Source organism: Excalfactoria chinensis, chromosome 9, assembly GCF_039878825.1.
Source record: "Excalfactoria chinensis isolate bCotChi1 chromosome 9, bCotChi1.hap2, whole genome shotgun sequence".
Taxonomy (NCBI): Eukaryota; Metazoa; Chordata; class Aves; order Galliformes; family Phasianidae; genus Excalfactoria; species Excalfactoria chinensis.
The window spans coordinates 10,173,692-10,245,623 of record NC_092833.1 but is presented as its reverse complement, the minus strand read 5'-3'; the positions used below and the strand labels follow the sequence as shown (position 1 = coordinate 10,245,623).

The window sequence follows — 71,932 nt, the reverse complement described above, 5'->3', positions numbered from 1 at the left end:
TGCAGATGCTGGGGCTGGTTGCAGAAGGCAACGCATCAGGAAAAGATATACCTAAAGTGGTTTTTGTGAAATACCAAATTTTGTTGCAAGTACCAATTTCATGCTGACTGATAGCTACACCCAAATCGTGTAGTTAAAACTGGGATGGAACACTGAATCTCTGATAATCACAAAGCGGGGATGATGCCAGGTTGTTTGGTAGCCAATAATGGGTTGTCACTGAAGCTTACAGCCTGTGGCCGAGACACACCATTAGCTACGGCTCTTCCAGGTTTAACACAAAGAGTGTTGCTGTGAATATGTTTAGCAGTCGCTCCAGAAGTTAAGCATTATGTCGTGGTGCCATTACTTCAGTAATGATTGACAGAGCTAAGTTGATCTTTGAGATATGTCTGCATGGTTTTTCCTCAGCAAAGAGGTCAAGATGTCTAACCAACTCTGATACGTGTGCTTGAACCAGGTTTGATATTTATTTTTAGTGCTTTGCATAAAGCCTGGTCTTCTCAAACATGCACTTCAGCTCACTGCTAATTAAAGTCAAGCTACTGAAATGATGCCTTCTGAGAAAGCACCTCTCTTAATGCTGCTAAGTAGATGCGCTACACAATATAAATGGTCTGAGAGTGTTGGTGCCCTGGTTCAGTCCAGTCCTTTTCAATTTTGTCCAATTTCTTAGCTGTTTTCTAAAAAGAAAAAGACTCCACAGTATAAAAATGTGTAAATCCATGCTGGGAACCTTGTGACTCTTGCAATTTCAGGCTTCAAAGAGATCATCCATCAGTGCACTAATTTCAGATTTCTTCCTCTCTCGATTGCTTCCCCCGAAGCTCCCTCCTGTGCTCCAGCGAGATGCCTCTATCTGTGTGCCAATGCCAGAACCCAGAGTGCTTCCAATTTACAGCTACCCAATGCATCATCCATAGTATTTAGAGGGGCAGGTACTACTATGAGCTCTCAGTACTGAAAAATAATGTATAGCTTCAGTTCTTGGTCTGTTTCTAGGAGAAAAGGAGAAGAACTGAATTCTGTCACTATTCAGATTCCTGGCCTAGAGGAAAACATTCATTGGTCCCATACAGAGGTTTCTAACAAGAGGTTTCAAATCTGACACAATGCTGAGAGGAGCTCTGCACCAAGACCTGTGGGAAGCTGTGATCCCTCCTACCAACTCCCTGCCATGTCCTCTGCTTTCTGCCATGACGCTGCCTTTGGGGCTTTGCAGTACCAAGAGACTCTTCTTCTGGGTAGCCTTGTGTCTGGGGCTATCTCCAGTAGGAGAGATTTCTCCAGACTTTTTATTATTTACCTCAGTAAGGATGTATATACGTATGCATTTATCCACCCATACGTATGCATGCTTAGAAAAAATAATCCCTGCTCCTTTCTCCTCATCCACTTTCTGACAAAAAGTTGGGCATTACCTTCCTCCTCAGCCATTTACCTCATCTCATCAGTGGACTTTGGGGACTGCTTTCTGATAGGTGTTAACTTGTGGCCATTAGCTTAAAAATCTGTTATTTCTTCATCACCTTACATGGTTGCTAGGTGACAAATCCATCTTCCCGACAGCAGCGGGGGCTATTGGAGCATACAGCAATTTATGACTGTCCATTATCTCTTTTGCTTAAAGTGCCTGTGCCTTTTGATGGAGAAAGATGTACAACTTCAGGATCACCTAAAGGATGATTAGAGTTTCTTCAGAAACTGCCTCTACTGGCTGGCTCTTGCTGAGATCCATGAGAGGGGATGGAGGAGTGGGAGACGGGAGGAATCTGGGGAGGAGCACACCTGGAAGGGCCAAGATCAGATTAGCAGACTGAATTTTAGGAACTTAGCTCACTCTTGCATGTATGTGCCCTATAAGAGGGGGCCTACCTTATTACTTTGAGTTTCATGATTATTTTCACTCATATTTTTGGCTTGAGATGAACTTGCTGGAAACAAATTGGGGACCTCTGGATTCTGCTGAGAGGAGGTTAGGAGGTGATTTATTAATGAACAGGAGTCCTCCCAGAGCCCTTTAGAGCTCATAAGCCCAGCTAGCAGTTTAAACCCATTTAAATCTCTTCCTTAGCAGCCTTCAGAGCATTTGGTGTCTGCTAGGGATGCCTTCTGAGAAAGCAAGCACCTTGCCACACTCTGACCAACCTCCCATTAGGGTCCAGAATGGGGTCATGAATTTTCTAATAAGGAAAGCAAGAAAAGAGAAGCAGAACAGAGGGAAGTGGATCAGGCACAAATACAAAATGTAGGAAGGATGCAGGCCAGGATGGAGAAAACAGAAAAATGAAATGTGATATGGAAGGGAGATGAGGAAAGGCAAGGCAGCCTGGAGTCAACCATCAAGAATTAATTAAGCATGCGTTGGCTTCTTTTTTTGTGTGTCTCAGTGTTTTCACATCACCACCACAATCAGTTTTTCCTGCAACCCAAGTCTGCTGGGAGCTTTCCCCTCCCTGCTCAGCTTTGCTGCTTGGCTTGGTCTTTGCTTTTCCAGCTGTGTTCCTGGTGTCTGGGTTCAGCCAGGCTGCAGTCATCCCTCCTATTCTGTCCTTGGAAGATCTGGAGCTTTTAAATTCAGATTAATCCAAGGGTAACAGGGAAGACCAGGTGATGAACATTGCCTCCCTTTGACAAGAGGATTGAAGGAGCTTTGTTCTGATTCTCATGGAATGAAAGCTGAGAAGAGCTGCTTGCTCCCTACAAACTCACTGAGAAAGATAAACCATAGCTAGGGAGAACTGCTTCAGGTGGTGGCCAGTGCCTCCATGGGGATGAATGGGAGCAAGCCAGCCACAGATAAATGGAGGCTGGAAGGGCAGGAAGGGTTCACCCATGCAGAGCAGTGGGGTTGTGCAGCATCTTGTCTGTGGGAGGACTGTGGGATGGAAATCACTGAGATCCCAAAGCAAATGTAACCATTTCAGCAGGACTTGATCAGATGAGTCCTTTTCCACTCCATGGAAATCACCCCAGTTGGTCCTTAGAACCCCAGATCAACATGTAGAGGAATCAGCGGAGACTGCCCTGAGCTTCTGTGAGCCAGGCAGGATGAACTCTTTACAACAAACCCTGGTAGAGCTGGCACAGCTTGATGTCTTTCAGAAGGATTATAGCTCATTGCTGCTTGCTGATGAATGTGGCCCTTTGTGAGCCTGTGCGGGGGACGTGCTGCACAGGGGGAAGGAAAGACTTTGGGCACTCATTTAAATGAGTGCAAACAAGGACAACGTTGTTCTGTTGCATCCTCCCCAGGAGCAAGGCTCTGCAGGTCACCCTCACATCTGAGTCGCTTGCTGCTGTTCCTGGCAGTCCAAAGCAGCCCAGCAGTGTGTCCGAGTGTACCAGCACAGAAGGGGGAGCGATGAAGGATTTTGCCTGGCAGAAAGCTAAGGGAAAAGGAATTTGCTTTTAAGTTCATTATTCAAAAAAGGGATTTCTCCTACAGGTGTGTGCATGGTTCAGACAAGGACAAACCCCCATGGAGTCCTCAGGTCCTTAATTTGCACTTCTATTGAAAGTCCAAACTAGAAAACTGTCCAAAGTATAAAGTTCACTAAATGGTTGCGAGCTACAAATTGTTCCAGGTACCCCTGTTCCAGCCCTATAATGAACACCTGACAAATAGGTACTGCAACAACTGAAGTATGGGGCACGTATAAAAAAGTTTAGGCAGGAACTCTTGCTCTGATTTACCGGGGCAAGCAGCCTTTATAAGTGCACCTTTGAAACATGTGTCATGTGTATGCTCACAACTCTGATACTGACTCTGTCCACCACACACAAAAAAAGAAGGTGCAAGAATTGAGGAAAGTGCTTTTTTCTCCTCATGCAGTGAGAGTTGTTTTGAAGACTTCAGTTGTACCCTGAAAACAAAAAGCTGTCAAGATAACAGGATTAGGGCTCAGCCTAGAAGTTGTTTGGTTTTATTTCATGTAGAATCATACAATCGTTAAGGTTAGAGAGGAGCACTAAGAACATCCAGTCCAACTTCAACCCATCTCACCATGCCCACTGACCACATCCCTCAGTGCCATGTCTCCACGGCTCATGAACACCTCCAGGGACAGTGACTCCCCCACCTTACTGGGCAGCCTGTGCCAGTGCATCACCACTCTTTCTGAGAAGAATTTTTTCCTATAATCCATCCTAAAACTCCTTTTTTACAGAAGGTGGGAGACTTCAAAACTCAGAATTACATTCTAAGATCTACTGCAGTTGAGGAATGAATGGCAGTTTAGCTTCTTTTATTCCTATCTTGGACATTAGGACCTGAGATAACTCCCAGCTCTGTCACCAGCTTTGCACATTGCCACTTCTGTGTATTACAGCTCAGCCAGAAACACATGAGAGACCCTTCTGCCATCTCACTCTCCTTCCCCAGAGTACGTCAGAAATCAACTCAAAGGGCTGGATAACACTTGAGACTTGGTAATATAAAAGTAGAAGTGGGGATAAAGTTGATAAAACTAAAAGGAGCTTGAATAAAGAAAAAGATGGAGTATACCCGAAATGAAAACAAAGTAATCACCAGCAGAAATTTTCCCTTCAAGGTTTCTGATGTGAAATGGAGGCTGATTAAGGCTACTTGAATCCCAAAGCCCGCTGCTGTGCCTTTGTGCTCAAACAGGTCCTCTTACTTTTCATCAGCTGAAATTGTATTTGTATTTTAAATATTAGAAGTGGTATTTGCATTTAAACTCTTTTTTTTTTTTCTTCTTTTTTTTTTTTTTTTTTTTTTTTTTTTTTTTTTTTTTTCCTTTATTTTTGTTACTCTGTTGCCAGGAGAGAAGAAATTACAGTTAAAAAATTAAACGCCTTTTGTATTTTAATCCATGTAATTTACTTAGCTGCTGGAAGTAAAAAGACAAAAGGAGAATAAATTGCTTGAAAGCAGATAGTGGCTTCATTTTCCACTTCTTTTGAGTTACTGATATCACACTGGACACCACATGGGAGGTTTTGGCTGGGAAATTAGCATGAGAATATCTGGCACATCCTGAAACACATTTTCAAGTCAATTTTCCAGGCAGAACCACTTAGCAATGAAGGCTGAAATACATTATGGCTGCAGGTCATTAGCAGCTGGCACATGCTCTATGTCACTGGGAAAGCCCTCTGTATGGGACTTCGCCCTGCAGCAGGGGCTGTGTGTGTGCCCTCCAATTAGGATAACTGCTGCCCTTTCAGCCTCATGCTTCCCCATCTTTTCCAGATACCTACTGGTTATTGCCATGGCCATGGCCATGTCCTTCATCTCCAGTTTTTGCCAGGTGTCATTTATGGGCTTATTTAGGGTTGCTGGGAGGTCTTAGCCTGTCCCCAATCCTCCTGAGCAGGGCTTTCAGATCCTCCTTTCTTGCAGTCAGAGCCAGATCAGGACAAGCTGCAACCAAATAACTGCAAACCCAGAAACGGGGAGGATTTGTATCAGTGTTTAAGAATTCAAGAAATGCAGCTACAGCAAACCACTCTCCAACTTCCCCTTGTTGCAGGTAAAAATTCAGGTGTTCTGTTTGGAACATGATGAGCTGATGTATGAGGTGTGATGCTGGGACTCACCTCGTGCTCCCTAGGTAAGATTAAGCAGCGTGGGCAGGACTGGGGTGGGGATGTTTTACCTTCTGTCCAGCCATGGACAGGCTTTCTTCATAACCTGGCAACTCATCCCTTGATTTCCTCACTGACTTCTGGTGCTGCTCATTGAATTTCCTACTGGCCAAGCAGCATCTTCCTAGCAAAGAGGATGAAGAAATGCCCAGGAAAGTGAAATATGAAACTGCTGCTGCATCACCTCACCCTCAGCCCCTCCAGCAGTCTACAAATATTGGTTGGACCCAGTCCTATGAGAGATGAAGAAAATATGTAGCTTATGTACCCTTTGGGATGCTTGGGTACAGCATCCAGGGACTTGGTGGCAGTGTTGAGTCTGGATTGCAGGAGTCTTGAGGCTCAGCAATCACACATGCATCACCTCCTGCATACCTGAGAGACTTTCTAGAGGAACATTTTCTTCTTAGACCGCCTGGCAAAAACCTGAGTGTCATCTCCTGCTATGGAGGATGTTACACCAAGGACCCAACTCTGCACTGGCCATAGCCAAGGAGGGCAAAGTGGGCCCCAAATGGAGCACAACCATCTGCGAATTTACTATTCCTTCTCAAATGCTAATTAGTTATTTACATAAAACTTTGGAACATTTTAATGAGCTGCGTTAATTTAGAATTCACAGAAAGAGAGCTATAAAAGACTATTATATGGGATGCTTATTCAAATTAAGCTTGAAATGGCACATGGCGATGTATTCACAAATTTCCTGCCAAAACAGATTTGGAGCAAGGCAGCCCAAGATGGGTATTTCTGCCAGGCTGGGTACAGCTGAGGAGCCAGCCTTGCTCTGGGTGATGGCTCTTTCCCACTTGAGATTTGATCCCAACAGCTCCATGAACACTCATTTTGTCTCAGCATCACTGTACCTGACATGTCCTAGGTGGTCTACAGAAGTGGGAGAATGGCCTTAAGCTAATTCCTTCTGGGTGGATACCTGTCAAGAACACAGACCCACTAATAGCAGAGCTGAGTTTATTTCATGGTTGAATTTCCCCATGTCTGGTAAGATGTATGCCCCGCTGTAGGACCATACGTAATTCTTTTCCTCTCCCCCTTCCTTGATGTCCAAGAAGGGCCAAGCTCACCTTGCAGAGTTTATGGAAGCAGTAGGGCTTCTGTCTTCTCTGCTTGGTCAGCTGTTTCTGGAGTCATGAGCCATCTGTTTCTGGAGTCATGAGAACAGGTCTGATAGACAGAGATGCAATGTGGATGGGCACCATAGACAGCAAACCTCCCTCCTGCCATGCTCCCCTGTACCCACTGTGTATCCATGTGCCACTCTGCCATCCTGCACTGGTAATAAGGCAAAATGTGCTACTCCTGTCTTAGCTGGACTTTTTTTTTCTCAAGGCAGGAGGAAAAAGATTTCCTTTCTTCGAGTTCTTCCTTTCCCCAGCACTAAATTCAATTAAAGCAAAGCTGCCTGTATGTGGCTAGACTGATAACTCTGTAAATCCATCTGCCTCAAGTTCTTACAGAATCTAAATTACACCATCACCATTAATCCCAAGACAGAGTAATGCACAAACAGCTATATAAAATAAGGGACACTCTGCCCTAAGACTTCATCTGACAGGGAAAATTGTTTTCTACATAAAATATAACACATGTTATCTCTTGAGGTTAAAGACTTGATTCAATAACCCTAGACTTGCCCCAAGTGTGTTTTCGCTTGGAGACCATCTTCCCTGAAGGACAGTAAGTTCCAGCATCATGTCAGCATGTGATAGGGCAGCAGTCTGCAAGAAGAGCTTAAGGACAACATGAAGCAGGGGCAACATTTAAAACACTACACGCAGAGCTCACTGGTGGTGAAATTGAAGCGAGAGAGAGTGACAACTTCTGCACAATGACATAACAACTGCTCTCTAGGGGATCACAGGAAGTGTAGGAGTATTTTTGTGTCATTTACCAAAACCAAATAGAAATGCCAAGAGTAGGAGAGTTGCACTGAAGTAATTCTACTCCACTAAAATCAATGGGTCAGCTGAGCTTCATATCCTTGTTTGGCATCCCATGCCTTTTGCAGACTGTTAAGCAATTAATGCTTTCAAACTAGAAGAGAGGTTTTGTCTGCGTATAAACCAAGGACATCTGTCACACCACAGAGGTTTTGGAAAATGTAAGTCACTGGCACTGGTGAGCTAAGATCAAAGATCTGCTGAGAGAGATGAGGAGTGACTCTCAGGAGCAAATAACCTTTTCATTAACCTATGAGTATTTCTTGCAGAAAAAGAAGGAATAAGTCATGCTACAAAACCTGTTAAGAAGGGGGAATACATTCATGACTGTGTTGTCAGGGCAGGCAGATAGAAAAGTCAGCACAGAGATGGAGGAATTTGACTGGATACAGATGGGCTAAGTTGGACAAGGCTGCTTCCATTGCCAATGTTTATGGCTCCAGGGGAAAGGCTTATGGCATAACCCAAGACTGTGCAGTCCCATGGGAACAGATGTGTTGATTTGGTGGATGTCAGATTGTCGGATTGTTATTTCATTCTGAAGATAATCTTTTGAAAATCATTGCCATTCTCAAGGCAAAATGTTAAGCATTTTGTGGCCAAGAATTTGCTTGATAGAAACAACAGGAAGAAATGAAGCTAGAAGGTAGCAGCAGCCAACTGGCAGGTAGTTCACTGGTGTAAAATACTTTAATCCAACCTTCTAAAGCTCATCAAAAGATTTTATAGCCAGCGTGTAAATGCCCTGTGAAATACAAGGCTGCTGGATATCATTGAGGACAAGAGTAAAGCGCAGTTCTGAAAGGAGCTGGACATGTTCGTGGAAAAGGAGAATTTACAGAACAAATGCCTGTTTTTTGGAAAGCCTTTCTATGTTGATACATAAAATTGATTCACATTAACAGAGATGAAGAAGAAACATAACTTGAATTCTCTCCCTTCACTTTCCTCTGGTCATTGTGAGAAGAGGGATGCCAGAACTGTGCTCAGCACAGCAATCCCTATTTCCAACATTAGGCTCCTGCTGTTTATTCAGAGCTCGTCCATTGACCCATATTCCTGTCACAAACTGATGAAGCACACATGTCAGAAGGACTGCCTGAGATGTAAAGCAGTCAGTGAAAAGGAAAAGGCAACTGGAGGGTATAAAACAAGCAGTTTTTTACTAGCGACTTCACGGTGATGGAGCTGGGAGTTATGGCAGGGCAGTGGCACATGTCAGGATAGTCTGAAGGAAGTAAATGATTGGAAAGCTCAGCCCAGGGAAAGCATCCGCAGTCCTGCACTGGCTGGGGCACATATCCCTTACTCTGGGTGTGTAGAGAAAGGAGGCTCCCAGGAAAGGTAGGCTCTGTGTGGGAAGGGAGAGCAGATCTAATTCCATCAGAAAGCAGTTCTGTAAAGCTTGTGTATTCAGATGCTGAAGAATTGCTCTTGGCAGACAGCAAATGCACATCACATCCTGTAAATCTTTCCTAAAAGGGCATCACAAATTAATCTCTCTGCTGGAGTTCTTTGGTTTTTTTTTTTTTTTTTTTTTTTTTTTTTTTTTTTTTTTTTTTTTTTCCCAGAGCATCATTTATCAACTTAATTTAACGTTGCTTCAGTTGCTAAGGAGCCATGATTGGAAACCAGCACCAAACAGGTTTGAACACTAATGCCTGGTCAGCAAATGGGAAAATATTCGAATAATCAAGCTGAAATCTATTCTCTCCAGCCACACTGTGCTCAGAGACATGGAAATGCTCCCTGTTATATATAATAACACTGTTTATTAGTGGAGGGTTGGAGAGAGTAGCAGAATCACAAAAGGTTCAATAAAAGTGACATGCAAATTAATCTCATTAGGCTTGAAATTGAACTGCTTTCCACACTCCTGGCTGAGATAACTCAAGGATACCATAATTACTTGTGTCTCTGTATTGCATTTTGTATCATGATGCTTCTGCTACATACCACGACGCAGTAAATTTCCATCATGGGAAGGGAGACATTTACTTGGTGATAAGTGAAATGATGACTAAAACTTCATGAAGTATTTTGGGGACGGGGTGGTGAGTGGAGATCTTTACTAGGTTATTGAGTCATCACGAACTCCAGAAATGGAGAAATTTTGATCATCTTTCAAAGAATGCGCACAATGGAGGCTGTGGCACTGGGCTGAAGCCCCATGTGGGGTCACCCAAAGACATTCAAGCTGCCATTGGATGAAGCAAAGCAGAGAGACGGTAGTTTTTCCAGGTGAGTATAAACATAAAGAGATGTTTTTAATAAGCTTCTGCAACATAACTAATAAATAAGCAATATAATATCTGTACACAGACATGCACACATACACACATGCATTATGAAAAGCTCTTTTTTACTCATTTATTCTGCTCAGAGGTAGAACATTGCAGTTGAAAACAATCTCTTCTATGTGGAAATACAGAATTTTCTGATATTTTATTTTTTATTAATTAGATACTTTTTTGGGGAAAAAATGGAGAAATGGAGGCCATAATATTTGGTTTCAAAAGGGTGAAAAAGACTAATACTTCCACTGGTTTGATTCATCTCCGAAGCCACACATTTCCCAGCCTTTCCAGGCAAAGACAGCTGGGCAGGTGGGCACGAGCCATCACTCTGCTCACCCCATGGTGGTCACAGGTGGTCCCACATCTGCCCCAGCACTTCTACTTCTCTATTGTATCTTCAGACCAAATCCCATGAACCTTTAAGCAAAAAGCTTTGATCTGATATTGCATAATCTGCTGAGTGTATAGGAATCAGGAAGACCAGACTAATTCTTCTATTCTACCAGCAAAACAAGTTCAGTGGTACTGCCTGATAAAAGATATAAATTAAAAAATCAGATGTTCCTCTTTCGCAGGTGAAAATAAGATGCTCCTTAACATTTGAGGTGACTTTCAGTCCATGTTTCCTGCTGTTTTCATGTTCTTCTGCAGCATCCCCCAACTTCATTTTTGATCTTAAACACTGAAGATGGAATCAATCATTTAATGCTCTTGGAAATTTGATCAATCATCCGGTGCTTTTGGAATAAAGCAGTTCAAAGCACTTGCATTTACTAAACATCATTAGGTCATGATGATGAAGTAGCAGTGCTTGTATCCCCAATCCCCAGCTTCTTGCAGGGAACACAAAATAGAGCTGTCTCTGTCTCAGCACTTCACAAAGTTCAGCCATGGACACTGTAACACAGCTCAGCAATGGGAGGAGGAAAGCACGGACCTTCCACATTTCTCTAGGCTAGTCTTAAAGGTTAATGGAAAGGGGACAACAGATTTCTTCTGTGTTAGTGCCTTGCATATTAAACCCTGTGTTGAATGCAGGGCTGGAATGTTGCTTGTTTTGTTACTGAAACTCACAGCAGCTGATTTTATCCATAGTGCCACCAAAATTTATCTACCTTACGCCTGGAGGGTTGTTTCAGGAAGAGATGACAGATGCTGCTAGCAATAACAAAAGCACATGCCCTTTGGAAATACAACCGAAATGCAAAGAACTCAGTGAGCTGCTTCCAGAAGCACCAGCACACCTGGCTGCAGGAAGAAAATAATTCAGAGCTGCTCCCTAGGGATCCATAGTGCTCCATTCCCTGTGGGTGAGGAGCCCAGTGGGACTCCCCATCTATGTCACACTGCCTGCACATAGTGATGCTTTGGGATCATTGCTAGCAATGTGTCTGGCTTGGTGCAATGCCTTTCCCACAGACTCCATGGCACTGAGCTGCAGAACTCTGCTGGGCCAAACATGGGTTCACCAGGAGATCAGTTAACCACAGCATTTGTTGTAAATGCTTTCAGGAGGGACTGAACTTCACCCTGTGTTGTGGTCAAGTTGTTGGCTGTGCCTTCCTGCTCATAAATATATGCTGAATATTTCAAACCAATCATCCTTAACTATAGATTCTTCCCTTCAGGTCATTCCCTAGTGACAGTTTGTGCTTTACATTGAAAGAAACTGCCTCCTCATCCAAAAAATGAAATGCCTTCCAGAATGGCCTAATAAAACCAAGCTCTCTCCCCATCTGCCACCAGGCAGGAGCTGTTTCAGCAGCCTGCAGGGGCCATACCATTGCTTTGTTACAAGAGCATTCCGCTGCATGCTCTTCCTCTGCATGCTTCTTTTGCTTGGGCATGTAATTAAATATGAGTTACTCTTGCTGTATAAAAAACAGTACTTGTGCTTGCCCTTATCTTGAAAAATAATGTTTAAGGTTAAGATCATGTTTAAACAACAAGCGTTTTTCTTTTAATTAAGATTTATTCAGGCTTCCATCTGTAGACTAAGCTATGAAGTCCTAATGAACAGATAGCCTAATTATGGTCATTCCGTAATTGAAATAATGGTGTGCCTCAGAACAAGACTATTACATTGCCAGATAATGGACTAATGAGCTCCAAAGGAATAACGAAGCCCTGTTAAAGACTTGCAATTCTTTTGAGGACGTGCCAGCTTGCAAGCACCTCATTGTAGTATTCAGACATGTAACATGATATATAGTGTGACATGACCAAAGATTTATATCTAGGTGTTGGTAATGGCTGCAGCCCAAGTGCATGCCAAAAAGCATGGGAATCAATTATTAATAAGAGACAGAAGAAAATAAGCCAGAGGAGACTGTATGAAGTGATGTAGGAGACAGATTAAGTGTATAAAAGGGAAAGTCAGTAGGAGTCAACACCAGAAGAAGCGATCAACATCTGCTATAATATTGGCCCCATCAGCTGAAACCTGCTCCTTCCACACTTTGATTGATGAAATATGCTCGACTCAGATATTTTTTCTTACCTAAATGACCAGCCCTAATCATGAGCTCCACACATCGCTGCTGTCTCCATCATTCAGCTGGCCAGGAAAGAACAGATAATTAAAGAATGTTTGTTTAGTAATTGTCCGATTCTGTTTTGGAATTTGCTTCTGCTGCTAACGAATGTGGCTCCATTATGTCATTTATCATGCGAACAGCCAGGTTGAGGAACATTTCAAATCAGGACCTATTTTGGTTTGCATGAGATGTAACCCCACAGAACGACTGACAGCATGTGTGAGCAGAAAAACTCCATGCCTGCAAATGATAGGTGATATGATTTCACAGGATAAAAAGCTTAAGGAGGTTTCTTCTTTTTACCAGCAGAGAAGAGTGCTCATGGGGAAGGCAAAAGTTGCAGCCCCAGATTTATCCTCATAAGGAAATTCAGATTACAGATTGATATATTGGCTTTCTGGGAGACTTTTCCATAGAAAACTGCCACATACCGCAAGGTAGAAAATTTATTTAAAGCTTGAACTTGCTAAATAGACTCTAAACTTACATTAAGTACAGAGGAAAGATGTTGTAATTATACCTCAGATGTAGCAAGACCAAGAAGCAAGCTCAGAGAAGGCCCAGCCAGCCAGCAGGTACAGATACATCTGGGTAGGGACATGGAGTCACAAGTCTTGTCCAAACACCTCCCTCCTCATAAAGCCACGCTCACCTCACATATATAAAATTCCCTGAATTACAATGTAGCACCAGGTAGATAGCATTTTCCTAATGTAATATGACCCAGCACCATGCTCTCATTCATTAGGATGGGATCTCACATATCTCCTCTGCGCTATGGACAGGAGTCTTGCTGGGTGAACCCAAACATGGTGGTTTGGGCTCATCCAGGAGAAAGGCAGCTGGGAGCACACAGCTGTGTGAGAACAAACTGAATATTTTCTCTAAGCATATTTTTGACCTTAAAATAATTTGTTAACTGATTGCACAACTGCGGGTCAAGAAACATACCTCAAGGGACTGGTCAAAGCAAAAATATCCATTTTAATAGGTTGTCTTCCCTGTAACAGTGCAACAGAAGTTGTTTGACAATACTTTGGATAATATCTTGAAGGCTGTAGGTGACTAATAATAGCAGGCTATTTTTTTTCCCCCTAGAAATATGAAAGTAAAAAAAATAAAAATAAAATGATGGTTTAGAGGGACCAAAACTATTTATAAACTGAAGTAGAATTCAGTGAAGAGTTTTGACTAAAAAGGAGTGGAAGGGAGAATTTTAATGTTCTGGAAATAGAAGAAAAATCTTGAAAAAAAAAATCAGGAATTTAAAGTATTTTTAATGGTTTTTAAAAGTTTAGTAGCTCATATGAAAGAATGCCTTTGCTGCAGATGGGATGAGATTTTATGATTGTTGGGATGGACAATGTTGCTTTGAAACGTCCTCTGACTTCAGCCTTCTGAGGATGGCTCCCGCTGTACTCGATGCTGGTGAGGCTGCACCTCAAGTACTGTGTTCAGTTTTGGGGTCATTGATACAAGAAAGACTTTGAGGCCTTGGAGTTTGTCCAGAGAGGGGCAATGGAGCTGTGAAGGGTCTGGAACACAAGTCTTATGGGGAGCAGCTGAAAAACTGTGGTTTTTCAGTATGGAGAAGGGGAGGCTCAGGAGAGACGTTATGTCTCTTTACAGCACTCTGAAAGGAGGTTGTGGTGAGGTGGAGGTTCACCTCTTCTCCTAGGTAACGGTGATAGGATGAGAGGGAATGGCCTCAAGTTGAACCAGGGGAGGTTCAGGCTGAATATTGTGAAAAATTTCTTCTCAGAAAGGATGGTGATGCATTGTCATAGGCTGCCCAGGGAGGTGGTGGAGTCACTGTCACTGGAAGTGTTCAGGAATTGTGGAGATGTGGCACTGAGCGATGTGGTCAGTGGGCATGGAGGTGATGGCTGATGGTTAGATTACATGACCTTGGTTGTTTTCTCCAACCTCTGTGATTCAGTGGCTCAATGATTCTGTGAGGGGCAGAGGCCTTCAGATCACCCAGGACCTGTCATCCATGCCCTGCTCAAAGAAATAATACAGGGCAGTTTGAGTGAGAAAATAATAGAGCATTGGGTATGATCTCAGGCTTTATTTTCTCACCATTTCAGCCAATTACCCTCTTCCGAAGTTTATCAATCATATTGTGAGGCCTAAGTATTATACCCAGGAGATGGTTTAACTCTCAGTCTGCCAAGCACATCTCCGCATTGCTAGTTAATAACTTGAGAGCTCCAGGGCCCAGGCTGCCTTGTGACTCTATGTCTCCAAGCTGATGGCTTTGTGCCACCAAGCAAGCATTTCAAGGTTCCAGGATGCCTTGTGCCCCTGTGAAATTCAAGTTCATTCTTTTTCTGCTCCCCTCGCTTCCTCCTTGCAAATTTATGACTTGCTAACAAATGCATTGCTCTTGATTCCCTCCTCTTCAGTGATCTTTAAGATCTCTCATTTCATACGGAAGAGGCAGGTGGGTGATCCGCTTCCAAAAAAGAAGAGTTCCCGTAAGTGTGGCTTGTGTCTTCAGGCTGTCTATATTTCTATCCAATTTCCCTTGACTTAATTCAATCTTTTTCTGTCAGATTACATAGAGGTAATTAACTGCCCTAACCAAAACATCTTCCTCAAAGGTGCCCACATTCCTGTGAGATCTGTAGGTTGCTGTACCCACACAAGCAGGCAGCATCCTTTCATCATTCTGCATGCAAATTCAATATTTCCTCTGCTGATCTTTACAGCTGTTCTCTGAATGCCATCCACAAGTAATGAAATATTCCCCATCCGACAAAAAATGTTGTCCAACCTTTTCATGTCCTAGAAGGTTAATAATATTTATTACACCTTGATACATTTTGGCTCAGTCCCTCTTCCTGCTACAGGAAACAAAATGGTCTTTAGCACTGCTGATTTTACCTTGAAGACAGAAGAGGAACCTCAGAACTAAAAGTTACCCTGTGCATCCCTATGTCCTGTCCTCTGCTTTCACAGAGCTCATGATGACATTTACAATCCCACTGATTTCCATTTAAAAATTGATTGCTCTGTTAGGTCGTTTTGTGGCAGCTAACAGGACTCTGCTCCAGAATCATTCCTCCCTGGTGCTTCAAGAAGAAGGAATAATGGGGTGGGTTTAGCAGGAGCTGCTCCCACCCTCTCCTGAGATGCACCAGCACATCTCCCTGCTCCTGCACTGATGTTGGCTTGGAGCAGCTACACTGAGTTGCTTTAACACGTAGGAAATCAATAGCAGTTGGGGTGGGAGGAATTAAACACAACCCTGGTAATTGTGCAAGTGCAAATTTATTACTCCAGAGTCTTCTCTAATGTAAATCCAGAGAGGTCAACGGAGTTAAAGCAAAACTGGCCATTCTGCTTTTTCTGTTCTGCTTATTTTTATAATGATGGATTGTTGCTATTGAGAGAAAGGAAATTTCAAGTGCCTGGAATTACACTAATGAGGAAAATGAGCTGCAAGGATGCCAGGAATCATTCTTTGTGCAGATGGGTGTTTTACCTGACCGTAGAGCTGGACGTTGCCAGCACTTCCACTAGCATGAACTGCTGCATCTCCTTTAGCACAGGAACAGAGTCCTGCCCCTTGGTTACAATATGCCAGCCTGCTATGGAGGAATTCCCAGTTTTGTGAAGCAGAGGCATCTCTGCACATCCATAGCCTTGCTAATCTGCAGGTGCCCCATCCAGATACTGTGTAGGGTTTTCTGCAGAGTTTAAGTTTGCTGTTGCTTGTGTAACCCTTCTCAGAGATACACACAAGGGCTGTTTTCCTTAAGAAATCCTTTATTTATGCACAGATAAACTGCAAGTCTAAAGGTTAATGTTGCTTCATCGCCGTAAAAGTGAAATCAAAGATTTAAAAGGCCATTCTGCAGAATGATGTTGCATTTCTAGGGGAAAAAATAAACTGTTATTGATTATAATAACATGCTTTTGGAATGTGCTAATGGATATTTTTTTTTTCATTCCCCACCTGATATTCTCTCTTTTATTTTTTTCCATAAGCACTGCAGTTCATTATGGGAAAGTTACTCAAAAAAGCTGGGTTTTGTTCAGGAAACATAAAAAAAATATATTATTGAAAGAAGTAATAAGCATCAAAACACCTATACAAGCATATGCGAAAACAGGGAGAGGTTTTGCAACTGAAGTGTGATGTCTGAAGGCTTTTCCTGCTTTTGTATATTCTTTGAAGTTGACTCAGGGAAATTGTTGTGTTACTTCAGTGCCTTTTCCCTCTGTGTTGGTCAAGAGCAGCACTGTCAGCGAGCCATCAGACAGAGGAGCGTGGTGTCTGGAAACAACTCCAGAGACCACTCTGTGTAGAAATACCCAGTGGTAGGGAACTGTCCAGACATCCAAGGCTGTACTCAGACTATCTGGCTTTATTAATCTGTTGACAGCCTGCTGCTTCCTGCTGGTACCGGTGAGCAAGCAAGGTGAGCTGCAGCTAATTAATGGCAGGGCTAGGCTCTGTTTTCAAAGGCTGATTGAGACAGATGCTGCTCTTGCTCTGTGAAACACTCACCAGCTCTGCTGAAGGGTCCCTGCAAATGCCGCGGTCAGACAATTGATACCATCTGGGGGTGTTTGAATGTGCTGTGTGGATGGATGTTCATGCATCCTAAACCCAAACTGTGCCCTGGGTGTGCGGGCGTGGGTCAGATACCTGCCAAACGTTGAAACCTTTGGCAGGATGCGAAGATAATCTCCATTGCTGATTTGAAGTGTTTTAGTTTGTATGAAACACAGACTCACAGGAGTGGAAAATCTCTCTGGCCTTAGGCAGTATCAAAACATTTGTGACAGAGATTTGAATGGACTTAGGTGCAAGTCATGTAAGGTCAAGTTTCCTTTTGTGAACTGTTTGCGTTAGCAGTGCTCCCACCGTGGTAACACAGAGGAAGAGATGCTAACGACATTTAGCACATGAGCATGGACAACAGCTATTTGCTACATCCCCAGGAATAAATGGAGTTGAACTCACAATGAAGCCACGCTTCCAACCCCTCCTTGCTCTGCAGGGCTGTGGCAGAGTCTCACGCAATGTGCTTCACTGCAGAGCAAGGCAACTTGAGATCTTGTTTGGACACGGTCAACATGGCAAATAACCCATAGGACGTGTTAGTGAAGGTGATCAGACTCTGAAACAATTGCAGCTCGTTGCACATTTCAGTAAAGGAGCAGCACTCACCTGTCAGAAAGCCATGTGCGCCTGCATGACCAGCACAGGCTCCTCATTGGAGAATGTTCCCAGCAGAATATATGCATTCCATACACACGTGTGTGGGTAACCTCGGCTTCTGTGACAGAAGCAGATGGGCAGCCCATGTGCTGCTATGCTAGCAGTGTCTGTCATTCTCTGGTTCTTCTATGTCCTGTATCTCGGGTTATCAGGCGTGCTCTTCTCAACACCATTTTAAAATGTAGGTGTAAAACACAGAAGGCACGTTCATTTATAACTACACAGACTATAATTATATGTAGTCTAGGGCTTGTTTCCTGAACTGGGAAGGAGGAAAAATGGGTTAGGTGGGTGTGAGTAAAGTAACAAGCAGGAACACGTCTTTTAGAGGTTATGAAACCGCCTCGGTCTCCCAGTATCAGAAATGCTGGCTAAGAACAAACGAATCAGAAAGCTGTACGCAGGCTGCGAGTTGGGGCAAACACGAGAGCACTGGGAGCTGACAGGAGAATAGTAACAAGTTTCTGGTCTAGCCGGGGAACTTATTGCTGGAAGCACAAATGGGGGAGAAATAAGATGCCACTGCCGCAGTTTAGTTAGAGAAAGATAAATGCAATCTTAGGATTAACAGGTGAGAAATTTCGGTCAGAAATGGGGACTTCAATGTCGTCGTATAAAGGCATCAGTAAGACCTCCTCCCCTTTAATTCTGTAACTGCTTGAGGTCATCCATATGCACTTCAAGATTAATTTTAACCAGAGCAGATTCAGAAAAGAGGTCCAAGGTGAATGGAGAGTCATTTGGGAAAGAAGATTGAAAAACCAGTCCTGAGGAGCTCGGGGGAAAAGGAGTCAAGAATGGTATCTATAAAAATCCTGGAGTGAGGAGCCGTGAGTGGAACAGCTTCTGAAATGGGAGACAGTGCTGGTGCCAGAACATGAGGGAACAAACTGGCGATGGAAACGATGAGGAGGCTTCTGACCACCAGGGACATGGACAGGAGGAGCAACAGGCAGAAAACTCAACCTTAAGTTGGTGTATGTTTTTAAGTTTCACAGAAGTACCACGTGCCATTGTGCCTGATGTGACAGAGAAATGGGCTGCGTGATCCGGACTCCTTGTGTGCTTTTAGCTCTAAATTGACTAACAGGAATAGCAGAACAGCAGCAAACCATGGCTAGTGTTGGCCACTTGCCACTGAAGTTCCATGGAATATTTTCCTTGCAGTTGCAATGCCAGCAGTTTCAGTGTCTTGGCTCCACACAGCACATTCCTCTGCTATCTATGTCCCCTGCTGTGGTTTCACCTAGTAATGCTACTCTTCACTCCCTGCCCCAAAATTGTAGCACAATGCTGCTTTATTTTTGTGCTCAGAAATGTTTTCTATTTACTGAATTGCTCTTCAAACTGTAGTATAATTCACTCTGGGGTGTAACTGTGTTGCATTTTAACCTGCACAGAAATAGCATGCACAAGCAGAGAGAAATGCTGGGAGAAAAACAGCAATACAAAAATAATCCTTATGACAGCACTGAGCCCAAGTGAGCAATATTACCTTCATTCTACAGCAGGGAATTGCTTATTTATTTACTTATTTATTGAATCTATATGCAATAAGAGTCTGAAACATTTCTTATGAAAACAATAAGCAGGTGTGATTTGGGGCTTTGCCATTAGGTGTAGCCTTAAAACCATATCTGGAAATTTGACTTTGAACTCATGAACTCAAGTGTATCTAATGTTGAATTCTGGCTTTCCATGAGCATCCAGGGAAAATGATGACATTGAGATAAAAACCCTATTTTCACTGATGGAGCTAGGCTAGGATTTTGGAGTGAGGTGAATTTCTTAGGGCGCATGTGCAAGTGGCTGCTAACCTGTGTTACTAGTATTGCAACAGTGCCTGGATCTTCCCAAATGAGAATAATAACATGTCCTATCCCAGATCTGTATCTATGGATGGAATACATCGCACAGAAAAAGGTAGCATTATTATTATTATTTAATTCTTCCAGCAATCACCAGAGCAGCTGAGTTACTCCCACAGCTGCGTTAAAAATCATGACTAAAATATGCAATCCTTTTGTTATTTCATCTTCTGGGAGAAAAGTGGACTGTCTTGTTTCAACAAAAGATTTTAGGTGCATATTTCTCTGGAGGAATGCTGGCAAATGCAGCTCACAAAATGTGCCTGGCTATTCCAGTTTTGTCTAAATTCGGTAACGCGGCTGAGTGTATGGATAACTAAAGTAGCTGCAGAGAGGACAGCTTGGATCCTGGAGCTCTGCAGGTAGCATGGAGAAAAACATGGGCTGATCCGCTAAAAGTAGGGTACATCAGTCTGCACAGAGCTCTGCCTTGTAATCTTGGGATGGCTTTGGGTGAGAGATGGTTTGAGTAGAGCTGACTCTAAGCAGCAGCCAAGTAGGCAGTTTTTCAAGGGCGCTCACCACTGGGACAGGCAACGTTCTGTCTAATCTTGCTGTGCCAGAGCCCTGGAAAGCAAAGAGTAGAAAGGTGCAGGAGGAAGTACCACTCCTGCCTCACACTGCAGCTCCTTCACACACAGCCACTGATCTTCAGGGTATGGATAATTAGGGTGATGATTGGGTAGGCTGAGGATAGTTCCCCCTTTGACAGAGGCAGTGTGCGTGCAGTGATCCCTCTTTGGCAACAAAGGGAACATAGGGATATCTGTGCCAGGCTGCAAGATGTGGTCAAACCCTGCACCCCAGCACAGAATGCTGCAGGGAAGCTTCTGTGGGTAGGATGAAATGTGGACTTCTGGATATTCTGAAGCCATGTCCTGGGGATAATGATGGAAGTCCTGAACTCAGTCCAACCTGGAAACAACAGTATAGTGAAGGCTGCTAAAAGTGCTGCAGCTTTTTGAAGGGATAGAACTTTCCCCAGCACCAAAGACTTTGTGTCCAGACATACTGCTCTGCTGTCAGGCTGCCAAGAAGTGACAGAAGCATGAAGACAGCCAGGTCACCCTCTGGCAGGATGGGAGAGTGTCCTGGCCAGCCAGAGGCAAAGGAGAGCTCTCCTCCCTGCCCATTAAGGGCACTTCTGCACTTCCACTGAAAGACATGACAATGAATGCACACCAGAATACCTTCTGGAACAGCAGGCTGATGCTGCTTTAGTGGTTAATGACAGAAATTCTCTACCCTGAAGACACCATGTGAGAAATATTTGGTTCCATGTTTTCCAGGCCAAGCATCTGCCTCAGCATTCCCATCTGCTCTGCCCTGTGATATGCAGCCTCACCTTGAGCACTGGGTGCAGTGTTGGGCACTGTGGTGTAAGGAGGACATAAAACCTATTAGAAAGCACCCAAAGGAAGGCTATGATGTTGGGGAGGGGTCTGGAGGGAAAGATGTGTGAGGAGAGATTGAGGTCCCTTGGTTTGTCTGGCCCAGAGAAGCGCAGACTGAGGGGTGACATCATGGCAGCCTGCAGCTCCTCATAGGGAGCCCTGCTGTCTAGTGACAGTGAGAGATACAGGGCTGGAGGTAATGGCGTGGAGCTGAGTGAAGGTCAGGGGTGTTAGGGAAAGGTTCTGCACCAGAGGGCGGTGGGCACGGTGGACACAGCCCCAAGCTGCCAAAGTTCATTTGGACAATACTTTCAGATCCAGGGCTTGGATTTTGGACAGAGCTGCACGCAGTTGGACTCAGTGGTCTGCGTGAATCCCTTACAGCTCGGGATGCCCCGTGATTCTGTGATTACCACTGGCCACAATGCCCAGCAGAACGCGCCACGCGCCAGCGCGGGGCTACACATCACCCCACGCAGCCCCTTGTCCTCACCGTGCACGGCCCGCAGCTTCCGCGCTGCCTCTCGCTGCAAGGAGCTGCAAGCAGCTCGGGCCAGGAGAGGGAGCCATGCCCCACGAGCGGCCGCGTCCCCCGCCTCCTCCTCCCGGCAGCGGGACCCCGCGAGCGGCGAGAGGGACGGGGCGGGGCGGGGACGTGCGGCCGGGGGCCGCGGAGGAGGACGAAGGAGAGAGCGTGGCTGTGCGAGACCTCCGCGTGCCCAGGTGAGACGCGGTGCTCGCGTGGGGGGAACGCGCAGGCGGAACAGCGGGAGCGGAAGGGTGGTTCGGCCCGGCCCAGCTGTGAACTTGCCCCACTCGAAGGGAAAGTTTAGGGAGGGAGGAAGCGGCTGCTGCAGCACGGCTTTGGGCATGAGGTTGTGGTCGGTGGTCGTTGTTCGCTGACAGCCCGGCAGGGAAATAACAAAATAGGAAAATAAGAATGGATGAGAGAGAGAAAATAAAAGCGGAAATATTCAGCTGCGGTGGGGAAGGCGCCTGGGAGCCCGAGGGGACGCTTCGCTGAGAGCCGACCCCGCGCGGTGAGAGTTGCGGGAGGGGAAGGGGGTCCTGCTGCGTGCTGCCCTCCTCGGCACCCCGCGCTGCCCACGGCTGAGAGCGGCCGGAGATGAGGCTGCGGGAGCGCCGCGTTGCTCCGGAGGCGGCGGCGGCGGCTGCTGCTGCTGCTGTTGCTCCGGCTGCTGCCCGGAGCGCGGAGCGGCGCTGAAGCGGCCGCCTTCGTGACCGGGGACTTTTGGGCATTCCGAGCGCTACACTCGCTGATGGGTGCAACTTAAATTTTCGTCTGCATTTCAAATGCGTGAACCAGATGCTAGAATGCTGGGGGGGGAGAGGAAAGGGCACAGATTGAAGCCGTAGCGGGGGAAATAAAGTGGAAGAGACGCGTCCAGGAGAGCGGCGTTAAGAGTGCCGGCAGCACGTGTGCTTGCGGTCAGCTGTGCCCTGAGCATTCCGTGAGGCCGTGGAACGGGTCAGAAAGGATCCATGAGGGCTCCTGCGCTGTGCTGTGTCGGTGCCACGTCCCTGGGTACGTGGCTGGGCTCATTGCTTGGGCTGTGTGCGGTGCTCAGCACCACAAGATCCTGAGCACAGGGCCTTGTGCTGAAAACCAGATAATAAATGCGCGCTCACAGGCATCATTCTGTCTCATCCTCTGCCTTGTGAATAGCTGGTTATAATGCACAGACCAAAAACACAAAAAAAGCCCTGCTTGCTTCTGTGGATCTTCTTTTCTTATTAAGTGCATTTAGTTTTGTTGTCGTAGGAAAGGCTGCTTATTTCTGGATTTGGGAGATTGCAGCAACCTCCTTTATTATTTATTTATTTATTTATTTTTAATATTTGCTATATCATTTAAAAATACTTGTTCTTTCTTTTTTCCTGGCACTCCATCTTTCAACCGTATCCTCTCTTGCATAAGCAGAACTGTCACTGAACTTACAATTCCATACACAGAAATCAGAGTATTATTTATTAACCGTGCTGTGGAGAGTCCATATCTCACAGTGTCGAGGGCCATTTATAACGGGTTGCTTTTGTCAGCTCCAGAAGATTTACGTGCTGAATTGTGTTCTGTGCAGGAGATGCTCCTCCTGTTTGCATTGGGAGAGCATCGCTGCAGCCCAAAGACTTTGGTGCTGGGATGCACCCTAGTTTCTGCTCCCGTTGTCTGGTAAGCAGGAAGGGGGAGTAAGATGGAGATCCAGATGTTCTGCTCACCTGGAAGCAGATGTGGAGTCATTCCTGCAGCTCATTCTCCATAAGAGCCTTCACTCTGTTTCCGTAAGGTGATAGATGCAGGATAATGATGGGTTTGGAGAATGGGGCCGTGAGGACGTGGGATGATGGTAGCATTAAGTGTGAAGGCGGGAGCTGTTGCATGGTGGTAGAGCAGGTTATGTTGCTGACCCAGTGCCACTGTGCAAGCAGGTGTCCATGCGTGCAGCCCTGTGAATTTCTTTCAGTGTTACTGGATGTAGCTTGTACTCCAAGTGTCTGCATCTCGTTTGGGAAGAACAGTGCTTACTCAGGTCTGCCCATGCCTAATTCCTGCAAGAATCTCTGCAGGAAAGCTTGTGTCTGTACACCTCTTGGCTCCCTCCTTGCAGATCTCAGTGCAGATGCCCTGCAAGTGAGCACTGCCCAGTGTGCAGTGGGGATGAGCCCTGAGCAGGGCTGGGCAGGAGCAGTGCTCTGGGTCAGGTCACCCTGCCCTGAAGTGCCTGAAGGAAAGTGTAGTTAAGAGAGTCTTAGGAGGTAGATGGAGCCTGGCAACGTGGAGGGATGGAGAGTGCCTCCATCGTGCTTTAATATGCTCTGAAATCTTTGTGTAGGATGGAGGAGCAGAGGGAGCTTTGCCCAGCCCTGTGCCTTCAAAGCCAGCATATGCCAGATGCCAGCAACAGGGATGAAGCATTTTGCTCCTTCAGAACAAGAGACGAGACCATGTTCTTTTATTCCTTCCTCTTGCTTATTTTGTTTGGATTTTATGTTGGCTATTTTGGCAGGCTCTTGTCTCATATGTCTTCTCCCATCTGTCTTGGGTTCCCCACTGTTATTGAATGTCCTCCCTGTACAGCAGGACTTGCTAAAACTTGAGATGGAGATGGCTGCTGCAGCTGGCAGTGTGGCTGAGGGTGCCCAGCTTGGCTTTCCTGCATCAGCAAGGTAGGCAGAAGATTGTAACCAGCATGTGGGTGCATTCAGATTGCTCACAGCATCCTTGCTATCTGTCCGGTCTTTCTTTTCATCATACAGCAACAAGGAATGCTTTGGGAATAAAAATAGAGGTATGGAAAAGCCGATATAAGCTGAAGTCTGTGAGCAGTGCTGTGTTATCTGGGAACTGAGACACTTTCTGCAACAGTGCTCGTAGTTCAGACATTTCTCTCCTCCTTCCTCACACCACAGGCCCTGGATGGTCAGCGTACCCAGGAGCAGCACTCTGTGCTCAGTGGGTGAGGTCTGGTGCTCCTCCAGCTGCAAGACAGGAGGGAAGCAGAGCTTAGAGCTGTTTTCTATGCTTAAGCTGATCTTGCTCAAGCCCTGTGTGCGGGGGGGGTTTCCTTCTTTTTTGCAGTTTGTGATGCTGTGTTCTGCTCTGCCGTCAGCAGAACGTATGGCAGAGATTGGGTCACTGCAAAGCTTCAACAGAACTACTTCTTGTTTGGGAGGTATTTTAGGATTTCTCCTCCCCCCTCTCTGATGCATTTGCAAAGCAGAAGGCTCATCTCACGTTTCTCAGCCGTCTTTTTGGGATCTGAATTTACGAGCATACGTATTTCGTAGAATCATAGAAACAGAATATCCTGAGTTGGAAGAGACCCATAAGGATCTTTGAGGAGTCCAACTCACTGTAGGGTTCCTTAAAAATAGTTGCTGGTAAATCAAGGTTTCTACTATGAGCAAAGAATCACATCTGTAGTCAGCCCCTTGCTAATTCAGCAGCTCTCGGTTTCATCAAATAGGGGCTATCTCCCCAGGAATTCCTCTTGACAAAGGGTTTCCCTGGAGCCTGCAAGATTATCCAATTACAGTTTTAAGAAAATTGCAGCATGGATAGCTGGCTAAAGATAGAAGTCTGGGAGAGTGAGAGAAAGGGAAGGGATGTGTGAGAGAGCCCGAGCTTCACTTTCTTCTCATACCAGTTAAGTGGGAAAAATTATATCTGTCCTTAACATCTGATGTGGAAATGTGTATGAAGCTAAGGTGTGCAGTTGAATTCCTCCATGTGGAATAAATGGCACTCACTGACATTCGTCAGCACTTGCTGAATGTGTATGGAGACCAACAAGTGAAAGTTGGACTCTGTGGGCAGCATTTTCCTAGCAACAACGCTGACATAGCAGCTGGGACACAGTGGGTCACCTACACTGGAGCAGGCTTTTACTATTGCAGCATGGAGGCTCTACATGGCTGGCAAAAATACACAGCTCATGGTGGTAACTGTGTTGCAAACCAGTGTTTTGTAGCTGAGCCTGCTTATCAAACAGTGTTCTTCATAGCTGCTGTAGTTTCCATTGAAGTGAATGGGAGGCATTACTTTCAGGGCAACGTTTGTGCATCTCAGACTCCTCATTTATATGAAAAACAGCACGACCATGCACTTGCACAAACACTCCAGAAGTCTCTTCAGCTTGAGTAAGCAGCGGTGTTGGTAGAATTAGAAGAGGACTTAGAAAGTTTTAAAGCCAACTCTAACTAGGAAAGCTGTTGTGTGGTTTGCTTGTTTTTCTTTGTTTTTTCTTCCTCCTGGTTTTGCTTAATCCCTTGCGTTACTGGTGTACAAGTGTAATGGAATACCTCGCCTCTCTTAGGCCTGATCCTGTCTCCTCTTGTGATATTTTTGGGTGTTCAGAGGATGATTCTCATCTACTCAGCCACCGTTTGTGTAAGAGCTTGCAAAGCTGTGACCTAAATGTTTATCCTTAGAGCTGACAGGATGCTGTGGAGCCATTTAGCTATGTATTTATAACAATTATGTTGCTTGCTGAGAAAAACATGATGTTTTCTTCTTGAAAGGAGTTTTTACTTATATATATATATATATATTTGCCTTTTTCTGCCTATTATTTGTGGTTGCAATTTGCCTTTCTTTCTCATTTTACCTTGTCTCCTACGTGTAAATAATGAGCTATTTACAGTTAATCTGAGTGCAAGGGGATGTGACTTCTGGAGGGTGAAGAAGCTCCCATCTGTTTGATCTGCAGTAGCATTTTGGGGTTTGCCTTCCACTCGGAGAGAAGCCAGAACTTATCTCGCTCAATTTCAGTTTTTCCTTGCAATATTTAAACTGGATTTTTTAATCATTTAAAAACAAACAGAAATGGAAATAGCTTTTTCAGATGCTGCTTTGCCCTGTTCTTATCGCAGTGTTGGATAAACCTGCATATCTCTGTTGTATTCCTATGAAATGAGATGAAATCTCACTACCAAATTCTATAGAAAGAGGTGGGGCTTTATTCTGTAAAGGCATCTATTTTCCATGGTGGCACATTGCATTTCCGTGTACTCTGCCTGTGGGGCTCCTGGCCAAAGATGAGTTCTTTGAAGGGAACTGCTGCTTAACTACTTATTATTTAAGACATATTCAAACTCAAGTTTTCTGTGGTGGGTACGTGGTACATTTATTCCCATCAGCTCTGTTGGCTTCTGAGCTTGGGGAGTTAATCTGTACTTTGCACTCAAGTCATCTTTCATCCCAGCATCTCTAAGCTTTTTAGGGACATTAAGATGCACAACTACGGTGCGGGCAGAGGAGAGGCTGTTATAAATGTGGCTGGGGAAACAGAGGCATGGATTTCGGGAGCCTCTGCTAATGCGTTCAGTTCAGGGGACAGCCATTTGTATGCTGTCTGTGCCTGATTATCAGGGAGGCTCTGCAGTTTTTCACACACTTCAGCTGGTGATGGATGCCTCTGTAGGTTCTGTGTAGATTAACCAGAAACTCATATTGGTGTGCTAAACTAATAGACTGCTTAAAACACTTCAGCCGCGGGGACAAAGAGGAGCACAACAAATGGCAGTGGCAGGATCCCCAAATTCTTGTTATATTTTTTTTCCCCTGCAGCAAGTTCTGTTACAAAAAGCAAACCTCACCAAAAACCAGAAGGAAAATAACCTCACCTCCATCCGAGCACAGTAACATCCAGGGCCCCAGTGCACAAACCTATCAGTAACTTGTTGATTCAAACTCTGGAAATCTGTACAAAATATTTACTCTGAAAGAGAGAGCTGTACAAACACACTCTAATACAAATAGTTGTATTGGTTGTGTTGAGAAATAGCAGTTTCTCCCTGTCCTCTGAACACAGCCATCTCCCAGCCCTTATTCACAAGGAGGATCCAGATAACGGGAAGCGCCTCCCTGGCGCATTGGTCCCACTGAGTGGCCCAGGTTGTGGATACCTTTGGTGTTGTTTTCCTCTTTGTAAGCTTTTTTCCCCCTTATCTACCAGGTGCACCCAGGCAGGTGGTGGGTGGAGTCACTGTCTATAGAAGTGTTCAGGGATGGTGGAGATGTGGCACTGAGGGACGTGGTCAGTGAGTGTGGTGTGATGGCTTGGACTAAGTGATCTTAGTGGTCTTTCCCAACTTCAGTGATTCTATGATTCTATGACTGTTGTGTCAACAAGTGTCAAAGAATGAGAAGAAAACCCATCCCAGATTTCCAAGGACACTCAGCAATCACATCCTTACAGAGATGAACCAATCCAGGACTGGGATCAGTGCAGCTCTGAGAATATTAGGGCACCAAGAATACGTTGGAAACTTCTCAGATTCTTGGCCCTTTGCAGCAGAGTTCTAGCATGCAGTGGTATTTCCTCTTGTCACTGCTCCTTGTAGCCTTTAGAAATGTCAGCAGTGCATATATTGCCTTTTGTTCATCACACAGCTGGAGAAATGAATTCACTGCCCCTCATGAGGTCAGTCACTCTCCACAGATAATTAATACTGATGACAGAGGCAGCTTCCTGCTGCCTGCAGCTTCATTGCAGCCTCCCCACCGTGTGGGTGCTGTGGGTCACAGGACACACCTTGGAGAAGGCTCCTGGATGTAAAAATGCATGATGCTGTTGTTTGAAGGTTGAACAGAGAATTGTGTCCTAGGGAATTGGTACAGATAGAGCCTGAGTAAGACCCCTGCAGGGGAGCAAGCTCACATTTGTAGAAAGTGGAGTTAGAGGCCCAAATAGCAAATATGATACACAGGAGATGGGGAGGATTGTCCCATTCTGTTTCTCTTCTGCTCCTTTGTTTCTGTCTGTGCAAGGTTTGCCTCATCACTTTGTAGAACACAGTAATACAAGAATGCAGAAGCAAGCTGCTCTGCTCATTGCCAGGAGGACAAGTGGGTGGTGGGAAGGCGGAGGCCTGGAGGGGGCTGGAAGGGCTGTAAATGGGGTGCTGCCAAGTTTCCAGTTCCTTTGCTGTTCATTTTTGTGTTGCTTGAAGGTCTGCTGCAGACTGATGTGTCAAGCACACTCCAGAACTGCCTGTATGAGCTGGGGAAGGAATTAAGTGTCTTCATCTTTTCTTCTTGTTTGTGGATTTCTCCTCCTCTCCCCCCCATAAGGCCAAATGTGATTAAATTAACGTGATTAATAGAAATGCCAGGTGTGGAAATGTGGTGTGGCCTCAATTTGTAAAAGAAAAGCTCATCTGGCTTGCTTTTACCCTTGAACATCTTGCTCATCCCAAGATAACTGGGGTTACTTGAGGAAAGCCTTTCCTAGTGCTGTAGGTAGAGATCAGATCTTCATTTTCTGGCAGCAGCATGGGTAAGCCTGTCTGCAGAGTTGGAGGCTTAGCAAACTGCAAGGGGGTTATGCAGTGATTGCCCAATAAAAGGGCACTTGGGAAGGGAAGCCGGGCACTGTGATGCTGTGCTGTAGGGTGCTGGGGGCCTTTGTTTGCTGTGTGTGTTAATGAAATGCAAAGGAGTTTGGAGCAGAGCAGCCATCCCAGATTAATGAGTGATATAGGGGAATGAGACAAAGTGAAAGCCAATATGTATTTGGTAGTAAGTGCTTGAACTTAGGGAGAGAGCATTTTTTGATACTGAGAGCTTGATGCAGCAGCAGCAGGTGTTCAGCAGTGTGTGCAGTGCCTGCTGTGGAGGCACTTACTGTGCTTAGGACATGATCTACCTGGGAGAGCTGCTTTGAGTGCAGGAGCCCTAGGATGCTCCTGTGGGAGGCAGTCAGCCCAAATGCTGAACCTGCCCAAGTCTGGGCTGTGCTCTGGGTTTTGGACTGGATGAGCTTGGGATCCTTATAGTGTGCTCTTTTGCGTGGTGTGGTTGTGCTGCTGTATCCATGTGGAAAGAGAGATAGCTTCTTAGGGAAGGCAGTGGAGCTGCCTACATCTAAAAGCCATTAAAAAAGTGAAAGGGAGGAATATATAAACTTGATGTTAATTCTCAGATGTCTCTGGATCCTATTTGAGAGCCCATCAGGGCTCTTCCAGTGAGGGATGAACCTCACTCTGGATTCCTTAGGCTCCTTCAGGTCTGTAAGCCACGCTGGTTGAAGTTTTCTGGTTTTATTCTATACGAAGACTTATTTGCTGATTTATTTTCTGCTGGGGCAGTCCAAGGGTATTTCACAGTGCTCTTCTTTCACTGTAACACCGCCATCCAAAATAGAAGCATTGTGTCTGGCTTCATGGAAGGTCTCAGCTCTCTTTGAAGCTCTGTTGGAAGCTTTTCATTCCCTGGCTTTTCAGACTTTAAAAAATAGAATATCTTGGCTGGATACCTTTTGCTTGAGCACAGAAGTGCTGTTGTAGGTTGGTGTTTGAACTGTTCCATGGCCTGCATGCGTGCATGCATTAGTAATGTGTACTGTTTGATTTCATAGCCGTGGCTCTGCTTGTCCATCTTCGGCCTCCTGCACATATCTCTGGGTGACAGTCGCAGCTGTTTGCCTTGTCCAGGTGTGCATGTATTTCAGAGAGGTGACGGGTTGTTGAGCTGGTTTATTTTAAATGTATGAAGTGTGGTGTGCTCTGCCTGCTAAGCAGCTGCCAGAGTCTGATCGGCAGCAGCCTGGGCTCCAGCAGAGCAGCATGCAGAATCTGCTGCGTTTTTGCTTTGCTGAGCCCTGAGGGGACACTGTGAGGACTGAAAAGAGGGCTCACTGCCTTTCCTCAGGTGGACCTTTAAGCTCCTTCCACTCTACTTGTGTTGGTCTTTTTTTTTTTTTACATTTCTCTTGTAAGGGAGGAAAAATAGCCGCTTCCTCTAAATTGTGCCTGTTGACTTTAACTCTCTTGAGCCAAAAGGACTCCAAGAGATGGCAGCTATACATCAAGAAATCACAGGTTCTCTGGTTGTTCTCTGTCCCTATCTCCCTCTGTGACCCATAGAGTAATGCACCTCTGTTTTCCATTTCATCCCTGGGTGAGTGTGTTTATCATCAGTAAAAACAGAAGGAAGAGATGTTTCCTGAGGCTACATCTTCCTTCAAGTGTTATCCTTAAAAGCAAGGTGAAATGCTGAGAGGATTGTGTCTCCTCAGACAGAAGGGCTTTAGTATGAAATGCAGGAGAAAACAAAACCCGTCCTTCCCCTTGGATGCCTCCTACTTAGCATTGGGCAGGAAGTTCCAGCTTAGAATCGGAAAAGATGTTTAAGACCATCCAGTCCAATTTACAGCCCATCCCCACTATGCCCACTGGCCATATTCCTCAGTGCCATATCTCTACAGTTCTTGAACACCTCCAGGCACGGTGACCCCACCACCTCCCTGGGCAGCCTGTGCCAATGCCTGACCACTTTATCTGGGAAGAAATTTTTCCTATTATCTCTAATAATTTACCATTGGGTTGGCTGCCCTGCATTGCAGCCCCATGACATCACTGGGAGAAGTCATGTGAGGCTCCTGGGAGTAACAGCACAGCATGGCTTATGTGGCTGTGTCTGTATGGAATCCCAGGTGGGATGTGGGCAGTGGGTGCCTGACAGCCCTACTGGTCATCATCTGGATGTAGTGTCCCCAACTGGAGCTGGCTGAGGTTCAGTGCCATGTTGCATTCCTGGGAGGGATTTCCTCAAGGACTGGCAGACCCACATCAGGAGAAGCTTTGCTCTGGGAAGAACAGGAATGTAGCTGAACTGATGTTGCTTGGTACCCCAGTAGCCACAGGAGGAGCAGTAGGGGCAGCAGGAGCTGTGTGAGTGCTAAGTGGCACCAAGATTTATGCTACAGTAATTTCCCCTATTATTTGACTTGGTCCTTCACAGACTGAAAAGCAAGAGTGTTTCCTGGAAGGCTGAAGGGCCTTTTCCCACTTAGTGGTTGTTTCTTTTTTTTTTTTTTCTCATTGCTTTTCTCTGTCTGCCCTCTGTCTGCCTTTGGGATTCTTTGAATGTGCTTTGACTATGCATTATCTTCCTCATAAGAAAATTCAGCAAGTGTGTCAAGCTGCCTTTTCCAGCACAGTGTGGGGATGAAGGGACCAAGAGAAATGGTGCCATGGCAGCTCTCCTGCATGCTGCCCAGTTTTGCAGCACTCAACCTGCCTGCTAGCAGAGCAAGAAGAGCTCTTGCTGTGCATGCTTTGAAGCCCTGGTAGCATCTGACCAGAATCTTTCCTATCCCAGGCATATGTAGTTTAGAAGCAAAGCATCTCCAAAGTCGATGTCTTCCTGTGTCAGCGTTTGTTTTCTTAGAGCCAGCCCAGTGCTCTCAAATCCCTCTGACTTAGAGGGGCTAAACAAAAAATGTCCTACGGAAAATAATATATAACTCCATTCAAATGGCCAGAGCAGGCTTTATGTTTTCCTCTTCCTGCAACTGCTTTATTTTAAATGCCCTTTCAGCCAGAGCACTTAGTGACGATGTTTTGAAGGGCGCCTTTGTTCTGCATACAGAAATGTGACACTGGTGAGCAGCGGAAAACCTGTCAGAGCTCTCCAGGTGCCCGTGGTTTGAAGGGACAAAGGCAGTTTCTTGTAAATTGTGGCATTGTTCTGTAGGATTAGTACGGTTGTCTCTGAGAATAGGTGTATACTGGCTGCTTTGTGAGCAGCTGCATTCATTGTTTGATACCGATCTTGTTTCTTTGCGATTGTTTGGAAAGCACTGAGCTTTTGCTGAGTCCATGCTGCTAAGGGTAATGGGAAGGGTATTTGAATGAAGGATGTCTTGTATGGAACTAGTGTCTTCTGTGTCATCAGGCCCATTCCTAGCCAATATCAAATGCAAACCTAAACTTTTCCACCACCTCAGCCACTGGGAACAGGAGACCCCGCCATGTCTGCGTACCCCTCACTTCTTTCTTTGTTCCCTGGTAAATACAAAGTGAAAGTTGGATTAAGAAAGTGCTCAGAGACAAAAGGAAAACAAACTCCAATTTGAAACAAAATGAAAACATCAAGTAAGTTCCTTAAGAGCTCTTTTAATGGCAGCGATGACTTGTTTTCCCCAACTGCTCTATGAATTATTATTAAAATGTTAATTTATGGAGGCATTAAGAACACTTCAGAGTGTATTGGTCTCCTGAGAAGCTCCTGGATCACTGGTAATGTATCTGAGCTCTCCAGCCTTCTCCTGGCAGCTCTGATTACCTGCTGTCTGCCTGTGTGTGATCTCTGAGCTGTATGCTCCTCTGCTCACTGATTTATTCCTGGCTGTGTTTGGCATTTGCTTTGTGTGTGGTTTCTCTGCCTGCTATAGGAGTAAGGTCTGTGGCCTCGATAGGCGGATGTGGCTGGGGGAGCCCTTCCTATGCAGGTTGGGCTTTGCTCTCCCCAACCTCTGACTCCTCCAGTTGCAGCCAGAGCTGAGGATGTTGCAACCAGTTAACTGGGCAGCGATTGTGTCACGTACTGGTAGAACTGCAACACGCTCTCTGGTGTCATGAAACAAAGAAGCAGGTTGCTGGAAAAGGCAGAGAAAACTCTTCTGTTCCTGTTAAGAGCATGTGAGTTACTGTGCTGTGACATCGTGTTCTTCCAGCATTACAAAACCTACCAATGTCTGCAATGGAATGGGTGCAGTGTTCTTTTTCCCAGTGTCACTGGCAGAGTCACATCCTCCTGGAGAAATGTGACCACAGGACTGTCCTGGGAACACATTTCTAGGGCAAGTCACAGATTTTTGGACTGTCTGTTTTGCAGCAGCATCAGTGCTGGTGGCATTGAGGGATCTCAGCCCCTTTTATTGCCCTTCCTACCCTTGGGAGCTGTCAGAGCAGCTAAGGAGTCCCTTCCAGTAATAGTGTATTGACTGTGATCTGACAAGCTCTGCCCCTCTCATCACTGAGACGATCTGCTCTGGAGAGGCTGGAATGAACATAAAGTAAATCCTATTGTTTATAGCTAGATAGACAAGAACCAAAAATTGCCCTCACGACGTGGGGATTTTAGGTATCTTGTCTATGGGAATGGAGCCCCAATGGCTCTGAGACCGCTGAAAGGAGTGTACTCTTTGGAGCAGTTAATGGAGGTAAATATTAGCTCACCGCAGAGCTCGGGTATCACTGAGTGAAATGGAGTTTATTTTGGCCTCAGGCCACATGAATGGCCTTGCAGTAAATGAGAGGAACTCCAAAGTCAGGGCTGAGTTCAGACACATTTGTGCAAAATTCAAGAGGGAAAAAGTGGAAAATAGGGGTGAGTTAGGACACACTGTTCATTAATCTAATGGCAAATGGAGAGTGAACCATGAGATATCTGTTAAAGAAATGATTTCCCCTCCCCTCCCAGTCTCTGCTCCCTCTGTTCCAGCATCTCAGTTCCCAGTTGTTACTGAAATCCCACCACAGGTGCAGCACACTGGTTCTTTCTCCCCAGTCTGATGACAGAATGATGTTTTATCTTTTCTAGACTCTTCCAAAGGGCAGATGATGTTCATCTGAGTTCCTCACTATGGATACTTCCTATGTCTTGGTGGTTATAGGTGGCAACAGTGAAGGCCACTTGAGTTTGGGTGAACGAGGAAGAGGATGACCAGCTCCTGGCCACCTCCATCCCTGCTACATGCAGGGTTCCAGGGCAGCCTGCTGTGTGGGGAAGAGCAGGCTTGCTCCAGATTCTCTTCATCTCCCAGAGATGACCCCAACCCAGGGAAAACATTGTACAAATGCTTTTCTAATTCATTGGAAAGGAAAGATTAAATAACTGCTGCTGGGCTTTGAGTGGTTTATGTGCCCTATTCTTGCTAGTACGGGCAATCTGTGCGGTCTTAGCTGCTCTCTGCCTTTGCTTGAGGTCTTTGTCCATAATGTGAGGAACATGTTTAAGGGAGGTTTACCTCCACACCATGTAGTAGGTTCCCTGTCACCCCAGGAGCATGCTCCTATAAGTGGCACTGTGCTCATTACTACTCTGCCCGGATGAGCTTAGCTGTTTCAAGTTCATCCTTTTAACCATGTATTCTCCCTTTGTAATCCAATGGTACCTTTGCTCCACTAATGAGAGCATCTAGTACATCAGCTTTCATGAGTAGCAGCTTAAGTTGCATCGTGGAAAACCTAGAAACACGGGGAAGCTTTAATTCTAATGAGTGAGCAGCTCCAAGAGCTGAATGCCAAATTCCAGAGCATGTGGCAAGTGGGATTGGCAGCATACGCTTATCTCAAATTACAGGGAACTGTACTCTCTGCAGCAGGAGCTGGGAAGCTGGGGATTTTCTGCTTGTGGATGGGTGCTGCGCTACAAGCATAAATGTTGGTTCAGGTCACTGCCAAAGTGTGTGTTGAGCCTGGGACTCGTTGCTTCTACACTGGAAGCACTGGATGAGGCATGATATGCAGCCTCATCCTGGGGGCTCCCTGCAGGTCTGGGGCTGTGAGCTGGCTGTGAGCTGGGCAGCAGCGTATGGAGTGGTATGGTGTAGGCGTTGGTTGCACAGAGCTGTGTTTGGTGCAAACGTGCTTCAGCACTTCCTGCACTTTTTTCTGAACAGTGAGCATGTGCACTGGCAGAATGAGGTCTCGACATAGGACCTCTGTTTTTGGAGTCAAAGCTTAGGATTTGTACCCTGCTGTATGTGGCAGGCAAAAGCAAACTTACTGCTCGTGTTCTGTTCCTGTGACTTGAGTCAGTGAGCTCAGAGTCCTCTTCTGAGCTGTCGCCTCCTGGGCTGCCTGCAGGCAGGACAACGCTGCTGTGAATTTCTTAATGAAATACAGAAAAACAAACAAAAAAAGTACAAGAACTAAAGGATCCATGAGTGGGCGAAAGAATCAACACACATGCTCAGATTTTATCTATTTTTTTTTTTTAGATGCTTGCAGAGTTGAAATGTTGTGAAATAACCAGAGCCCTCGGTGTGTTTTGCAGGATGAAGATGGTCGGTGCTGTGCTGCTGGTTACTCTGTGTCTGTGTGCGGTGCCCTTGGGCAGTGGCTCTGGTAAGTGCTCATTTACAGGGGTGAGGGTGGTGTAGTAAAGCTGGCTGCAGCTCTTTGGAGTGTTTGTGTGGCTCCTGGGTGAAATGGCTGTGTGTAGAGTGCTTTGGCAAAGTGCACATACGCAGAGGTTGTGTAACGCTCACACACAGTGGCTGTGAGTGCAGCGTGAATGGGTACGTAAGCAAACAGTGGCCAGCTCAGCCTCTGAGTAACAGAGCTTTGCAAATCTGAGCCCTCTGCTTGGTCAGCGTTGTCATTCCCAGTCTGGAAGGGATGAAACCAGGCATGTGGCAGCACCTTGTCACCAAGATACAGGCAGGACATGGGTTCGAACCCAAAATTCACTGTTCCTGCGTGGCTCTGGAGGGGGCTGAAGTTCTGGCTCTCAGCTTCTGACTCATGCCTCAGCAATGTGAGGGGAGAGGGGAACTTCTTGGGTAAGAGGAGCTCTTGCAGCCGTCTCACTGAGTCACTTTCCTGACAGGAAATATGCTGTCATGCTCGCGGCTCCCCTGGCACGCAGTCAGCTGGGTGCTGGTAAAGAGGCAGATTGTGTGTGCCTCAGCTCCGGGCTTCCTCCTCGGGGGAGGAAGGAGACAGCATGATGTGCAGAAGGCAAGGGGGAGGGAGGGGAGAAGGTACAAGTCATGGCTTTGAGTGAACAAGGTTCAGAAAGAGCCTTAGTGTTTTAGCAGGCCCCCTGGGTGCTCTTGTCCCACTGCAGCACCGGCAAAGGAGCAGTTAAAACACCTTGAGCTGATAAAAAGTTATTGAATGATTATAATCTTGTACCATCCTGAATGATTGGTTATGATTTCACAATAGGTACTGCGGTGCACAGACTGAAGGTTTTTCTCTCTGGCTTGCCTTAGGACTACTGGCCTAGGTCAGCTACAGTCATCAGTAGGACTAGAGCCCTTGTAAAGTGTTACGAGGACATAAGCGTCAAAGGGTGATGCATGGAACTTGTCCAGTTAAAGGACATTCCTTCTGCAAATCCACTACAGTGTGCATGTTTAATTTTCTGGAGGTCTGTGCACGGTGCAGGGTTTCCTTTTTCATTGAGCATGCCATAAACCACGTTGGGCTGTCAAAATGTGCACTGCTACTGCACTTGCAGGGCTGTTTGTGTTTGGATCAAGGGCATCCCTCTGTTATGTTGTGTGGTTTGAGGCTGAAGCCCATTTCACCCTTGCAAAGCCACAAATAGTCTGCGGGAGGCTGGATGTACTCTGATAATGGTACAGCATTTGAACTGTCTGTTCTTGGGACTAGAGTAGTAGAATTGCAAGAGGGAACATGAGCTGATCTCTGAGCACCGCATAGCTGCAGGTGGGGCACTCATAACATGGCACTGCCTCCTGGGGTATTTAAGGCGCATTCTGGTGAAGCTTTTCAGGTATTGTGGTGCCCGTCTTCAGGGTGCTGTAGTGGATAGGAGCTGTCTCAGTGTGTGTGTGGGTGTGAACTGTGCCTGGCACTTCTGCAGGCTCAATTAGTATGGAGCTGAGCCCCAGCTAATGATGTGAATTGGGTTTGTGCCAAGGCATGATCTGCTTGGGAAGAATGAAAGGGAAGGTGGTGAAGGTAGTGGGAGGTTAGAAACATCCTGAGAAAGGAAAGGTTTTATTGCTTCAGCTGGATGCCTAAGCCTGCTGCTTGCTCATACTGTATGTGTGCAACTCTTCTGGTCTTGAAAGTATGCATGATCTGCAGTTCCTCGCTTTGAGTTCCTTAAGTGTGATCCTTGGGATGCTTTGCAGTGGTATTTAGGGTCTTCTGCTTTTCTTGTCTTAGGTCTTTATGTCTGTGTTGCAGGATGCTTAGTGACCCTGGTGTCTTGATAGCCAAAGAAAGGATGGCAAAACTCAGTAAATCAAATTTTGATTTTGTAATGAATTCTTTGGCACCATCAGTGCGATGCAGATACACATTGGTTTTTACATCTCTTTTAAGCCAGTCAAAAAGCGTAACAGCCAGCATGAATACAAAATAATGTTACCCCTTTGTTCTCATACACGGCTGGCCCATGTTTGATACTGACTTAACAGATAACTGGAGTGCATCTATAATCCTTCAGTGCCAGGAAGCACCCTCTTGCATAGGAAATTCCTCTGAAAGCTGCTCTAGGGTTGTCAGGCAGGCTGCATGGCAGGGTGAGCCCAGCATGGGGTCAAATCCTGCATAGGCTGACATCTGCAGCCATGACTTTGAGCAGCCAGCAGCCCTGCTCTGGCTCAGGAGGTCGGTGCTGCTTCCTGCTCCCCTCCTGCACCAGCTCTTGAGCTCCCATCTGTGCACTGAGCAGAGGCAGAGCAGTTATTAGTGGCCAGGGGAAATTTGCAGATTAATAAATTACTGTCTGTAAAACACTTTGAAGATGGAAAGCGCTGCGCAGCTCCTCAGGATTATTACTATATCGCTCTTATTCTACTGATGGGGTTCCAGTGGCCTTATTTTCCTTATGATTTGTGACAGCCCCAGAAGCTGAGGAGCTTATTTTAGTGTGTAGAGTCAAAAGAAAAATAGATTAAACTGCATTATTGTCTTCTAAAGAGACTAAATCCCTCTCCCACCATCTTCTCTTGGGATTTCCTGACTTCCTCCTACTCTTCCATCTCAGCTTCTAGCTGTCCTAATTCAGGATGTGATTTTATAACCATGCATACCAGTCTGAGTTACTGCAGTTATGGATTTTTATGGTACCTGTGTGCATGAAGAGATGTGATGCTGAGGTTGCATGGCCCTGAAGTGGAGACAAACCCTGTGAAACAGGGGCGTGCAGGATAAGGACACATAACAGTAGCCTTCAGCCTCCCTCTGTGCAGCCTGAGCCATGCTAGGAGAGCAGAGAAGAGCTCGCTTCTGCTGCTTGCCTGCAGGAGGTTGTGAGAGGCAAATCTTATATAGATGCTTCACCTTCTGCATAGAAGTGCAAAAATTCCTGGAAGAAAGCTCACTTGGAGATTGTCACTGGGATGGTGTTGGATGGTCACTTTTGCAGTCACGGTGTAGTGTCTTTTACTGTATTATAAACAGTATATGTAAGCATATATAGCTTGATGCTATAATGAGGCTACACAGCTTTAATTCCATAAGTCCATGGCAGAGCCAGGAGCTGGGCCTGGACCTGAAGTCCCAGGCTTGTGGGAAAGCTTGGATGCAGCTTTGTCATGGCACTAAACAGGCAGGCACCTCTTTGTGCTGCTTTTTCCTAAGGATACCTTTGCAATAGGCTGTCCTGTTTCCTCTCTCTTCTTCCTGTGCTGCTCTACATTGCTTTACACCAAACAGCAGTTTCCTGAATGAAGTGGGATGGAAAGTAGCTATTTGTTCCTCTTCTCCTTCAGGCTTTGAAGCAGTTCATACCCCTACCTTTATTGTTTTGATCTTATGGATTTCCTCCAGAAAAACATGTCAAGCTTGCTAGAGAGAGCCGAACGCTTTGTTTTTTTGTGCTCAGTTGCTTGAGGTAACCAAAATACTCTGCCAAGTTCAGTAAGCACAGCTTTAATCACAGGTAGAGCAGGTACAGAGCTGCTGTGCAGGAGCTTTAAGACAAACAACAGCCACTCCTCCGTGTTACAGACTGTGCATGTCTGGGTCAGGATGCTCTGAGTCAGGAGCAGTGGACTCTGTTACAGGTTGATCACTTCTCTTTGAGCTGGGCTTTCAGAATCTAAAGTAAAACATGCTGTATAAGTGCTTTCGAGTTGAATCTTATATTCCGGGGATTCTCTTTTTTTCCTTCTTCATTTCTTGTCTGTTCTGCCTATTGAAATGATAACCATTTGGAGAGAGATGCTACTCCATCCGCAGCACCCTCTGGAGAGGCTTCCATGAGGGCACCACAGTAGTGCTGGATGAGCACTAGGAGATGTGGTTAATGTGAGCCATTCCAATTCCCACTGATTTCAGTGTGTTTGTATCTGCTCAGGGAGATGCTCTCATTTGTTCTGCTTTGTGCCACCCTCCCTGCACAGTGTTGCTCCATCAGGTGGGCTATCAGCCAAGTGGGAATCACTTTCCTTCTATGCCACTGTGTTTCTCAGCTGAGGAACCCACCTCTATAGCAGAGCTTGCTGCTGTGCAATGCTCTTGCACAGGATGTGTGCGTGAAAGCAGAACAGCAGACCCAGTGGAAGTGTGGGTGCTCCTGGCGCGTGAGTGCATACAAAGGGTTCCCACGCGTGGCAGCTGGCCACAGCTGGCACCTCCAGTGCTCTGAGTGCAGCTCCTCCATTCAGCCTGACTTCCTCTGCTTCCCACTCACTGCAAACTGCTGTGTGCCTGAAAGAGGGTGGGAGAGGCTTTTTTTTTTTTTTTTTTAAGGTGGTAATGATTAATTCTCACTTAATTGCTTTCCTGGACCAGCTTTCTGCCTCATTGATGCTGATGCTTGTGTCAAGCTAACCTCTGGTTTGGCTGCCCTCCATGCACAGAGGTGAGCTTGGATCAGCTTTGCCTAAAGATAGTACTGCAGAAGAAGGCAGAAAGCTGTGGGGTGCTGCAGCCCCATCCTTTACTCCTGTGAGGGGAAGAGCATCTCCCAAGTGGCAGCCCTGCTCTGCACATGGGGCTGGCCCCCTCCCGCAGATTAAAGACTGATTTGGCGAGTGGCAGGGTAATTAGTGCGGGCATGATGGATGCTCTGTCATCAGAGAGGCTCTTTACAACTTCTATGAAGAAATAACTGGTGGAAGCCTTTTGTTCATAGCCCCAGGGAAGTGGAAGGGAGAGATGAAGTGGAAGTGGTGTGGAGCTGGAGAATTTTCTTTTAAATGGAGGTGCTGTGAGTGTGCTTGAGATGACTGCATAGAACTGCTGAACAAGGAAAAGGAACAGCACTTTTTGGTGTGGCTTTACTCTCCTTTTATTATTTTTCTTTGTTTATCCGCAGGTTCAGTGGTTTGTCTCCCCTTTGAAAATCCAAATAATTGCACCCGTTTTATTTGCATTGAGCACTTCTAATAGGTGCTGCAGATGCATCTCAGAAGGGAGCATTTCAGATGGGTGTACTCAGTTCCGTTCCCAGGGAGTGAATGGCTGCAGTAAATTAAAGGTTGGAAAGGTTTCCAGATGTGTGCTCACCTCTGTGCAGCCAATCAGCATCATTGGTTTTCTCTCCTTTCATTTTCTACTTTGCATCTGGAGAAGCTGCTTTCTTTGGCTTCTGAAGAGGAGTCTGTTTTGGGATCCCTGATGTTTAAGTATCAGATTAAGAAGTGGCACAACTCAGGGTTTCTCTGACAGGAGAAGCTGCTATAGAGCAGTAGATATATCCCCATGAGCATGAGCTGAAACATACAGCCCAAGCGAGGAAGACATTTGGAGCTAGCTTTTAATTCACCTACAGGTGCACCCATCACTTTGCTGGGTTTCCATTTGTCAAGTGAAGCCCCAAAGTCAGCATGAATGGGAGCTACTCTTAACCTGAGTTAAGTATATAGGTATAAGTATATGTAGTGTAGGAAACACTTCAAGGGAGAAGAAACTCTCTTCCTACGCCCAGCTAGTAACGATAAATGTGAATGGGTGCAAACTGGCACAGTAGTGTTCAAGCTTAGGCTGCTTCCAGTAACTAGAGCTGAGTTCTTGTGTGTTTCTTGCATGTTCTTTCTTTGACGCCCTCTTGAATACCATTACTGGAGTCAGGATCTATCAGTGTGTATGTATGTATGTTTATCAGTGAGAGCTGATGTTCAGTGTGACATGCTGACCCTTTGAGCTGCCTCCGGTATAGACTGACCTCCAAGCATCTGCATACTGTGTAAGCAGCAAGCAGTTTCTAAATCTCTATTGTGGGTTAAACTGTGGTGAGGGTGCAAAAACATTACGGTGCCCCAAAATGGAAATGCCAGTACTACTGACAGCATGGAGCTGGGTGGAGGGCAGTTGTGTGGAGCACCGCAGCTTGTAGCCTTGGTCTGCATGTGAAGGAGGTCTTGCTCAGCCTGTGTTGTTTAACACATTGTGGTGAGCAATGGATGATGGCACCGCTCTGTGAGGGCAGTGCTGCAGGGCACACCTAAAAGTGACCTGATGTGTGATGGCATCCCTGAGGTCACTTGAACTGGCCCAAAATCCATTCGTACCACTCTTACAGTAAATTACAAGAGCTTTTTTTTCCTCCTTCAACTGAAAAAACAAGGCCCATACGATGATGTATTTTTTCTTCCCCTGCACATTACTCTAAAGCAACGTATTTTGTTTTCATTTACTCATTCAGTTAGAATGGGTAGGTAGCTTTACAATGCTGATTTATGAACTCTTGCAAAACATAAGAGCTGGTCACGATTGCAAAATTCATTGATCTTTACTCCAAGAGTTTCAGTACTGTAATTTTTTACGTAGTTTCCTTTCTCTCCAGCTTTGCCATTTGAAGTAATGAGGACAGTTTTCCGTTTTGCAGCCCATGAGGACACTGCAAAATCAGGTGCAGGAAAGAGAACAGGTGTGTCCTGATGTACAGCCCCAGGTCTGCAGGAAGACCTCATTCCCTTTGAAAGGAGAGGCTTTCTGTATGAAAACAAATGTGAACAGCAATGAGAGCTTTGTCATGCAATTAGTAGACAGTCAGTGGCAGGCTCATTTGTCTTATATTCTGCTCCATGGAAACTTGACCTAATCCAGCAGCTTGACCAGCAAGAACCAGCATACTGGTTCCAGTTGGTTTCTAGGTTTCTACTGTGGTGGAGGTGGGTGACCATGCATGGTGTAAGGCTTCCAATGCTCATTTTGGTCTCTTAAAATGAGCCTTGCTTCTGGCTGCAGTAGCTGCGATCCTGCCTGATGTTTAGTTTTGAAAGTACCCATGTGTTTGAGGTGATGGGTTGTGGCACTCCTCAGTGTTTTGGTTTCCTAGTACCTGGGCACTTGTTAGTTTCAGAACCTCCTCCCAGCCCGTTTTGCTCTTTGTCCAGATACCACAGGAGGAGCAGTACAGTTTTCATTTACATGATGTATGAAACAGCCAGAAAACATTTCTATTCTTATTGGCCCAGTTTTTGCCTCCCCATGACTAACCATCACTGAGCCACAGGAGTTAGTGGAGCTGCCTTAAAGCGCTGTGGGGCTGTCTTCTCAAAGGTTCCTCTCTTTGCTTTTTTTTAATTAAGTATGAATTTGGGGCCAAGCTACATCCCACTGTCTATTTAAGGAAGATAAAATGCCAGAAATCCTGCTTTGGGCCTGTGAAGTCAGTTCAGAAGAATTGGGCTCAAAGAGCATATTGTATTCTGTTTTTTCCTCTCTGTCCAAGTTCCTCTAATATCTGTGAACTAGAGAAGCTTTGCAGTGCTGACTCTGAGGTGGCTGCTGTGTGCTGTAATGCCTCTGCTGGGGGCAGCTGCAGGCAGCACCCCTTTCTGTTGGACTCATTTAGGATTCTGAGATGTCAGGCTGCCCTCACTAATGCTTCCTGGCTGCCGCAGGGAGTGCAAGGGCAGCATGCTGTGCCTCCTCTGCCCTGGCACCATGGGCAGTGCAGGCTGCTCTCAGGTTAGCTGGTACCTTCTTTTGCTTGTACTGTGTCTCTTTGTGACAGGGCATCCTTCCGGGTGGGAGGAATAGGGTGAAAAGGAGCTTGTGGAGGATAAATGGGTGGTGAGTGTGCTTTGTGTTCTGATCCCATTCACTGGAAGCTATTTAAAAATATATATATATAAATAAAAATAAAAAAAATCACTGAAGAGCTGTTTTTCATTGCGGCTTCATTTCTGTCAGTCTGAGTCTGCCCGGAGCTTTGCAGATCCTGTTGGATGGCACTTGGGAAATGCACTGGAGGCTGCTTGCTGATCCCCAAGTGAACCTCCTGCTGTCTCCTTCATTCTGGCTCTCCTGCCCTCTCAGCCTCCCTTCCTAGACATTGCAATAAAGAGTCACTACATGTCACTTGGTAGTGTTTGTACCCCATTAGCATAAAATGCACAGGGGTCTTACAAATTCACAAAAGAAAAGACAGTGCTCATTCCTAGCTGGCCCAGTCTGACTTTCTCTAGCAGGACAATGGTCTCTACCTCTATGGAGGGGACTAATGTCTGCAGTTCAGGCACCTCTGTCCAAACAAACACCTCTGGGATTGTTTTCACCCAAAGCTTATCTTCCCACTGCAGTAATGTTTAAGGCTGAGCTCTTGGGGAAGCCTGGTAACGACAGTATCCTGGCATATCTATTCCCCCATCAGGACAATACCTTGGAAAAGTATAGGAAATGTATAAAGGAAGGTAGATGTTTACAGCTTCTCAAGAGCTGAACACAATATTCTTGTTGTGCTTTGTGAAAGCCAAGTGTGCTTTCACTTAAAACGCTGCCTCTCACTGTGGTTGAGGCATGACCAAGGATGTAGGGAATGGTGCAGAACTGTGTTTGTCTTGCAGCTTTGTGAGCTAAGGCACTTTGTTCTTTGTGGTTGTAGAACGTTGTGATGACTGGGGTGTGGACACCATGAAACAGATCCAGATTTACGACGGGGAACCCGCCAAGATCAAATGCCCACTTTTTGAGACCTTCCTGAAGTACAACTACAGCACAGCCCATTCTGCTGGCTTAACCCTGATCTGGTACAGAATTGGGCAGGACCGAGATCTGGAGGAGCCTATTAACTTTCGTCTCCCGGATAACCGCATCAGTAAGGAGAAAGACACCCTTTGGTTCTGGCCTGCTCTCCTCAATGACACGGGGAATTACACATGCATGCTGAGGTAGGTTGTGTGGCCCAACTTCTTTAATGGCAGAACTTTTGTGGAAGCAGGAGGACTGTGCTGTTAGCGGTGGATCTTTCTGTAGAGAGGGAATAGCATCTACATAAGCATTAATGGGAAAAGAATGTTCCGATTATAAGGCCACTCAGCACTGAGCCAATTACATTGTAGTAATGCTTGGAGCCTCGCGAGCATTAATGAACGCATCTCTTCTCGCTAACTACAGTGTCCATGAAAGTGTTATTGCTGAGCCCATGACAAAATCCATAGGCTCTCACCATTAAGAAGTGATCTGTATGTCTAGAGTAAAAATAGCTTCAGATACAAGGGTGATGTTTTGACTGCATGATAATTTGGCACAGATTCATGAGATTCAGACTTCTAGGAAATTAGAAGTGTCTCTAAGTGTGGTACAAAATGAACACAGCAGCTGCTTTGCACTGAGCACAGGAGCTCCTTCTGATCTTCCTTGTATCATTGTATCTTTGGCATTATTTTCTGCTTTACCAGCAGGAGAGCGTATGTTGCTTATTAGTCATGCTTCTGGGCTTTTCTGAGGTGGTGTGGCCATCTCTGGTGCTTCCTTTCACATACGTACATGAGTCAACTAAGGCTGTATATGCCTCATCAAAATGATGATGCTCATTATTGCAGATGTGGTCTTTATTTCATTACCCTGCTGTAGGAGGAAGCTAGTCTTGTCTAATCAGCCCTATCCTCCTCTGTCCTTAGAAACACAACCTACTGCAGCAAAGTTGCCTTTCCCTTGGAGGTTGTTCCAAAAGACCAAGGCTCTTGTGTGAGCCATTCAATAAAACCTGTTGAGCAGATGTTCTACCTGGAGTATGCTAATGAAAAGATCACATGTCCAGACATTGATGGGTTTTACCCTGCTAGTGTAACACCATCTGTCAAGTGGTACCAGGTGAGATGCACTTTTGTCATCATTTGGGCAGTGGGGGGATTTGGTGTTGTATCTGAAAAAGCAGTGTGTGAGGTGAGAACCATGGAGGTATAGTTTAGAGTCTGTCTAGTGATTAAACTGTTCAGCTAAGGAGAAAAACCTCCCCTTCCAAAATCTCATGAGGTCAGGGAATGAAGTTGTAGAGTGAGGCTCTTCAGGGACCACAGATGCTGTTTGCCACAGATTGGCAAACCTCTTTTCTGAAGATGGAGGCATCTCTACTCCATTCTACTCTGATAATCAGGCTGTTTCCAGCCATCCTCAGGCTCGTGACTACACAACTACTGCTAAATTGTATTACATTTTTACTTCAGTATTTTTCTTTAGATAGATGCCTTTAGTCAAGAGAGAATAAGGAATTCTCAGGGGATGCACAGCCAGAGGGCTGTGGGACTGAATTCTCTAACAGCTTGTAAAGCACTTTCAAATTTCAAGGTAGAAGATGCTATATGAGTGAATTTAATAGTAAAGAAAGTTGGCAATGAATATCTGTTGTTTAAAGGAAAAAATTAAAAATTTAAAGAAATATCCAGCTCTGAAATCCTTCAGGAAAAGCTTGCTTTTGTAGCCAAGAGGAACAGTTTCTTTCTGATAGTAGAAATGTCTTACTTGTAACGCTCATTGAAATTCACATTTCAACAATCAATTAGGAGGATGAAACACAAAGCCCCATGGAAATCATTTTTCAGGCAGCAAGTCATCCCATGCCTAATAAAAAACATTAAAAATGGTATATGACCCCTGTCTTAAATTGCTCCGTTAGGATCTATCTCATTGGGAAATGCACCATTCAGAAATAATCTCTTTAAAAATGTGCATGTCTTTGGGTTTTATGATAATGAAGATATCGTCTGCTTAACTGCTTCCTGAGAGGGGATCTCTAGCTTGGTACTTGGCTGAGGTTTCTTACCTCACCTGGCAGAGAGAGAAGAGTTACTAAGGTTTTTGTATTGTAGATTCTCGTTTGCCATTTGCCAATTCTGGGCCTCATCGACAATTGATGTCAGTCAGGGTAGCATGATTAGTCCTGAAAGAGTTAGAGATGCTGACATCAACTGGGGGACATGTCCTTTAGTTTAGGTATCCATTTGTGAATACATCATCATTTTTTCTCCTTGTCTGTTTTTACTTCAGTTTGCAGAGGTGTTCACCTTGATTGCAAATGCACTTCAGGATCGGAGCTATATATGTCTTTGTAACTGTCTGTATTTGAGGTGGGATAAAGCTATTAAGATCATCTGCTTCATCACCTCTTTTTCGAGGTGAATGAACCAGTTTGTATTCCAGTGTTCTCAGGGTTCGTGGCATTTAGGTCTGAGCTGCATCAGACATCAGCTGCATCAAGTATCTCTTCATATTTATAGTTTCAAAACAAATATTTACAGTGTGATTTAAACCAAGAACTTTTTGAGTCCCAAAACACAAGTGCTTTTTTTTTTTCCTGACTCTAGTCCTGCAGGTTAGTGGATGGCTTCAATGAAAGATACACTCAAGGGACCAAGCTTGTCATTGGTGTTGTCCGCAGTGCATATGAAGGGAATTACACCTGCATTGTGACATTCAAGGACCATGGAAGAACATATAATCTCACCAGAACCATAAAGATGAAGGTGGTAGGTAAGAATGACTTCAAAAAGTACAAGTTACAGGTTGATAAGAGCAGAAGTGGTGAAAACTGCTCTTGTCTGTCACAGGATTTGTGGTTTTGTTCAGTCTGTGTTAGCCAGCTGACCTGTCACTGCTGTATTTTGGCTGCTGGGCTCAGCCTTCTGTGAGCACCCAGGGCATGTTGTGCTGGAAGCTCCATTCACAACTATGTCAAATGACCCCCAAAGGATCACCAAGGGTAACCAGGTTTTGGCTGATGAGATACAGCCTGTGAGATGGTCAGGGGTACCCTCTGCTGGCACATGAGTGCATAACCCTGACACTCATTTTTGTCTCCAGTGCCCTTTGCTCATCATTATTCGTGGGATTGTCTAGTCATAGCCTGCTTGTCCCAATCCTCTTGCAATCTCAAAGCCTTTGTGCTGAGCTAGAATGATTTTTCATGGATGGGATTTCAGCTATCCATGCCAGTGCGTGGACAGGTCTGCCCTATGGACAAGGGCTTGGCCTACTTGCCAGTGAGCAAGTTGTAGAAGGAGCTTAAAAACCAAGTGAACAGTAGAGCATGTGCTGAGTGCAATGACTATGACAGCATGAAGTGCAGAATTAAATGCCTATGATGAGAATTGATGTTGGCATCTTATTTTTTTTAGGAGCAGAAATAAAAAGAATTTCTGGTGTAGGTTCTACTTCATGGAAGATGCTGAGTCCTGGGGGACATGGAGCTCTTCAGATGTGGGAGGCCTTGAACCTTGAATCTGGACTTATCTGAACTTACCTAAACTTTGAAGGAGCCTCATAATCTGCATCTGGCACTGTTTGGGGTTTAGGACTAGATTTCCCTTTGCATAAAACTCTGCATTAGGATTGCCTCACAAATTAGATAGCAGCATATGTACGGGGGCAGGTGGGCATCATGAGTAAAGCTGCAGGGGTTACTCTGTTCTCTTCCACAGGATCTCCAGACAAGGCCTTGCCACCACAGTTCACCTCCCCAAATGAAAAAGTTGTCTACGAACTGGAAGCAGGTAAATGGCAATGCCTGCCATCCCTATGGGGACAGGGATGCATGGCCATCCAGGCAGGCACTCTCCTCTCCCTCTGCTTTCCCAGTGCTTCCCCTCACCAAGCACAGCAGCTGCCACAAGCCTTCTGGCAGATGGTTTGGGGTGCTATTTTTCCGTGGCAGAATAGGAGGGCATAGCTTTAAAGTTAATTTGTGCACACAGATTTATTTATTTATTTATTTTTAAATATTCAGGCATGGAGATAGAGGACACTGTCGAACTGGAGCAGCTGCAGAAACAGATGAAATGAGAGCTCTTAGTTACTTAATGCAATTCCTGTAGGACTTTGTGTCAGTCCTGACCCTGGCTGTGGTTTGTTCCAACCCTCCCTCATTCAGCACCTTTGTGGCTTCTGCCTTCTGGCCACTTCTTTGCTCATCTCCTCTCCCTCTGGTTACTTCCTAATTAATGACAGCTCTCCATTTGCTGGCCTTACAGTATTGTGTAGTGGGATATTACACCACTTCCTCTACCCCATCTGTTCAGACTGATAGCTCTTTGGAGCAGTTCCCTACACTGAATGGATTGTGTCCCATTACACTGCTGTAATAAATGTCATGCCAATGATGATGATTACCAGCAGTCTTCACTTTAAAGCACTACTTCTGAGCTCAGAAGATCAGGCTTCTGCCACACTCTGTGAGACTTGTGGGCTGATCATAACAGTACTCAGGCTTCCAAGCCTGATCTCGAGGGGAAGTGGAGTGCCTGAAGCACTGTTTCCACACCAAAATTTTTCTCTTTAAGGTCACTGTCCCCTTTGCTTAAAGTAGGAATGCTTAAACACTGCTAAGGTTTCCAATAAGTGGTTGATGTGGAGCAGCTCTATCTGAGTGTGTCACAGTCAGGGAATTTCTGGAGTATTTAAGAAAGCAGGATATTTTTCCTGTTTACTTATGTCACAAGTCGACATGTCCAGGATATTAAACAGACATCAAAAGTGTGAAAGTGCATGTTGACCTTGTTGTTTCCTAAAGGAAGGCAGAGTTCAGCCTGGTCGGGCCACTGGAAAGCTCAGGGTGATGCTGTTTGTGCTTTGTAGTACTTCACTGTGGCCATTTCTTCCCAGGAGATGATCTTGTTTTGCCCTGTGAGGTCTTTTTCACTTTTCTGAAGGACTCTCGGACTGAGGTATGGTGGACCATAGATGGAAAAAGCACAGATGACATCATGGAAGCCAAAGTCACACAAAGGTAACACTTAGTTTGTCTAACTCTGACCTGGGTCCTGTGGAGGGGTATGGATGTAGGTGGCAGTACTATAGCCCTGCTAGAGCTGCCTGCAGCATGTCTGTGGCTTTTCCAACCACGAGGGAAGTCTTTAGGCAAATGGTTCAAGGCAAGAGGGTGTCAGATCTTCTGAGGTCTCCTAAAATCCCATTGCTCTTGCATTTACTCCACAGGCACTGGGGCCAAATACTAGTCGAATTTTTCTCTTGCAAGGAAGGGAGTGTTGATCTCCACCTTCCCCCATGGTCGGGAAGCCGTGTATCTGCACTGTGCTGCAGTGAGCTCCAGGAAGAAGGCATTTTAACCTGAACCGTGCCTTGCTTTAGAGGAAGGATTGTGGGAGCTTCATCTCCTGTTTCTCATCATTGCCCATTCTGATCCTGGTACCAGTACAAACAGCTGATGGTACTGTGAGATTTCAGAAACAGGCAGACACAGATTTGTTTAGAGGAATGCTGTGAAATAGCTTAAATGACAAAATGTTTCAAGAGACAGAGGCTGAAAACAAATGATAGTGCTATGCATAGTATTGATTAGGAGGAATGCAGAGAGATTCAATTATGGGAAGAATCCAAATGAGTTTCAGAAACTTGTTTACTGGGTGCTGAATTAGATAGAAGGCAATCGCTACCTGATTGGTTTGCAAATCATTGTAGAGATAGAAGGGCAAAAGGAAATACCTGCAAAATGAGTTCAACAGTAAGTTCAGACAGAGAGAGACAAAGTGACATTCGGGGTTGCGCAGGGAAAGTGGAGTGGAGTTGGAATCCTGAGTTCATGGGATCTGTTGCTTTGTAGGCAAGAACCTTCTTTTTCTCTAAAATAAAAAGACACATCTGCAGTGGGGAAAAATGAATGGAGCTCAGAGGGCTGTGATCAGCTGCTGGTCTAGTTGGAGGCCTGCAGATAGCAGTGTCCCCCAGGGGTCAGTACTGGGTTTGGTCATCTGCAACTTACTCATCAATTACCTGGATGAAGGTCTAAGTGTTCAAGTATGTAATGCTCCGATTTTCCTCTTGCAGTGAAATTCCTAGACGTTTTGAAGACAAAACTATCATAAAGACTTTAACAGTTGCAAAAGCCACACCGGAGGACTTGAAACGCAATTACACTTGCTATGCCAAAAATGCCAGAGGGGAAGTCCACATCCAGGCCATAGTGCACATGAAAGGTAAAGTACTTGCAGAGCATGATTGTGAACTGAGGTATGCTCACATTGGGCTGTCCATCCTGCCTTGAGCCTTGCTCTGCAAAACAGTAGGGGAACAATTATTTTGTTCAGGCTTTTTTTTTCCCCAACACACGCTACTCTTTGAGCATAGATGTATTATAGCTGCTTATATTGCATTTGGTGGTGTGGAGCAAAGTATGCATGTCTCATATGCTCATGCCATGGTCAGTTGTCTGGTGAGAAAGAGAGGGGCAGAGCCTTTCTTACACCATCCATGTACTACAGCTGATGTGTATTCAAGCAGCTGGGAGGTTTGAAATGATTTCATATGAGCTGTGTGTGTGAGGGTTGCTACCTGCTGGCATCCCATGGAAGGGACGTTGCACTCTAACATTACATGAGAAGTGATCTGACCACGATGTTCTGTGGTTTTACTCTTTGCTGTGATAATACTCCAATCTAGGTACAACCACCTCAGTATGGTGTGTATGGACTGCTCAAGCTTTATTCAGAGTGAATTTTTTTCCTACATCTTTTTCTTCAAACGTATTTCTTCCTGTTTCACAGACCCACCTCTCAGTAATAAGAACTGAGCATTCAGTATAGGTATATAAGATTTCATGTGTAAGGATATCCTGCTGCTTTATCAACCTCATCTAGAACTTCAGTAAGGTGGATATTCTGCTGCTTTATCAGCCTCATCTAGAGCTTCAGTACAGCTTGCTGTTAATCAGACCCTCTCCTCCCTTTTCCCATGTGAAATCCTGGTCTGCCTTGTGGAGATCATGCTAGACACATTCTTCCTCCCACTTTTCCCTGTTAGGATGAGAAGGCTCACAGAGACCAATTCTAGAAGAGTTCTTTTTCTTCTTTCTTAGTCATTGTCCTCTTTCATCTTTAGTCCCATTCATTTGGAATGGACCTTTTCTGGATCACTAGAAGGGAACAATAGACCAAACAGAACAGAAAGACTGAAGTCATCTGCTAGTGTGTTCACCCTACCTAATTCTTCTGAGATGATAATTGTTGTATATGTAACAGCCTTCAAGTTCTTTCCCCAAACAGCAGTGCCTAAATGCTGTATCTAGTGGACTGGTCTGCACTGTTCTCTTCTCTTCCTCCCACATTTGCTCCTGCAGCAGTTGGGTGGGTTTGCTCTGAGCAGATTTGGTTACTCACAACTCCTCCTCTCTGCTCTGTTCCACAGAAACTTGCAAGATTCGGCCTCAAGCACTGCTGGCAGAACAACCTTGAACTAAGCTCACTGCAGACCATACCACTGGGCATAGGAACACCAGGCATCCTAGAACCTAACCCCTTGTCACTTACCTTCCAGTTTTTAACAAGTAGCTGTATATGTTGGCTGCAGCTATTTCATTACATTAGGTTATATAATCTTCCTGATTTTTCTGGATGCTTTCCCTTCTTTCCCGTGTACTTCTGCTGCTCATCACCTAATGAAACTTGTTAAATTCCTTGCATTTTCTCTTCGGTAATTAAGTTTCTAATAAAATTTAATAGATCTTGAAATTTGATGGTTTCCATTCACTGCTCACATCATGCAGTTTGCCAGCATGAATGTGAGCTGCCACATGAGTCACTATTAAAAAAGTCCTGGAGTTGTCCAGGACTACAGCTTTTTCTGCCCATAACCCAAAGAAGCAGCAGCATCATGACAGATACAATATGAATTGGAAGGGAGGCTGTGATCTTGTTTTGTTGCCCACAGGGTTGTCTTTGTTTGCAAATGCTTCAGCTTTTCTGATATGAGCTGATTCTTCCTCTGTGATAGGAAACAGTCAGGTCAAGGCTAGTTGTATCCTTGTTATCATTCTGAGATGTGACACAAGAACTGTAGGTGTGTGATGGGGAGGGAAAGCAGTGGCCATTGCCTTTATGTTGTTACAGGTGAGCTTTGGTTGACTTTTCTTCAAGTATGTGCCATTGTGCTGTTGTGTTGCTCAAAGAGGTTGCGTATCCTCGTGAGAGGATCATGTTCATATACTGGCTTTGGGCTGTGCAAGTGGTTTCCATCTACAGGTCTGCTGTCACATGTCCTGCCAGACAAGTTAGCTTTGGTTTGACCACCTTTGTCTGAAGGGCCAGCTTGGCTGTTGGCTTTTATTTCCTGGCATACATGTAGCACATGCTTGATCCTCCTTAGCTGAAGGTGCAGCCTGTTGGTAAACCTGGTCTCTTGTTCTTTTTTGCATCCAGTTGCAGCACCAAAGTACACTGTGGAGCTGGTCTGTGGACTGGGAGCAACCATCCTGCTCGTCGTGGTGCTGATTGTCATCTATCATGTTTATTGGCTTGAAATGGTCCTCTTCTATCGAGCTCATTTTGGAACAGATGAAACCATTCTAGGTAAGGAGATAAAGGTCTTATTTTATAAGTAATTGCCTGGCATTTCTGATTCCATGCAGAGATTCTCAAATCAGGAGCGACTGGCTTTAGAATGTGGGAAGGCATCCAAAAGGATGAGATCATTAAGTACCCTTCTTCCTCAGTATGTCCACATCTTCCTTGTGTTACTGGGAATTTCTTTTCATGAGAGTCTAAGCTGAGAAATTGTTCTCTGTAGAATAGGAGGGTGTTGGAATGCTCATTGCTCACTAGGTGAAGGGGACGTTATGGCTTTCAGAGAGTGTAGGCAGAGTGCACATGTCTGGTGGGATTGCTTCACATGGGTAGACAACAATAGGAGGATGCAAGAAGTGGAAGAAAAGGACATGGGACAGAACAAGCCAGTTATGTTGCTGCAGCCTTTTGTCTTCAGCAGCCTAATGGTGTCTGGTTACCTTCACATTCAGCCTGGGCAATCAGAGGCAGAACTGTTGCTTTAGAGCTATGGAAATTGAATGTCTTGACCTGGGCTCAAATTGAGCCTTTGCATTTACTTTTCCCCTGAAGAAAATCAAAGACTCAGCATGCACAGTATCACAAGTGTCTCTTCTGCTGTTTGTATTTCTCTTCACTCTCTCAATGCTCAGATGGGAAGGAGTATGATGTGTATGTGTCCTATGCACGCAACGCGGAGGAGGAAGAGTTTGTGCTGCTGACACTACGGGGAGTCCTGGAGAATGAGTTTGGGTACAAGCTGTGTATCTTCGACAGAGACAGCCTCCCTGGGGGAAGTGAGTACTTCACAGGGGGCTGTGTTTCATGTTTATTCTCTCTCCTTTATTGGTCTTTGAGGTACTGATCATAATGATCATAATGAATGAGTGTCTTGGGTTGGAAGGGACCTTAAAGATCAAGTTTCAGTCCCCTGCTGGAGGCAGGGATAATGGACTGGGCTGCTAGCTTACATAGGGCATTAGTGAACACCTGGAAAAACCAGAACTGCCTGCTTCAGGGAGGTGTGGAGTGTGCCCTCCCAGCATCTCTGAGATGATAATGTGCCCTCCCAGGAGGCCTCCCTCTCACCTCCATTAATTAGAAAATCTATGTCTAACATAGCATAAAATTAGTTGTAATGGTTAAGAATACTTTGTTTCATGTAGGATGCAGAAAATCACTCAGAATGGAAGTTTGTGAAACTGGCACTGACAGAGCATCTTCCTCCTCTCAGCTGCTTCAGATTGCTGTAGGCCAGTAGCGTACTCACAAACTTCATGTCACTCTTCTTTTTCTTTGGAGAGTTTCAGTTTCTTTCCAGCACACAGTCCTGAGCTCCCTTGCCCTTCACCATCTCCTAAAAGGTGCTCCTATCCTAGCTCACTGCCACTACCAGACTCAATCCACCGAGCTATGAGGACCAGACGAGCTGAGCTCTACCTTGCTGGCTCATGGCTGCAGCTAGCAATGCTGCTGGGTCCTCCCCATTGCTTCTGAGCTAGAATTTGACTAATCTTCTTGGGGAAGCAGAGCAGACCACGAAATAGCTTTTGGCAGCTGGTGCCATGCCTCTGGAGTATACATCTGTGTCTCTGGGAGAGTTATGTTGTCCTTGGTGAAGGAACAGTGGGAGATTGATTATCCTATGACTTTGCTGACAGGAACTAATCAAATGTGCTTGACAGCTAAATGAAGTTGCCTGTCAGTGTTATTTTATTCTCCATTGTGTTTTCTGACCACTCAGGAGCATTCTGTTGTCAATGCAGTGTGGGAGACCCTGCAGCTGAGAGAGCAAGCACTGGGATTTGTGCTTACAGGGGATTTTCACATTAATTACAGAAAGGTGGCTAAGGACAATCTACATGCAGGTTTTAGAAAATCAAAGATGATCCCCAGTTACCATTATATTTGTCATTTTTTGGACACATCATTACAGGTTCTCTGAATAGTTTATATGTCACTCTTAGCAACACTCAGATATGCTTTCATCAGTGATAGCAACAGGAAAAACTAGTGTAAATTGGTTGATATAACAGTATTTCCAAAGTAAATTAACCCACAAGAAACATAGAGGTTTCCCTATGGGACCATGGGATAGGAGGTCTTGCAGAGCTTGGGAAGCACCAGCATAGTCTTTGTAAGGGGCATCTGAGGTATTTCATCATCCCCTTCTAAAAGCTATGTGGAATCACATGAGCTGCTCGGCAGCCTGTTCTTAGACATCACTAACCACCCTGATGTTTCTTTCTCCCAGTTGTCACAGACGAAACCCTGAGCTTCATCCAGAAAAGCCAGCGTCTTCTTGTTGTCTTGAGCCCCAACTACGTCATGCAGGGGACACAAGCCCTGCTGGAGCTCAAGGCTGGTCTAGAGAATATGGCCTCCAAGGGTAACATCAAAGTCATTCTAGTGCAATACAAAGTCATCAAGAAGAGCAAAGTGAAGGAGCTGAAGCAGGCCAAGGCGGCCTTGACTATCATTAAGTGGAAAGGAGAGAAATCAAAGTTCCCAAAGGGCAGGTTCTGGAAAGAGCTACAACTGGAATTGCCAGTAAAAAAAATTATCAGGAGTTCAAGCCTTGATGGGCAAGAGCCCTCATACATCTCCCTAAGAAATGTTTGATGCCATCAGCAAAAAAAACCCAAACCAAACCAAAACAAAAAAATCATCATCCAGAGCCTACCCACAAAACAGAAAAACCCACCAAAAATATGGAATTTAGACCAGGGACTGGGAAGGAGCTCAGGCTGGGTCTATGGCCCAAGTGTTTTAGAGGACAGTTGTGCCTCCCTACACCTTTTCTACTGTCCTGGCATTAGAAAGCCAAAGATATGTACACTTCTCTCTGTGATTGCACACCCTTGTAATGAACCACAGAAGCCCTGGTCTCAGGGTCTATATCTGGGGTCTTCAGATGGGGTGCAGCCAGCACCTTGTCATAACATGGCCTTTATATTCCTTGTGCTCCTTGATCCACTTCCTATGACACATTCCTTAGCTTCCAAGACAGGACTAATTTCCTCTCCTCCTCAATCCTGATTATTGGTCCCTATAACATAGGCTGGGGTTCAGTTTGAATGGTGCTCCAATATGGAGCCTTTCATTTTGACTTGGACAGCCTGGAGAGCTGGGCAGCAGTAAACCAGATGAGGTTTAACAAAAGCAAGTGTAGAGTCTTGCACCTGGGAAGGAATAACTGCAACTATCAGTACAGATTGGAGGATGACCTTCTGGAGAAGAGCTTTGGGGAGAAGGACCTGGGGGTCCTGGTGGATAACAGGTTGGTGTTGTGTCAGCAATGTGCCCTGGGATCTTGGGGTGCATTAAAAGGAGCATGGCCAGCAGGTCAAGGGAGGTGATCCTCCCCCTCTACTCTGCCCTGGTCAGGCCTCACCCAGAATACTGTATCCAGATCTGGGTACAAAAAAGACATGGATCTCCTGGAGAGGGGCCAATGGAGGGCCATAAAGGTGATAAAAGGCCTGGAGTATCTATCCTATGAGGAAAGACTGAGCGAAGTGGGTCTGTTCAGCCTTGAGAAAAGAAGATTCAGAAGTGATCTTATTAATGTTTATAAATATATTAAGCGTGGGAGTCAAAGAGACACGGCCAATCTCTTTTCAGTGGTCTTTGGGATAGGACAAAGGGAAACAGCCATAAACTTGAGCATAGGAAATTTTGCACTAATATGCATGGGAACTTCTTCACAAGGTGATGGAGCACTGTAACAGGCTGTCTACCTCTGTAGCCTGCTGTAGGAGGCCTGCTTTGCAGGGGGGTTGGACTTGATGATCTCTGGAGGTCCTTTCCAGCCCTTACAATGCTGAGATCAGTGTCTCTGCCCTGTAATCCTGATTGCTGTGGGACCACACATTTCTGTGTTGATGAGGGAAGCATAAACTCTTGAAGCTCCTCATTTCTCCACGCATTTCTACAGGAGCAGATGCATTCAGATAGTTCAGCAATGTGAGACTGCTGTTACAGAAGCAATGTATGTATACATATTTTTTAAATGTGCTCTTTTAGATGCTATTTGTATTGTAGTATTTCTACTAATAGGTGGTCTGTCTCTAGGACTCTCCAAGCTTCTGAGCATCCTAAGTCCTTCAGGGCTGTAATGTTTGTAATCTAGGGGATACCTCTCATTAGCACAGGCCGCTGAGCATCTCTGAGAGGTGCCTCTTTTGAAGAGTAAGCTCAGGGATTTCACAAGCACTACAAGGAACCCCAGTATACTACCGAACCCACCTGCTGTTTCTCTGCTGCTGACTGGGGAAAGCATTGTGCATGGTGCTGCAAGGCTTTGAGAGAACAGTGGTTATATGCCCAGCTCTCCAGGGAATCCAGCAAAAGTACTTGAGCTTATTGAAAGCTCCATCCAGCTGGGTAAGACTTGGTGTGCTCTGCCTGGATCTGAATAACATAGATGTGTGTCATTGGGGGCTGAGGTTTAAACTGGACTTGGTTTTACAGAGTAAACTTCTACCCCTCTTGTTTCCAGTTGCTGAACCGGGGTTGTATTTCAGGTTCTGCAATTTTTGCACAAAATGGAAGTATGAAACCCACTTAGTACAAACCCTTGCTTCAATAGAAGGCAACAAGCATAGGAAAATTCCTTGTGGATTAACCCCCAGCATACAAGCCTTTCAGCACAGGAATGCGGGTGTCCCCTCCCTTGTAGGACAGACCAAAGCTCAGCAGGACCCTGGCATTGATTGGTGCTGTTATTCACAACCTTTTCACATAATACTACAAGCTCCAGGGGTGTCTGTTCTCCTGCAGCTTCCCATACAAGGGCCTTCCCACTTAATTGTGGAATTTAGTACTACGCACACTAAGTGCAAGCTTATTTTTTGTAGATAATGGGTGCTCCTGAGTCACTTCTGACTCATGGTTTCTATCCATTGGTGTTCAATGGGTGAAGCATAGCTGTTGATAATGGCATAAAAAAGCACTATGAGGTGGTTTCTATGCACTATTCACTCAGCTGCAAGGTTTGAGGGCATCCTGGGGATCAGCCCAGCCTTGAAGGTGTGGGTCTGAATCCTAGCATTAGCAAAGCCCCTGCCTGTAGCCTCTTGTGCTTAATGGTGTTGTGGCAGGGCAGTGGGCATCCCCAGCCACCCTCATCACTGGGGCAGGTACTGTACTAATGTGGAACATGTAGCAATTTCTTCTTTCCCACCTCCTTTTCCATCCCTTACCTGTTCTTTCCCTCACCCTCAAATAAGTTTTGCTTTAAGCACATGAAAAATTTCAGTCAGCTTTGCTGAAGGTCATGGAGCTCCTTATCTGCTCAGGACACGTAAAAGCTTTGCCGTTGCTGAACCTTCTTCCTGTGGTGGAAGAGTGGAAAAGGCAGAGTTGCTTCCTGCACTCCAGGAAGCTTCATTGTTGGGAGGTAGCATCCAAGGCCATGCTAAGCTTTGTGAACCCATTGTAACTGCATTATTTTGCCCAGTTTCCCATTTTTGTTAGAGATTTTGGCATCTTTGTGATCAGCTGCAAGAGATTCAGGCAGAGGGAAGGCGATGAGGCCAAACAGAACTGTGTTAAAGTCTAATCTGATTGTTTAAAATTTGAGTTAAAAGTTTACATCACCATGGGTTTCATGGGGATCTTCCAGAACAGGGATGGCCCCCAGTCCCTGCTGCAATGTTGATCTGAGAGCTGCTCTGGTACACCTACCATTTCATCCAGTGCCCCATTTGGTTTCCATGATGGCTTCTGTCACAACGTCTGTCCAGTTCACTTGATTCTTTTGTGTCTCCATGCTGTAACCTAACATTTATCAACATGCAGCTCATACAGAGTTCCTCATTGTTATTTCCTAGAGAAACAGCCTTGCACGAATTGGAAGTATTTCTTTCCCTATACTGTTTGATGTCATGTAGCTGTTACAGAGTTTCCCCTTCTCTTTCTGTATATTTTTGCCTTTGTGTTATTTGGTCTGTGAAGTGTCAGTATTATTTTATTTTGCTTTTCAATAAAACATTTTCACTTTTGCATTTCAGTCCTTGTGCATTTGTCATGAGTATCATTTTCCTCCCCATTACATCTTCAAAAGGGTGTTAAAGAAAGATGTATGTAGTCTAAGTATCAGGATTGTTTGGGGATGCTGCTTTATAGGGGGGTTTAGCTGTTTCATGATGTGCCCGTGCAGATCATGTCACCCAGAAGTGAGTATACACACACAGAAAGCCTTTAAACCAAACAAACGGAACCATAGAATCTTTTGAGTTGGAAGGAACTCTTAAAGGTCATCTAGTCCAACTCCCCTGCAGTGAACAAGGAAACACTTGTGAAGGTCTCGTGTGTCTTGGTCAGCCAAGTCTGAAGGTATTCCATTCTCAGGAATAAAACACATCTTCAGGAATTTGAACATCTTGCCTGTGAGAAAAAAACCAGTGAGTTTCAAAATGCTGGAAATTTAAAATGGATGAAAGAAAACCATCACTGTCAGCTCAGTGAAAACACTTTATTTCAGCAGTTTTGGAATCACTCACATTAGTTGAACTTGTTCTTTGTGTGCAGACGGGTGGAACAGGTGACCTCCCAGGGACTGCTCCTGCCTACGTTTCTCCGTGATTCTGTGATTTCACTTTTAAAAAGAAAGACCTTTCAAGCTAGCAAAGGAGCTTTTTCTTTCAGACGTTGAAGCTTGGCTGATTTCAAAATAGATCTCAGTTAGTTATAGAAAGGTTTGAATGAGGCCTGGACTCAGTCAATTAGGAGATTGGTGCAGATTCTTTATGCCTTTGAAATAGAGTGGTTAGAACATTCTGCGGCTTTAAGTGACAATTCTGACGGAGCTGGCTTCATCATCTACTTCTGGTTTCAATGAATCAGTGTTTTTCTGTATGTGTGTGGGTGGGGGGGAATCCCCATAAAACTTTTGTACAAGAAAATAATACTCCAAAGAGTTCAATTCAAATTCCATTGTTAAAGAACAAAACAAAGTGCCCTACTTCCTCCATTAGGATATTAACTGTTCAGTCATTTTTCCTGTCCTAAGTCCTCAGTCCCCAAATAATCTGGGGACGATGTGGTTTACAGCTAGTCATGTCTTTGAAGAAGCATTTATTTTTATGGTCTTAAAATAAGACGCAGTGCACCTACCACTGTGAGATAAGGAAACAGAGAGAGTCAAGGGCTGCAAGAATAGCAGCATAGCCATCATGTGGAAGCAGTGGTATTGTTATTTATATGAACCTCAGCTGGCAGAGGGGTGTTGGACACTGCTGCCATTCCTCTGAGGGGCAAAAACCTGGCCCCTGTGCAGGCATGAAGCTGAGCTCTCCTCACTGCCACAACCCTTCACATACCAGGAGGCTTTTCTTGCTGCTTACCCGATGCTCCTGTCCTGCTCAAACACTGTATGTCCTCAGGTACCGCACATCACCAGCACCAGCATGCAGGAAGTGGGTGGCCTTATACGTGTTATTTATTTATTTACTTATTTATTAAGTTTCATGGTTCTGTTAATCAGCTGGAGTTAATTTGCTAAGTGCCACAGCCCTATTAATTACCAGCCTTTCCACTGCTCACCCATTAGCAGTGACACCTTCAATATGCTTACTGCATCCCAAACCATAGATAGAACTACAAGGACATCCTTCGGGTTTGCTGCTTTTCAGTGCTCATAATGAAAGAGATGCTGCCATTGTCTGGCACTGTTCCAACCGAGCATCTTGCTGAGCTGTACAAGCTGCAATCAACCCCAAGAAAAGCTTTGAAGGACAGTATTTTCATCCCCCCATATTGCAGAGAGGGGATTTGATGGAGATGTTTAAGGCTGACATTTTCCGCTTTCCAAGCTTGGAAGCTGCCATTTTAGGATGAGCAGCATGAGAGGGAGGGATGAGGGCCTTAGACTTGATGGCATGGTGGGGCAATTGGTTCCCATTGGTGCAAGGGGCTGCCCGAGCTGCAGGCAGGTGACCCCAACCAAGACCTTTGTTTTTCAGAACTCCCTTGTGCAGTGATGATGCCATGCAGTGCTGAGTATGGTCCCAGCTTGTCCTGTTGTTCTGTCCTCTCATTTACCACTTCAGCCTTCTCAAAAGCCAAATGCAAACCAAAAATGCTGATGTTGCTCCTGCAAGCCCAGCTGGCAAGAGTGTAGATCACCAAGTGAAAATTCACTGGGCTTGTGCCAGGCCTTCGGTGGGGAGGGGGGGGATCTGTGCAGGTTTGCCATCAAACAGCTTCCTCTGGCTTTTCTCTCCCTGCACCCTGACCCTTGTGCACCCCAACTCCTCTCCCTTACACTCTTAGATACCACTGAGGCGGTGTTTGACTTCATCCAGAGGAGCCGCAGGATGATCGTGGTGCTGAGCCCTGATTACCTGACAGAGAAGAGCATCAGCCTGCTAGAGTTCAAGCTGGGCATCATGTGCCAGAACACCATTGCCACCAAACTCATCGTGGTGGAGTACAGGCCGCTGCAGTGCACCCACCCCAGCATCCTCCAGCTGAAGGAGTCCGTCTCCTTCGTCACCTGGAAGGGGGAGAAGTCCAAGCGCTCAGGCTCACACTTCTGGAAGGCCCTGCGGCTCGCGCTGCCACTGCGCAGCCTGAGTGCTGGCTCCGGCTGGAACGAAAGCTGCTCCTCCCAGTCAGACATCAGCCCGGATCCCGTCCAGAGGAGAAAGAGCCGGTTGAAAGGTCAGCCTGAGCCGCAGGGAGTCCTCACACCCCCAGCCTCCACACCAAAGGCCAAGCACCGGGCCTCGCGCTTCTTATCCTGCCGGTGCTGTGGGACCTACTGCCATGGCGGCAGCAGACTGAAGCGCAAGCGACGGGCAGTGGCTGAGCCCAGGTGGGAGACCCACCTCTGCAAGGCTGAGGGGCAGGGGGGGCCAGGCAGGAGCCGCCCTGAGCCCCTGCCTGCACAGGGCCCAGCTCTTGCCCTCTGCCATTACAGCGATCTATCAAACAACAATGACTTCTACGTCCTCTAGCTGAGAGACGGAGCTTGGTGGCACTACAGGTGATGGGCCAACAGAAGACATTCACTGGAGCCTCTGATGTGACATTTATGCAGTATCAGAGGCAGATTTGGTGTCTTTCTACATTGCCTTGCTCGCTGTCAAGCACAAAGGACTGCAGCAACATCCCAGCTGTCTTGCTGCTGCTGATCTGAGCCAGGGACCTGCAAAGGCACACAGAGCAGCAGTCAGGGCTGCCTATGTTGGCAAGCCATTCTCCTTAATTACACTGCGAAGTGGAGCTAAGCATGCCTGAGCATCTCCTCAGCATTTCTTGTGGGGGGGCAGGTCCTGCTGGCAGGGTGGGACGGATGCAGGGATGCAGGAAGGGAGGTAGAAATGGTGCATATGGGGGCAATACCCCGGGAAGGAGCAGGCTGCAGGGTTTTGCAAACAACACTTTGCTAATGAGCTCAATGGGAGCCCAGCCGTACAGGAGTGCACCGTGCAGTGCGGTGCTTTATCCACTGTGGTTTAAAAGAACTTGGTCAAACCTTTTAAATCCTTTCTCTCTGAATAAAAGTGAGTTCTTTAACCTGCTGTTGTTACCTGTGGTCTCAGGAAATGGTAATTGCTGGAGCCTTGCTCACCAGGCAGCACCTGGGAGGTGATTTGCCCACTCTGCTGGAAGATACCCTGGTCCCAGCACTCCCAGTCTTCTCTGGGTTTGGTCCCCTCCTGACTTCTCCAGTGATTAATTTGTTCTGCAGCTGCATGGCTGGTTCTGGTCAGACTGACTGTTCTCTCTTGGGTTTTCCTGCCTTGGAAATATGAGCAGAACCCTCAGGGTACACAGAGTGTGTGGCTGCCAGAACAGACCCCGATTTGATGTCCTCAGATGCAACCTTGATAAAATTGATCGAGCAATTCACTAGGGGCCACATTTCACCCATGCTGATACTGCTGAAAGTCATTATGATTCACACACCATTTTCCTTCTCTCACCAGCACCTCTTCTCCAGCAATGACCCTCTTTTTTTCAGCCCTTTCTTTCAGACATCAAGCAAAGCTGATGGCTTTTCTGTTCACTGTAAGCTGAATCCTAAAAGCCCTGCTGCAACAGACCAAGGAAATCAAAACCAAAGCACTGGTGCTGAGTAGACCTAAGTAAAATAAGGGCAAATATTCCCTACCAACTCATGAGAGACAGAATGCTAGACTCCAAAGAACTCTTCAGGCATGAATTTCTTGGTAATCTCAGGCAGATGCATTTTAAATGGCTCAGATGTTTTGTCCATATGTGGCCAGTCTGAATGATGAAATAGGATTGGGGGGGAATGAGATGTTTGGAAAGTGAGCTGATAAAGTGCAGACTGCTTTGTGAGAAGTTATCAAATAATATTAATTTGTTAAATGGTTCCAGTCCCCTGAACTAGGCTCTCAGGGAGTCTGTCAGAGCTGAAAACAGGAGCTACGAGATTCAAATAGCGTGCAATCAATCGAGCTCCAGAGCCAACCTTTGCTATTTGTTGGCATACAAACAGCTTTTATTTACCATGGCTGCTCCAAAAGTAATGCCACCTATTTTATGATATTGTCAGGTGATGTCAAAAGCAGATATTGGTGGCATGGCAGTGGAGACTGATCCTTCCCACCAATACTCCATTACATTTTGTTGCCACATGACAGGCGTCAACAGAGGAACAGTGTGACAAAGTGGAATCTGACATGGAAGTGTATATGAATCAAAGGTGCGTCACTGAATTCCTCCATGCAGAAAATTTGCACCTAGTGACATTGCTGAATGGTGGATGTTGGCACAGTGAGGCAACAGGTAAGGACACTGCTGCTCTTGTTGCTTCAACAGAGCTAGTGCAGTTTTACTGCTCTTTCTATTCCCCATCAAACTGTTGCAAGGTGTTGGTTGCTCTCAGAACAAATGCTGAGAGAAAGCTGGATTCCAGTGTGTGCAGAACTACAAGCCTTTGCCTCTGAGGCCAAGCTCAAAGAGCCTGAAGCTGTGCTAGATGGTTCATCTCTGCAAGGACAAAGGCACGAAACACTGGAACCCATTTCAGTTGTGTTTGTCTCTCTTCCTAAGCTTAGAAATATCCCCAAGCACCTGAACTAAGTCCTGTTTAGGACCAGAATAGACTTTTTTTTTCTCATACTTTGACTTCTGCTCTGTGAAAATCAGATACATCTGTTCATATCTCATCTGACAGCGACTGTTGCAGATGGAGTGTATAGTCACTGCTCTCCTCTTTGATACACATGCTTTAGTCAATTGTATACAAAAATGCAATTACTTCCGCAGTTACCTGACCCCACAATACTATTATTATCCCCGTCTTCTACCCAGTTATCTAAAGAGATGACTAGTTTTATATCATAATTTCCACTGTATCCTAATATAAATACATTCAGTTAATACTCACATAACCTGGCATATCCTACCTATGATGTGCAATGGTACAAGGCTACTAGGTCATAATGTGCAGAGCTGTTTGTGCAGTATTTCAGCTGCTACTGAGATGTTTTTAATCTGTGGGAGGCTGGTCATGAAGACACTGAACAGAGCTGGCTAGGAAGCTTTGGAGCATGATCCCCCTGAACATCAATCTTCACTTTAGTAACCGCAAACCTGAGTACCCAGGAGGTCTCTTCATGGTAGATTCCATGTGTCTGTAATAGGCTGCCCCTCACATCCTCAGTCCTAACATCAACAACAGTTCTGTTCTTGACTGTTAGACCAAATGCTGATCTTGGAGCATCTGAGCTAAGAGTATTTATAGCAGACATTTTCCCAAATGATGACAAGACCGTGAAGGAACTCACACAAACCAGAAATAGGGAAAAAATATAGAGGAGGCAGGGTTTGACACTTGAGCACATGGTTGTTGGTGATCCCTACCACTACTGATCATGCTGCAGAGAGGCTGCAGCTCTAAAAGGACAATAAATACATCACCCAGGTCCCTCTGCAAATACACATAAATGTTGCAGAATGGTTTTTAGAAGAATATGACTTGAATTCCTCATAACATTGGACACAGTGACGGTCAGAGATGCGGGATGCAACATTTACACCAGCATGCCTGTAATCAGCATGATGATTTGTACCTTGCTAAAATATATCTGCCACACGGTTGCTTGATTGCCATCAAAGAGTTTTCCAACTCATCAACAGTTTGTGCAAGTGGATAATCGACCTTATTCTTAAAATCATGCTTGATCTTTGTGTTGTCCGCCTTTTGCTTACAGACAAGGTTCTTGTTTCACTTTCCTCTGCTGTGGCAAAGAGACTTCTCAGGGATTTTTCTGTCTTTAAGGTATTTGCACACTGTTGACAAATCATCTGGCAATCTATTGCTCATGAGAGGTTTCTTCTCAAGTTTTACAATGTTTTCTTCCTTTTTTTTTTTGCTGTTTAATTTTTCAGCACCTTGGCTCCTCTTGCTTTGCTTTTGCAAGGAGATGAAGCCCCTGATCCACAGTTATTCCTGCTGTTCCTTCCTTTGTGTCACCACAGCTCAGTGGGAAACCAGACTTCACTGCTCATCTACTGCAACACCTTTTCCAAGGAGGTGCTATGGCTGAGATATCCCCCAGCACTCTGCCGACATGATCTTAGATGAATTTTTTTGTTATGCTGCTCTGTATTTGCTTGGGGCCAGTGCATCAGGCAATCCAGATCACGTTGCATGCTTGGTGAAGCGGGAAATAGTGATGACAGGCAATCTTTGTGCCATCTGCCACAGTTATTAGCAAACGATGTTTTATTTATCTGCAGATCAGCCATGAAGACACTGACTCCCATTGGAAACACGTTCAATGACAGGTTCTCTTCTTTTGAGATCTACGGGTTAATGGATGAAGAACCAAAATCCGCCATTAATGCACACAGAGCTATGCTTAACAGAAGACTCCAGTGTCTATGCACCTACAGTTACCAGCCATGCTGGAAACACTGTTGATGGGAAAAGGCCATTTGAGAGGCTATATTCCCATAAAACCATGCTTGTTGGCTACTAATTAGTTATACTGACACCATGAAATTCAATATGTGGGCAATTCCGTACTTAGCTTTCCAATACTTTGATCCATTCTGGCATTGATCCTGCAGTTGTCCGTAGAGATTCACAAAAAATCAGAGTCCTATTCATAGGAATTTTCTCTGTTTTGGTTATTTTTCCTCTCCTGATATCAAAACAGAGCAGAAATAGCACAAGATGACATTAAAATTGTCCATGACTAAAATGTTTTCTTAGCAATCTACATCTGTAGCAAAAGGAAAATATTTAATTCCCAATTTAACTTCTATTTTCTTTAACATAAACAGACAAAATGTGCGATGCCAAGAGTGTAAAAAAATATGTCAGTATTACATTTCTGGATTTTGTTTTGTGTTTTGCTACAGCAAGTTTTGTTGAAACTAGTCCATTTGAAAACACTTCAACTTCAGTGAAAACAGCATTTTCCTTTGAAAAATGATTCCCAATACAAACATGCCATCAGGTCTGTTTTTTGTCATCACAACAGCCTTTTTCTACTGGCCCAGAATTCTTGGTTTCTAGTATTTAAGGTTTCCCAGTATTTTAAGATTTATTAAAGAATTAAGTCATGGATACCATAAGCTCCCCAACCAGCACTCCAGCAACTGAAAAGGCTCCAACTGTATTCTTACAGCTAGTTGGAATAAATCAACGTTTGCGTATCATATCATATCATCTTCTGAAATCTCACTGTGTTTGTGTGTCAGGTCCAAGAACTTGGCTGTGGGTAATGTCTTCCTACCTCTTTCCTCTCATATATTGCCAACACAAATGGAGATGTCTCTGAAGACTGTAATCCGTGCCTTCTGCTTTGCTCACACTCTTTCAGTGTACACTGTTGCCAGTGAAGGAAAACCCTGCTCCTTTCATGCTTACATTTTAATTGCGTGCTCCTTTCTGTAGGCAGACAAAAGTCACATCTATCATTTTGTTTCACAGCTCTGTCTCAAATGCATCTGCACCGCTTGTGGTGATGCACTGGAGAACAGCTGTTTGCTCCCATTCAGCATCAAGCTCGCTGACATATGCTCATTTACCTGCATTTAACATTCTGATAGAGATGAACAGCATTCCAAACTCACTCACTACATCATTCAGATTTGCATGCATTCAAAAAAAAAGAAATACTGGTGTTAGTTTCATCTGCTCCATAAGCACAGGTCTGACAGAGTCCTAGCTGAATAGCAAATGTTCAGTTGGTCTACTCTTGCCCAGCATTTGACACAAAGCTGAATTAAGAAAACAGAGGGCATCTGGGCTAAACCACTAACACCCACACCTTCCATCTTTGCTTTGTTTTGTTCTTAGAAGTGAGCCAGACCTCTTCCACACTCCTCCTCTTACCCCTGCCAGGCTCCCACTCACAGACATCCTTGGGAAGATGCCCAGAGCTCACTCCATACCTCAGTGCATCTCGATTTCTCGCAATTCATCTTACAAGAATTTTAGCCTCAGAGGAACCCACCAGCATCACCTTTTTAAGTAGATCAAAATTATTCCTGTCCCTGGAGACGGGGGAATAGGATTCTGAGTGTGTAATGGAGCTGTAGGTGTCCCTGTTCATTGCAGGAGTTGGACCAGATGGCCCTTAAGGATCCCTTCCAACTCAAACAATTCTGTGATTCTATGAAAATGATTTAGCTCCCCATGCTTGCTGCTAAATTATCTGCCCCTCTTTCTTGTTTGTTTGCATCTTAGGCTTCCCCTTAGACCTTGTAATGCATATAACCAGCACACAAATCCTGCTCTGCACAGCAGGCTGGATTTTAAAGGGAGGCGAACTCAGCAGGTGGCTGGGGTTCATTGCCTTGCTGAATTCCAGCCTGTCTTCTTCTTTTTTCCATTTTTTTGCTCCTCTCTCAAGTACAGCAACTTGTATCCCACCTTTACACCTCTCTCTTGTAGAAGTGTCTGGGCAAATCACACTCTCTAGCATATTCTTTCTTTCCATCCTCCACAGGTAAGGACATATGTGCTGCACAGATAGCAGGAGACATTTTCTACTCTAACGATGCTCTGCTCTAATTCTGAGCAATTCCAGCTGTACAGAGCCTGACAGCCCAGGCTGCTGAGGGTACACCAAGCCTCCCCACACTGACCCAGTGCACAACAAAGAGCTCAGCACAGCAGATGTTTCTGAACAGTGCCTTCACCAGCAAACACAGTACCAGTCTGCATGCAGACACCTGTGTGCCAGTTACCAACACAGTGCTGGAGCATCCAGATCTGAAGAGCCTGTGATGTCACCTCCTGACACTGGTTGTTTCACCTTGGTGGACAGCTTGTACTTAGTAGGTGATGTTATCAGAGGAGATGGAACAAGTAAAGATGTGACAGAAAAAATAGATCACAGTGTTCCCATTAAAATAAATATTCATCTTGGCATTTTCAGCTGTACTCTTATTTATGGCAGAGTGACTTTTGTGACTTTCTTTCCCTTTTTCATTTCCCCCCCCCAGAAACAGCACTTGGCAGGCAAATAGCATCTCTCCATTACAGTACTATGAAGTGAAACAGCAGCCAGTCATTTCACAGACCAAAACTAAGTCTTATTATCCCCAGTTTTGCCAATGCTTTTATTGAAACACTAAAATAAGAGTAACTTGCCCAAAAGCATGCTCTAGGACTATTGTTGAGAATTCACAGCTGCCTGGCATGAACCTTAACAGCATTCCCCATTAGCTGCTGCCACCTTTATAACTCAACTGGAATACCTACTACATTATTTGATTTTCATTACGTCCCTCTCAGGCTGGCATTTGGCCTTTCTTTTTAATACCATGTGCCAGAACTCCCTCCCCTTCCAACCAGGGACAGTTAGAAGCTCTTGCTGCCTCTTACCCAGCTGCAAGAGCGGAGCAGGTAGGATTAATAACAGACAGTGGCTACATAAGTACTATCCTTTTATTTTTTTTTCTCCTAAAAGAAAGGGAAGAAAAAATATATATGTATAAAAAAAGGAAGTCTAAAAAGCTCTGTTCTGAGATACTTAGAGCCAGCTGTTCTCTATCATCAAGTAACACTGATGACAGGGAGTATCCTTATAAGCCCCACCTCAGCTGCTTCAAGTAACTCACTTAAGTGTTCCTCCACTAACAGATTAGTTGGTGCTTGTTGGTTACATCATCTGTGCCTGAAGAATATAGAAAAGTAAGTAACCTTCACACGATGTCTGAGGAGCAGGGTTGGATTGGAGTTGCTTTGTATTACTTTGAAAGCAGAGGCAGACATGGTGGTCACTGGGGGTAACTTGTTCTATGGATTGTTACAGTAAAGTACTGATTACTATTTCCCTTAAGAAAATAACAAAGCAGTCTGGATGTTTGAGTGTTTTTCAGATAACATAGTCTAGATAATTGCTCTTGATTGCACAGAGATGTCATTGCAGAGCAGAGACAAATTTTGCATCTGTTAGGCTTAGGTTTTTTGGGAATAGAACAGCTTCTGTATTTTCTTTAGGAAAAGAAAAAGAAGATAAATTTGCTGGTGCTTCTCCCTACTGTTTTCAAAATGATCGCCTTTCATATTTGGGGTTTCTAGTGCTTGAACAGGTGACTAGACAAGACTAGATAGAAGATGCGCTTCTGTGTATCTTCACATTCTCTTAGTGTCAAATGGACTTTTTAACTGATGAGCTTGATGCTGCTCAGTGTTTATCTCCCACTCCAGGAGATGGTTAGCCCTTCTTATCAACTTGCCCTACACTAGCTGTAGGTATATGCAGCCTATCCTGGACAATCTCAATCATGATAAAAAGTAAACACATCTTTTTGTGTGGGATTTCTTTTTTTTTTTTTTTAAATTTTTTTTTTTTTTTTCCTTAATTGTTGAATTTTCTTTTCCTCTGACTATCTACAACTTCTTATCTGGATTTTGGTAAGAGATGTACGCAGGGTCTTGCAAAACTGTATTCAGGACCTTCACTGCACAGAAACTGGATAATCAGTAATGACAAAAACACGTGAAATCTATAACCACTTTGCACTTTTCTCCACTGTGCCATCAGGTGTAGCCAGTAAAGGCTCATTAACACATTGGGAGCATATCACATCCTTCTGAAGTGCCTGGAGGGTGGGAGATGTGAGAGGATTATTTTGTCTTGTTCTGCTTTTTCAGAGATGTTTGTGAGGCCCTGTGCCCCTTATAATACTGTTTCGTATACAAAAGTGATGTGTTTGATTTTTCCCTTGTAGCTGGACCTCCCAGCAGCTGTGTTTCCCTCTTAACCCTTGCTATGTCCCTGGTCTTCAGCAGAGATTGCTGGTGTCATTTGCAGATGGTCAGACAATGCCCCTCAGGTCCATCCTGAAAGGCAGGTTGCAGCGCAGGGCTTAGAGAACATTTGAGGGCATCTATCTCTCATGTTTCCATCCCAGGACGTTTTCACTCAGATCAGGCAGTTCTTTTGAAATGCCTTGCTTGCTCAGGACACTTCTGCATGGAGGCGTCATCACTTATTGCTTTAATGTGCATAGAGGGAGCACTGCGGTATTTACTCTGCACTCAGGATGGGAGCTATTCCAGCCTCCCCACCCACTTCACACACATTTCAAGCTGCCCAGTCTATCTCAAGAGAGTGGAAAGTAGTTGCTAAAAATAATGATGTAGAAGTTATTTATGGCCTGGCCTGCATCGGCCCCATGGCAGCCATTACACAATGATATACAAAGAAGCCCTTATCTGGAGAAGCACAGCCTGTCTTACAGCCCACAAGTTACCAAGGGGCAACCAGGCTTTTCAATCAATTCCTAGGCCTGGACGTTCCATTTAGATGCCAAATCTTGTTGAGCAGGATCTGTCAAGCTGCTTTCTTACACCTTCTGATTTGGATGCTCTGGCAGGAGACATCACAAGGAGTTGCACTACTCAGCAGCATGATCCCTCTCTTCCAAAAAACTGAAGGCAGACACAGCAGGTCTTCCTAGCTAGAATTCAGTCCATGATAACTATTTTCTTTCTCTCCTTTCTACAAAGATTTTCAGTAACCCATGGAATGGAAGGGAGACTTATACCTTAGCTGATGTTGAGGTTTCAGGCATAGTAATTGGATTTGGTTCACAAATGTATATTGGCTCTGGGTAGCTTTTTCAAATCCTAGTGAAGTCAGAGGAAATTCAGAAAGCCCTTGTTTTTATCTACAGCTGGATCTGAAGAATTGAAATGACTCAAAACACAGTGCAAGAAAAACCCAGCTTTTTCTTCTGAACTCTCCAATATTAGATAGCTTTTGATTACACTCATTTCTTCACTGTTCTTATGGTTGCTGATCTTTAAGGTCTGTACTAAAATTTCCAGTTTCCCCTGTTATCATGGGGATGTGAGAAACAAGCTTTTGAAGGTAAGAAAGTAGAAGATTCTTTTGATATAGCAGTGGATCTAATGAGTGGCAGCCCTGCCCACTCAGTGATCTTTAGGGGTCCCTTCCAATCGGAGCCATTCTACAGATGGGTTGCAAGTAGAGAGAAGTTACAGGAATAGAGGCACCTCCTTGCCCGCTCACTCAGTAATGCGGTGCCCATGAGTCAGATGTGGTTGGAGTAAAGCTTTTTAGTCTGCTTATGGGACAGCAGAGGAAAGAGCAGTGGAAGCCTCACCACAGCCAATTGGGACTCCACACAGTCTTCCTTTCCCCACTAGATCACTCACCACCTCAAGGAAAACACTTCTCTTCAAATCCCCAGTGGCAGATTCTTATCGTGTTTTTCTTTTGGTACTAATGATGAGATGTTCAGTAATCACTTGATGTCCTGACTCCTGGAAAGACTGATCCCCAGTGCGCATCTTTCCTCCTCTTCTGAGGAGCATTACACTTGTCCTTCTTCTCTCCTTTGGGACCTCTACTGTAATCTTTGCCTCCTCAAATGCAATCACTAATGATTCAGAGGTTTAGTTCAGCTAATTCTTTAAGCACTCTAGGGGGAATTTCAGCAGCCTTTGCCAGCTTGAACACATGGCTTTTCTTTAAGCCTGAATATTTCTTTAACTCATTCTTCCACTAAGCTGCTTCAGAGTAATCTATTCCCTTACAACAATTAGCCATGCTAATTGCCTGGTTATAATTGACTTGTTTATTAAAAATAGAACGAAGTAATTCTGAGTATTCCAGCCTTGATGTGCTTTCCACTGGCTCCTTTTCCTCTCTGGGAAGAGTAAGGTCCTTTTATCACAGTCCATTCCTTTCCTGCTTGCACCTCTGCATCCCTTATTGCAGATGGCCAGGTCAGAGCACTCCACTCTCAGAGCTGCCCAGCAATACTCAACTCTCTGCCATTGGAAATTCATCTCTATGCAACACAGATGTGAAGACATCCCATGCATCTGGTAGCAAGGATGAGGATTGCTTATGGTTAACCTTTCCTATTGCTTGCCAGCATTCCTGAGTAGCTTTTATTGGATGATTCTCAGCTTCTTCTGCATGTGTCTGGAAAAGAGCACCAGGTTTATATTCCTGATGCTTTTCTACCTCTTGTGAGTGTCAAGAAGAGCAAGGAACACCAACTATGAAAGTCAGTTGACTAATTTCTTGTTTTCCAAGTTTAAGCAAGTTGCAGACTACTAAGATGAGTAGTAAAGGAACACATCTG

The 71,932-nt window shown here is 45.1% G+C and overlaps 1 protein-coding gene across 1 annotated transcript; it reads left to right on the top strand.

Annotated features, from left to right (window-relative positions):
* Positions 1 to 21,293: 21,293 nt before the first annotated feature.
* Positions 21,294 to 61,886, top strand: IL1RAP (interleukin 1 receptor accessory protein). Its single transcript, XM_072344904.1, is given in 12 exon segments — positions 21,294 to 21,601; positions 21,603 to 21,626; positions 35,212 to 35,282; positions 43,699 to 43,984; positions 44,717 to 44,909; positions 46,400 to 46,565; positions 47,513 to 47,584; positions 48,693 to 48,816; positions 49,875 to 50,023; positions 52,241 to 52,390; positions 53,017 to 53,160; positions 60,641 to 61,886. Coding segments are annotated over 12 exon segments (2,373 nt in total). The 3' UTR covers positions 61,327 to 61,886.
* Positions 61,887 to 71,932: the final 10,046 nt, after the last annotated feature.